Raw genomic sequence first — 72089 nt, 5'->3', positions numbered from 1 at the left:
TTTCCTTCTAAGACTTACCAGTTGGGTCATTCCCATTTCATTTCGGGTCCTGCCGCTTCCTGGCATTCCGGACCCCGGCCCCTATGGGGAACAAAGACAAAGACATTGAATGAGCGAATGCAAAGACATTACCCGAACGCTCATCCAGAACTTACCTGTCATTTATTGGAACTGCACGTTTCACTTCGGGTCGGCGCCATATCTCCGGCATTCCGAACCCCGGCCCCTAAGGGGAAAAAGACATAAGCGTTAGCGCTTGCTGCAATAAGAAAATGAACATTATTATTAAGCTTGAACTTTTGAACTTGCAACAGAACTCTTACAGCGCCTTACCTGAATAGTCAAGCTTATTTGAACTTCCATCAAACCTCAATCCAGTGAAGTAACTGGGTTTCAACGTGCCCCTGCATCAGAAGCAGGATGGAGAACTCATCCTTCCAGACCCTAAGGTGAGACTTCACGGGGAATCGTGGAAGGGTATCGTGGAGGGTTGGAAGGAAGTGGGAGGCTTGAGCATTATTCCGTCAGTAGGTAATACTCCCTTTTCACGCACAGGGGAATATTCCTACGAGCCAGAGAAGCCAGAGTAGAGGGGCCCTACCTGTCCATCTTCAGAGTCCTGCGCTTCACCATTGAAGAAGCATCAGCACTCGAAGCCAGACCTGCGCCTCCGTGGGAATCAGGTGAGCGTGACAATTGGTCTGTATAAATCGAGAGGTATCAATAGCCACCAGTTGAAGAAAGGTGGTGATTTCCTGCAAAAATCTGGCTTTGGGAAACAAGGGTTCGGAACGGAAAGGAGTGGTAGAGTTGTAATCCTTTCTGGATAATGCATCTGCCTTGAGGTTGACTCTTCCTGGTATGAAGGAGAAGACGATATCATAGGGTGAAAAAAAATGGACCCAACGAGCTTGGCGACTATTTCGTGTTTGAGAGTATTGTAAGGCTCAGAGATTGCTGTGATCGGTCCGTACTTCGATGGCATGTTTGGCCCCTAGTAGCAGATGTCGCCACTCCTCGAAGGCTCTCTTAATAGCTAATAATTCCTTTTAGAGGACCGAGTAATTGATCTCCGAAGGTGAGAGTGTCTTAGATAGATAGGCCACAGGACACTCGTCTCCTTGTTCATTTTCTTGAAGTAGAACGGCACCTACCGCATGGTGCGAGGCGTCCGATTCTACAATGAACTTCTTGTTTTGGTCAGGGGTGAGGAGTATAGGTTCCTTGGTGAAATTTTCCTTGAGACTCTCAAAGGCTATTTGAGCCCTGTCTGACCAAAAGAACTTTGCATTCTTCTTAAGGAGAGCCGTCATAGGGAGGATCTTCTCCGAATAGTGGGGAATGAAGCGCCTATAAAAGTTGGCGAATCCCAAGAATCTCTGCAGATCTTTAACACACAGTGGAACTGGCTATTCCGTTATAGCAGAGATCTTCCTGGGATCCATGGCAACTCCCTCGGCGGATAGTATATAACCCAAATAGGCCACTCTATCCTTGTGGAATTCACACTTGTCTAACTTGCAAAAAAGATGATTCTCCTTTAGTCTCTGCAAGACTTCCTTCACATGTCGGATATGATCAGACATGGAAACTGAGAAGACCAGTATGTCGTCTAAATAGACAATGACGGTATGTAGAAGAATACCCGAGAATATGTGATCCATAAAACGTTGGAAAACAGCTGGGGCATTGGAAAGTCCGAATGGCATCACTTTGTATTTGTAGTGGCCCAAGGGAGTACGAAAGGCGGTTTTCCATTCATTCCCCGCGCCGATTCGGACAAGATGATAAGCTCCGCGTAGTTCTAGCTTGGTAAATATCTTGGCACCCTATACTGCCTCAAGAATATCCGGGATTAAGGGCATCGGGTAGCGATCCGGAGTGGTGATCTTGTTCAAACCCCAATAGTCTACACATGGTCTGAGTTCTGTCGAATCCTTCTTAGGGATAAAAAACAGAGTGGATTCCTGAATGAGGCCGTTATGTAAATTCTTCTGGAGATACTCCTTTAGGACTTCCCGTTCACGCGCTGATAGTATATACATGCGCCCAAAAGGGATTGGAACCTCAGGATCAAGTTCTAGGGCGCAATCATCTCTACGATGGGGAGGTAATTCAGCGAATTCTGAATCGGAAAATACTACTTGAAATTCTTGGTAGTCAGGAGGAATCTCCTGGATGTTATGTAACACTGAAGTAGTGCAATTCCTTTCTTGGACGGAGTGTGTGGAACGGAATCCCAATGCTCCACCAGAAAGGCAATGAGTAAGGCAATGTTCCGATCCTAGAAAAATTGTGCCGGCCTTTGAATTGATGTATGGATTATGGGCTCTAAGCCACGGTAACCCCAATATCAAGGGATAATGTGCTGTGCGAATGACATCGAATACGATAGTCTCTTGATGAGATGCAATCTTCATTTGAATAGGTCTTGTTTGTTCCCTGATAGGACCAGAAATCAGTGGACTTCCGTCCACAGATTCTACTGGGACAGCAATGGTCTTAAGGGAGCATGGTATATTCTTGTCGTTCTTCCAATGGGTGTCTACAAAATTTCCCGCAGCTCCGCAATCAATCAATGCGGGAACTAAAATCGGCTCGGAGGTGCCCCATTCCATTGAAACCTGTATGACAATCATGGGAAGATCGGGTGTGTCTGTGACTTGAGAAGTTAAAGACATGGTTGAGGAACCTGTTATTGGCTCCCTAGCCGCGGTTCCCCGTGCGGTTGGGAGGAAGCGTTTCCCTGTCGTTTGGTTGGGGTGATTGGGCAATTCTGTACTGGATGGTCTTTGGACCCGCAATACATGCACAAGCCTTTAGTTCTCAGTCGATTTCGTTCTTCCAAGGTGAGTCTACCTCTTGTGATTCCTATCTGCATAGGTTCATCTATTGGGGTCTTCATAGGACTAGGAGGATGCGTATTCAATGGTCTCATAGAACGATTTTGCCGTCGTTCTCTGAGCCTTTCCTGTAGACAGTAATCCATCTGCATCACTAATGTAATCATTTCCGCTAGGTTGGGAGGTCGGGACACTCTAGACACCTCATCTTTAAGTTCCTCATTCAAACCCCTCCGAAATAGTGTTATCAGAGCATCATCAGCCCAAGAGGTTCCAGCAGCAAGCTGTTTAAAAGAGGTGATATAAGATAGTAGATCCTGTGATCCCTGTTTGAGGTCTAATAATTGCTCTTGGGAAGAAACTGTGATCTCTTGTCTACTAAACATGGACCTAAGACTGTTTAGAAAGGTGGGATAGGAGTCTGGCTGAGCGTTGTTTGTCACGACCAGTGGTGTAGCCCATGCCAATGCCGGTCCAGTCAAGTCACCTTGTCACGATCATTCTGAAAGAAGGCCGTTTTGAATGAAAACTGGACAGTACATGCTTCGATAAACGCTTTAAGTTTGTGGGGATTCCCATCATATAAACCCCCTGGAATGGGACCTGGAGGTAATTCTGAACAACTAGGTACCCTTCCAACCTGTTGTCTCAAGAAGGCATTTTCCTGCTTTAATGCCTGTACTTCCGCAGTCAAAGACTGGACTGCAGAAACCAATTGCTGCTGTTGGGCTGCGTCCATGGTATCTCCTAGAACTATCGAGTTCTTTAAGGCAACCGTTCAGCACCTGGGAAGCCCCAGTATAGTCTTTCTTCTAATATTTTTGGGCGTTGCTAACTGTAATAATTAGACAAATTACGAGGAATTTGAATACACCGAAAGGTTACCTTAGAGAAACACCAGTTGTTCTCCCTCCTATGCTTCCTTTTTCAGAAATGGTTCCGACAGGGGTAGAGAATGAGTGCCTCCCTGAGACCCTTCCTCCGCCTTTAATACAAGGATTAAGGAGGGGAAGGACCCCAGGGAAACCCTCTGGGGAAGAAAACCCTGTGTCGACGGCCACGGGATAGATGTCGTCTGTCTGGAGAGGTCTTTGGTACCCGGACTATCCGCTGGAGGGGAGCCGTCTGGATAAAGACAGAGGAAAGTGGTAAGTTTAAGAAGGGTAAGTAGAAGGCAGAATATGGGTAGAGAAGACGAGGAGTACCTGATTGGAAGGGGGATACGATTTATCGGGCTATATTGTAGGTCTTCCCATGAGACGCGGAGTAACCTCGAGGACGTCCCAGGAATAGAATGATACTCAAATCTCAATGCTGCGGATCGGACCCCGCATATCCCTGCTTCTGAATAGGTGAAATAATATCAGGTGTCAATTCTGGTTCTTCTTCTAACCCCCGATATACTAGGGACTGACTATCAATTCTCATGTATCGCACGCCCGGGAGAAATTCTCACTAGCAAACCGATCAGTGAGGTTCAGCTCGTAATGAGTGTGGCTGAGAGAGTACACTCGAGTCTCCGCTGTCGTGCAAGAGTTGGGAGAAGGAGTCAAGTCTGAAACAGGTGAATGAAAGGGTAGAATTACACAGAAGGAATGACAAACAAACTAGTATGCAATAGATCCTAGCATCGAACTCACGAAGCGCTGTTGTGGAAGAGTAGCAACGCATCCGAGCATTGTCCGCAGGAACAGATGAACCGGCTCCGGAGCAGGGGGGCGGTCCTTCCACCGCGCGGCCTTGGTGTAAGTCTAGACCCACACCATTGGTAGTGGCGGCCATCTTGGGAGTAAAGATGGCCGCAATCCGTCTAAGGGACCATCTATGCCACAGTGACCATGGTCTCCGCAGGAGCGTGACAGATACGCGCTGGAAGTGGTTCATGACTCCAGGCAAGACATGGATGTTGAATCTTGTTGCTTCATATTCAGTGGATAGTCATGGAATTGTAAAGGGAAAGTATTATTCAATTTAGAAATTCCAACATTAAAAATTGGCATGTAAGGAGACTGAATACGAGAACATTATGCTTATGTAAATGCATAATATAGCATGGTTATCTGTCCCCATAAATCAATTTTCTATGTGGGTTCTAAAAAACAAGGACTGATGTTTAGCAAAACAGTCATTATTTAAACAGCTATTCAATCACATAAATATCGGAAGTATTATGAGTGACATTTACACCGAAAATCCTGGCGTAAAGCTACATCCGGAAGCGTGTCTCACCTGTGGCGGCATGTGAACTGATATAGTCGGAATAGCGTTTGGGAGCAATTTTAGAGTTGTTCTCAGTTGATTCCTCTTTGTGTACAAGGATGTGTCGTACATATCCGGGTTGAAGTGCAGGCTGCAGATGCGGTATCGATGACCCCTCTTGTCCTCCAAGACTTGTTTGACTCTACTTTCAAGCTCTTCTGGTGGATATTCGCAATGTCTGACCCATTCTCTTATTCGATCAACAGTCTTGGGGAATACATGCATTGTAATGCCTTCGGATTTGTCATGGGACTTGGAAGGGCAACCAAAAATATAAGATGCAGGCATTGTTGTAAATTCTGCAAAATAAATGTCAACATTATTCGAAATTTATTTTGCATAAAAATGTGAGAAAGAAGGAACTGGACCATACATTGTTCAATGCACGCTTTCTTTTGGGCACCATAGATAAACCATTGCAGCATGGGCAGCTGTATTATAGGATAACTTTCACAAACAATTCATTGATGTGTTGAAAATCAGACCATGTTACTCGTCCCTCGAATGTTCTATCGTGCACGAAAAGGAAACATGCTTATACTATAGACACGCTACGCGAAGGATGCAATACCATGCCAATTGACATTGATGAAAATTGATATATCGATAACATAACAAAAGATACTCAAATCAATAGCAATGAGACAAATTAACATAGCACTACTGAGTACGTTACTTCGAAATAGATAAGAAATGTACAAATGAAGGAGATATGATTAGGATACATGCCCTTACCTTGACCAACAAACAATTAGATTCAGCAAGCAGAGTAATTAGTGGCAGGAGAACAGGGAGATGTTCACACGTAGCACACTGACAAGTTCACTCCAAGAGGTCATAGAGTAGCACGTTCACGAGTTGACTTGCAGTGCTCAAAGATGTTCTCATGGTAAATATCAAGTGGTTTATAAAGAATACCAAAAAGGGGTGTTTTACTGAATGAATGGCGTGTATATGTCGTGGGGGCGTGGCCTCCTTGAAGGGGAGCCTGTCTGGAGACACGGCGTCTGAGGAGGTGTAGGGGAGGATTGGTCCAAAAGACCCCCCTCCCCTGCATCCCCTCCCCTGGTGAGGGCCATGGCTCGTCAGGGGTCCCCTCCTTACCACCAGGGCCCAGGTGGTGGATGGGTCACCTGCCGAAGACATTGACCAAACCTGCTGAATTTAGCTAGGCCTCGGAAACCATTTTGTTTAATGAAGATGGTTTAAGCCCTGCGCACCGCAGCGCGGCCCCCACCTTTGGAGAGTTTCAATTATGCCTGTGGCCACAGCTCTCTGGCAGATCCGCTGAGAGCCCGTTCCCACGAACAAGACGGACATGAGCTAGTGTAAGATGCCAACACTGTAACATTTCACCTTCCGCAGTGTATCGCTGCTCTCAGCATGACCCGGACAGCAGAGCCTGGGTGGAAAAAGAACTGTAAAATGGTCCTTTGATAAAAGCAAAGTTCCCAAATACTAATGTCAAAACTACCTGCGATGGAAGCGTTCTCTCCACAACCTCTCTGACTAAAAAACCTGTAAAATGTATAAATATGGCAGAATGCGTGCTCATATGACATTAGGAATGAAGCACCCACATCACTGCAGTTATGCACAAATAGTAAAAGCGTCCCAGGGCGGGTTTTTGTTATGTGTATCATTGAAAAGATTACACCCCACGGTCCCGCGCCATAACCGAACTAATGCTGCTAGAGTGCAAAGAAAGACAAATGCACCATATTGAGGGCTCGTGTAAAGGGTGCATGAAAATGCACCTTACATGTGTGTGTCCAAGCCCACTATGTGCCACTGCCGTCAGTTGCAGTGGCGAGTTGTTTCTATGCGCTCCACCAACCTCACCACTACCACACTTACTGCGAATGTATGAGCATATAACAAAATGTTGTGGTTGTTAAAAACATAGTGTACAAGTAATGTGCTCGGATTGGCTATATGAGAGGCATTAGCAATGTTAAAACGTGAGCTTTGGAATGACTCAATTAGTATTGTATATTATTTGAATGTTTATGCTACTTTCACCTGAAATCGGCAATACACAAGGAAAATACCTTTGTGAGCATATGCAAGGCCATTCCCCCTCCCTCCCAGCGAAGCCTGCCAGACGAGAAAGCAGAGGCCTGTGCCGCGCTGCTCCACCTCCCCCAACTCAGCGGGAGCCACTTCAAAGATTTGTAGTTCCCTCTGCAGCACCCAAGGCCACGGCCCGCCACCTGTATTATTTACAACCCAGCAGTAAACCTCAGCCTGAAAACACAAATCCAGAGGCGCCCTTTCTTAAGCCCCACGACCCACCGGCTCACCTTAGGTTAATGGCCCCTGTAAAATTAGGACATCCAATATTATGGCAACATCACAGCAACACATCCATAATGACTTCTAACAAGACATGATGACATGTACCGCCTGTCCCATGCCCCGAGACCCAACCCCACGACCTATGGTACCCGGTCAACAGGACGCTGGTAACCATGTACTGATAAATCGCCAACAAACCCCACTCTAGGTTCATTCCTCCTGTGTTGCATTAACCTGTAGAATAACCTATTGGAAGATTTACTAAAGAAGATAATATTGCAAATGATTGAATGACTGTGGTATGCATGGCCTAGGGCAAAGAAGTCAGGAAAAGGCATTCATCTCTGACACTGGCCACAGTGGCACAACAACACCGCCCGGATGAACCCAGCTGACCTGCCAGGCCCAGCCCAAACCACGAGGCTAACCAATGACGTCCTCCAGCCGCGGCCAACCACATCGCAGCAGCACCTATAGCTAGTCGTCGCCACCCAATCCCAATGAACTTGTGCCCCCTATAGTATGTAGGTTCTGATGACGTCCTTTGTAAATATATACGCCTGTCTTTGCTATTGTCAGACAGAGCACTCTCGGAGTTTGCAGAGTTCTTTGCATGCCCTATTCTAATTGATAAACTCCCATTTACGCACGCCCGCACTTTGTCTTGGCCTTATTCCCATCCTGGGAGAGTCCATTACTGTCTCTCATTGCGGGGAGGATCGTGCTGGTGCGAACTGCCTTTGATAGTGGTGGGTGGGATGGATGGGCCGGGAGGCGTGCAGACAAGGCACCGGAACACTACGGAATGGAGACACACTTGATTCACTTAAATAATGAAACAACCATTGATAAAAAATATGTTGTGTTTTATTTGATTTCTTATTTTGATAGCAGAAACATACTAAACATTGTAAAGTTCTGGTTGCAGCTCAGCGAGGGAAGATCCCCTGTACTGACCGCTGTGACTGGGGAAAGTTTGTCTAATGGCACCAATGACACAGGCGGGTATTACTCGTCGAACGCGGTGTCCAAGCCTCCCATGAAGCCACCATGTGTACGAACGATAGGCCACCAGCCGGTACCACCTGTGAAAGAGAAAGATACAAACTGTTTTTAATTGACCAAGATAAGTGTATTAAACCTTAGTTGTCCATGACAACTCTTGTATCCGATGGCATTATTGCCAGGACAAATGCTAACTAGACACTGCACAATATTGAACGACTTTTATGCGACTTTTACTAGAGAATTGCAAGACTAAACTGATATGACAATGATATATTGAAGTTATGAGACTATAGGGGACAAACATTAGAAACAAATAGTAGTGGCCTAACTGACATCACAACCAGACTATACTTACTCGTTACTTGGATTACGAGGCCAAACTGTTGCGTGAAGTTCGCGTATAAGCACCATCAAAATCCTCAACACGGACCGTGTGAGGCAGACTGCCGTGAAGTCTGGCAGCTCGGTAACGCATTGCGGCTGTGGATCGCCTTGCGATATGTAGGACAAGTATCCAGAGTTTTCTCGGCAGCAGCAGTTCTCCTCCTCGGTTGGCATTAGCGCGCACCGATTGCAGATACACCAGGTGGAAACACCATCCATGCGACTAGGCCCAGGCTCTTCATCTGTTGAAACGTCCGCCCAACTGTTGTCCAAATCCACATCGTTTACGCAGCTTTCTCTTTCCAGTAATTCCTCCTCGGAATGCTTAGGCTCATACAGGTAGGGCATTATTGTAGCAATTGTGTGGTAAACAAATGAAAATAATTTATAGTGGTGGTACTGGTATCTGTTCACATGGGCTACAAGCAACAAAGGTAGCTGACCAGAGCACAGAAACGAGTCACAAAATACTCAAAGAAATACAGTGTGAGGAATGGAATAGAAAATCTGCTGTTGGGTGTTGTGAAATGGTCTGTTTATACTTGTCTAGGAAAGAGGCTTCCTGCCGTTTCTATGGTGACACGTCATTAGCTGAGGCGCAGAGAATGTTGACACAAGACGTGCTTTGGCATTCTGAAATGGGCGGTATGCGTCTAGTGATGTCAGGCTCAGGGGCGGGGGATATGATTTAGTGCCGCAAACGCAGGTCACTGAGGGCGATGCGGCAAGTGATAAGATTATCACAAAATAGCCGCACCCTGCTGCCTGATTTGGCTTGTGTTCAAGAGACGAAAACTCGGATAAGGTGCATAGGAAATGTTTGTACGATCGTTCGCATTATTATAAAAAACACATGGCCGAACCATAGGGACAATTACATTTCCGACCGAACAATTCCTTTAAGGCCAGAAATGTGCTGCTTGCGGGGTGAAGACAATGTTCGTGCAGTATGCAAGAACGCACCACCAAACGTGCCTCATAACTCCTCACCAGTGAGTAGCAGGCAGCACACGAAATACCACAGGGAGGAGCACATGAAACCCCAGAAGATGAAAACCAGCGCAGGGTAACCATGACAAATACTACAAAATGAGGTCACACAGGGCCCCAGATAGAAAGACATCACATTGACAGAGATGTAATCTTCAGCATGTGGCCGCAGGCTCCTAGTCCGAGAGCGACTCATCAGGCTTATCTACTGATCAGTGAAAGAGAGGCTACTTGTGGGCACTGCATAACACCACAGCCAAATAACACAGCCCCATACTCACGTTACAAGTCCTCAATACACCCACAGACTTCCTCATCGACACAGGGATGACCGTAAATGTCATGAGTGAAGAGACGTACAATAAGCTCCTACGGCTGCCCAAATTAAAGCCATAACAGGCAGACATCTACCCTTATGGATCAGGCACCCGGCTCCCCTGCAAGAGAGTATTCACCACTGTATACACACAATTCGCACACAGCACGTATACAACTGCACATATTGTCAACGGCAGCCAATAGTGGGTGCATCTTGAGTTTTAAAACAGCAATAGACATGGATGGGCCTGGTCAGCATTCTATACTGCCTCATTGCACATAAGTACATGGCCCGGGTGGAGATGTGGTCAAAATGTTCCTGAATCTCTTGAAAGGTCTAGGGAAGCTGTGGAACTGTAAAGTCAAATTGCACATCGACCCCACCATCAAACCAGTCACACAACAATACAGGGGAATCCCTATTAACATCCAGAAACAGGTTGAAGAAGAATGTCGCCTAGTGGACCTCAACATTATCGAGAGGGCGCATGGCCCAACTCCGTGGGTCTCGCCAATAGTGCTGGTACCAAAGAAATCTGCAGAGGGATCCATCCGGCTATGTGTGGACATGCACAGGCCGAACTAAGCTATCCAAAGAGAAAGACACCAGGCACCGAGGATCAGTAACATGATCCACCTCTTAAATGGCACCATCATTTTTTCCAAACTCAATATAAATAAGGGCTACCACCAACTGGAACTGGCGCCCGAATCCTGCTACATCACAACGGTCATCGCCCACATGGGGTTATTCCGCTATGAGAGACTCAATGTTGATCTATCGTCGTTGGTGGAAATCTTCCAAGACGAGATACATCAGGTCATAAAACACATACCAAATTGCTTAAATTGCAGCAATGACATCCTCGTCTTCGGAGATCCCTGAGTGAATATGATGACACTCTACGCCGGGTTTGTATGGCGCTGGAAGGGGTGGCAAGAGTAACCCTAAACAAAGACAAGTGCGAATTCCGGGAAAACGTACACTGAAGTTTTTCGGACACATCCTTTCAGACCAACACATGCTCCCGGTCCTGGAAAAAGTGGCGGCCCTAACTCAGACCCCCAGGCCAACCAGCATCCCTGATCTCGGATCGTTCCTATGTCTGGCGAGCTACTGTTCCAGATACTTGGAAAACTATGCAACCATCAGTGCGCCACTCCGGGAGCTCACAAGGAAGGGTCAGGAATGTATCTGGTCACTGGAGTGTCAGGCCAGCTTTTAGAACATTCGCTCGAAAATCGCATCATCATTTGACATGGCCTACTTCAGCTCTGCGGAAGACACAGAAGTAACGGTTGATGCCAGTGCAATGGGGCTCGGTACCATCCTGTCACAGTTCGACCCAAGAAACCGCACGTCAAACATATGGTGGCCTATGCCAGTCGCAGCTTCATACAAATGGAACAGAGATACTCCCAAGCCGAGAAGGGGAGCATGGCAGTAGTCTGGGTGGACGAGTAGTTCCATTTCTTGTTGTATGATAAGGCCTTTACCATCATCACAGCCCACCTCATGATCTATGGTAGCCCAAAGGCACGGATGCCACCGCACATCACCCGGTGGGGTCTCCGACTACAGGACTATAACTTCACGATCCAACACAGGCTAGGGAAGGACAAAAACCAAGCAGACTATCTGTTGCACCATCCGAGGGGAGCTGCATGACAGGAACAATCATTGGGCAGAAGAATACTTGAATTACGTCATCCACCAGATGAAACCATTCCCGATCGGCTGGCCGACGCTCCAACAAGAATCGGAAGCCGACAATGCACTCAACGCTGTAGCCCAATGCCTTCGCACAGGGAGAATGAGACATGTGAAGGATATGGTCAAACATCTGGACGATCCCATTCAAGACGACGTACAGAGCCTGTGCCTTGTTCAGGAAGAACTTGCTGTCACAGAAGACAACATTGTTCTAAAAGGCTGCAAGATTGTACTGCCCGGATCGTTGTGCCAGAGGATCATTGACCTCGCCCATGAGGGTCATCGGGGAACCGCATCAACAAAGAAGCTACTTTGCCAGAAACTCTGGATTCCCCAACTTGACAGCAGGGTAGAAAGTACGCTGCAGAATTGTGCCATATGCAGAGTGGTGGCCCCTCCACCGAAACCCCACCCATTGCAGATGTCATGCCTGCCAGAGGGGGTTAGGGAGGAATTAGCAATCGACTTTTTCGGGCCCATGAGAGATGGCTCATATGTACTCGTACTGATTGATGAATACTCGAGATTCCCTGTGGTCTAGATCATACCATCCAGGGCTGCCACTGCCGTCAACCTGGCCCTAGACCAGATTCTCACATCCTATGTTATCCCGGAGGTCATCAGGTTGGATAATGGACCGCCTTTCAAAAGCCGTGATTTTGCCCATTTTGCAGAATACATGGGTTTCAAACATTGCAAAATAACAGCCCTCTAGCCTCAGGCCACTGGCATGGCCGAGCGGTTCATGTCTCGCGTCAAGAGAACCCTGCAAATTGCATAAGTCACGGGAAAGCCGTTTGAGCAAGTTCTGTACCAATTCTTGAGAGAATAAAGACATACTCCACATTATCTCACGGGCGAATGCCCGGCTGATCTCATGTTTGGACGACGGATCAGAACATGGCTCCCACATAACCCCGAAGAGGGGATGGACCCCCACTAGGACCAAGATGTAAGAACACGAGATACGGCTGCAAGGAGACTATGAAAGAAATGGCAGATGCTAGGAGAGGCACCAGAGAATCTATGTTGGAAATTGGAGATCAAGTCCTGGTGAAGCAAGTGAAACAAAAGAAAAAGGACTTCACATTCGTGCCCAAGACCCTCACCCTGTCACACCGGAATGGCACCATGATCACAGCGAGTGATGGCGACAGGTGGACCATCACATGAAATGTGTCCCATTTCAAGAAGGCAGTGGAGGAGACCCTCAGAGGAAGTGACACGGACGGGGATACTCAGGGAGAATCAGACGAGTCCTACCTGGGGGACAGTGAGGTGTCTGAGGAAGAATGGGATGCAAGGGAGGACTCATGGTATCCGACACACAGAGCAAGATCAGTGGGGCGCCCTGTGCGGGTCAGGATAAAGACTTTGAGACTGATAGAGGAGATGGAGTGACCCCCCCATTTTGTGTTCAAGGAGGGGGAGATGTCATGTTGGTATCGGAGTCCTGTTAGCCGCATTATGTGGGAGGGGCCAGTGGGTTGCGGGGTGGATAGAGGAAGTGACGGAGACCCCAGTGGAGGGGGGCAGCTGTAAAGAATAAAGAAGTGTTAAGATATATCGTGTCCTGCTCCTTTATTCGGAGGCCCGACCAGTAGCACGGCAGGGGGCCTATTACAATGGCCTGGTTGCGCTTTACAAATAAATAAAATAAAAATAGTTACTCTGCTCCTCCTCAAGATACAGGAGTTCTGGGGACAGACATTTCTCAGTTGTTACATCCAGCCTCTTTATCTCACTTCTGTCTCATCTCACAGCCTCCGCTCCATCACTCTCTTGGATTCAGAGCAGCAAGTAAAACCTTTCTTTTTTAACATGTATGCCCTCCCTCCCCTCCAACTTGACTGTTTCCTCCCGCTCTAACTCTCCTATCCACCTTCTCTTCGCCTGTCATTGTGCCTCTTCCTCCTATTAATACTGGTGCCAAGAAGCAATTCAGTTTCCTGTGTGCGATATATTAGCGAAAATGTAATTTTTTAAAATGTGTCTTGTCTGATTCTCACAGTGTGCTGTTAACTAGGCATGCATTTCTGCCTTGTTTCCTGGAATGCCTGGGAACTACAAAGCCCAGCCTGGATGCCACTGTAGTCAGAGGTGACGTCCAATCATAGGCCTGGTGAGGGGGCGGTCTTGTCCATCACGCGCTCACATCGATGAACCAGCTTCCTCTGCGCACAAAGCTCTCCTGTCCTTTCTGAGCCGATCACACACCTCGCCCATCGAGGGTGGCTTTCCATCCAATCACGTGCAGCAGTGGGGGCGCGCCTTCTTCCCCGCCCTTGACGTGAGATCATTTCCTAGGGGTGGGTTTGAAAAGATCCAGGGCGGGTCTAAGAGGCTGATAGCAGTGCGCACCGTTCCGCAGCATCTCTTGATCACCACCGCGCAACATGGACACCTACCAACAGCCAGAAGAGGAAACCCTGCAGGGCCTAAGAAACCTTGCGCACCGCTTGAGGGTACACTCCATTCGAGCAACGTGCGCCTCAAACTCCGGGTGAGAGCGTTTTGCTACGAACGGGGGATGTCTTTGAGACACGTGCGTGCAGCCGAAGTCCGCAATAGAGGCTGCAGTTGCGGTGCTTCTTCCACACCTCGCCGCCACTAATGGTAGCTCTCATTGGCTGAACTTGCGGTCTTTTAGCGTATTAAGGGATAGTTTGCCTCGCAATTAATATATCGGCCCTCATCATGAATGTCATTTAAGAGCCTTTTATGTTTAGTGCTTTGAATTCGAGTAAGGGCGGTGTTTAAGTCCTGTGATTTCGTTGTAAATCGGGTCGCAATCCGACATACAGCTGCCATTATTTTAAACGTTGTTTTTCGAGTCCATTTCAATGCATTGTGTCGGCGTTAGCCGGCATACGATCCACCCCTTAAACTTTGGAGGTGGGGCTTGCTCAAACTACATAAGGTTAATAATTCCTCGCTGCGGTTTTCTGGCGCATGCTTGGTCGGCATGCCCTGATTTCTGATGCACTAGAGCACAGCACTGGCCCTCTCCTGTATCTCGCAGGAAGCACGTGTTCCCCGCGACGTCTTGATATTACGAGTTTTATAACTTAAAAGACGGTGGCGTGGAGAGATTGTCATGTGCAGCCTTCGTTTCACGAAAGCTTCCTTTTCACAAACTTGTATGGTGTGTTTTTTAATCCGTGACTTATTGGTCGCACCACGTGATGGGTCCCTGAAGGGCTCCAGCAAACGTAGCGTTTAACACGAGCGTTGCTAATGGTTTATGGTCATTGCTTCGAAAACTTTCCAAAGTTTATTTTTTTGCATCGAATTATTGTTTTTTTATATATAATTTTGGGGGTGTCCCTTGCCAACACCCCCTTTTTCTTTAATCTAAAAAAGACACCACAACATATGCATTCGATGATAAACATTTTTTATGCATATTTTTCGATATAAAGTGTTGTTGGAAACATTTTTCGATGCAATTACCAGATAACATTGCGCCAAGCACACACTTAAAGCCCCAGAATAAAAATAATGTAGTTCTAAATCATAAGAGTGATGACTTGAGGCAGGTGGTCATAAATCTGCTTCGGTAGAAATAAAATCCATACCCACATTACTTCACTTTGCATACTGCCGCCCAATCAATGTCCCTTTTTATATGAATGGTTACTTATGGAGTAACAATATAAACTATAAACCCATATGAGGGAGACCTTGTAAGAGGGACTAGATAATCCGATTTGATCAGATAAGGTGTCAATTGGGGATGGCAGGCCAATCTCCTTGGTTCCACAGTTTCTACTTGAGACCGCAAAGGAGAATTAATCTTCCCCATTCCATCTTCCTCATTGGAGCCAACGATTATAGGAGAGATGAACTAGTAACTTTTTTTTCAATCTGCCTTTTAAAGCACCAAATGCAAACCAAAAGGCCTGTTGTGCAAAACCGTATTTCCCCTCTAGCGCCCAAAACCTAATGTGTGCCTTCCATCTCCTGGACCTGTAACCTAGGTAAAAGTATCCCTTCTGTGCGAGTGTACTACCACTAGCAAACAATCAAGGTGAAGGAGAGGGGGGGTGGGGCTATCTATACTACCTGGCTTGTATGAACCACACACTTGTGAATGGTGGTTGTAACTGGTTTTTTCCTGTTTATCCACCATATGAGGAAATCTAAAAACGTTCTTCAAACAGACTGCTGAGGGATCCTATGTCGCTGTCTTTTTTACTTATCTTCTCTGTATTTCATATTCATTAAGAATTGGCAAAGGAAATAAGCGAGGAGTAGCCTTCACTTGGACTAGTCTCAAACTACAGTTTACCCAGTGTATGTATAGTTAGTTAATTGTCAACTGACTGGTTTCGACTGTAAGCAATATTTTATACCACCTTCATCAGGACGGCGTACCATGACCCAACCCCCTTGCGTCTTGTTCAATTGCCAAAAATCTCCACAGCAAATGAGTTGTGTTCAGAAAGGTCCGCTCATCGCAGCATTTCACTGGGTGCCATCGGGTGATTATAGCGCACTTCTAGCGGGGTAGCATCATCTATTTTGCTAATGTCTGCCCACCCCACGCTTTGTATCCACACAGCGTTCCTATGCAGGAGTCTACTTGTTCTGACTTCACGCAGTGTGGGTTCAAAGGTTCTTTCGGAACAGGTTAGATTTTTAGCTTCTTTCAATTTTTGTGTTGCATCTCTGGGCTGTGGAGCAACAGCCCAGCCGGTCGCAGGGTGGAGGCAGCTGCCCCCTTGCTGGCCCTGCCTACATTTGGGGGGTGGGGGAGTCCTCTGTGTTGGTGGTTGCCCTGACCTGACGTAGCAATCATTCCATTGGGGGGGGGGGTAATAGGAGGAAGAGGCACATAAGCTCTAACTTATGGGTCAAGGCAGTTGGTTCTAGAATGTTGGGGGTTTCAATTGCTACACTTTTTGATGGTGATATGCAGAGGATTCATGGGGAGGGCATTGAGGCGCTCGTGGCAGTGGTCCCACATTGTCTAGTATTGCTAAACATTCTAATACCCCCCCCCCCCTTATTTTAGCGGTCTAGTCACCATCTTCCTAGTGATGGCATCTTCTCTCCTGATACTTTGATTCACAAAATATTTCACATTTGTACAATGTTTTTAATCAACAAATTGTGATAGTGTAAAAGGTACTAAATGTATCCAAATGCACTTAATAATTAAAAAAAAAACTCTTGCTTGCATCAAGAGACTAAGGATTAAGTCCCTTTTACCTCCATTGGGGCAGGACACAAAGGATTAACTGCAGCCAGATTTCTAGCACCTAAAGAAAATACATAGTTACTAAAGTATTTTAGTAATGGTCTTCCTGATAAATCTTTACTACAGAGAAGTGTAAAGATGAATTGAATGGCCTTAAGTCAACTTGTATACCAATATACAAGGCATTGTAAAGCCAAGCCTCGGTAGGGGTTTAAGTTGATATATGGATGGCTCTGCCATGGTAGTGGGATAAATCTTTCGGGAGGCCTTGAGCTGAGCATGCCTTGTAGTGGAAGCTGGTCTTTTGTTTTTGAGGCAAGCGATCAGTCCTTCAAATTTAGAAGGCTAATCACTTTCAGAAAACGAACTTAAAATACTGCCCAAAATATTCCCAAATTTTCGTCTGTCTGTAATCCTTCAAAACATTTTATTTAAAAAAGGTGCAGCAATCGTAAAGCTTCATGGAATAACCTCCCAGCTGGTTGCTTTTCGGTCAGCAGATTATCCTTTGAAGGATAGGAGGCTATACATGATCACAAAGCCAACATGTAATGGTAGAAATGCATTTGCGATGTCCCGAAGCTCGCCTTTCAACTAACGTTAATGGAGTACCTGAAAATAAAGCTTTCTTTTACTGATGATTTCATTCGTCCCTGAGAAGAGATGACCAGGGAATCTAATCACTGTACATGCCTGTATACATTCTTATAAAGTCACCACTCTCAAAATTGCATCCACCAAATCCCCCTTGTATTATCAGGGCAACCAACAAAATTGTCCTATCAAATTCCCTAGAGACCCAAGGTGAATCATTGTCTAATTGTACCAATTCACGTTCTTAAAGATGGATTTTTGATTAAAGGAGCCAAAAAATCCCATACTTTAATGCAATACTATCATATTCAGCCTCTGACATCTACTGTCACGTCACATAAACGTGATATGACCTCATCAAATACATGTGACGTGACACATTTCTAAACCTAATGCATATCTTTTATTGACTAAAAATTCATAGTAAGTATACACTTATCCACAGAAAATACTGTAAATACTATGCCTTCAAATTCACAGAGCATTTTTCACAGAAAATGCTTATCTTTCAGACCATTAGGAATCAAAAGTGCATAACGTTTATCCAAAATGCTTCTCATTAGAATAAGAGTCATTCACAACTTGTGAATCACAAGGGGTTATGTGTGGCATTTACTGCCCCTGTACCATAATTCTATGGTAAACCCACAAGAATACCAAGTGAGGCTGAATTGGTATCGCTCTTCCATTAAACTTATAAAACACAGCCTCAACTGTTGCTCATAATTATATAGAATATAATCGGTTGCACACGTTTCGTTTATTGTGGCTTTTGGTCAGGGTGCAAAAACAGTATTTGGCACTACCCATTGGCTACAGATAACTGACTCTTGGTGAATATCAAATTGGTGTGTGTTAACTACTGCTGGTGTAAGCGTGTCAAAGGATGCTAACACAAGGGTGGCATTTTGGAGTGTTTTGATCAAAAGGAACAAACTCACATCTTAGATGAGTTTGCCTGCCTTAAAACGAATACTAAAGGATCTTGCAAACTCCACCGTCCTGTGTCAAACTACTTCAGATAAAGAATAAGACAACAAAGTTCCTTCTCCAGGACAATGACTCCCTTCCTTCCCCTGGCTTGTGGTTCCAACAAATCTTTGCACCAGCCTTTTTCAGAGCCAAGAGAATTCCTCCCTTCTCCTGGTATTGGTTGGCACACTTGAATGTAGTTCACACCAAAGCCAGGGGAAATGACAACCCCTGGTGTCTTTCACTCTCTATTAGGGGAATGACTTCCTTCTGGTGTTTGAGAATTCTTGTTTGTGTCTCAACTTGATATTTCTTTCGCCCCTCTCGTGGAATTAGCAATGCCCCAACTTCTTCTTGGGGCCTCAGTGAGCTTTTCCCTGCTGCTGCAGCGAGGATGCTTAACATACTGGTCTCTGATGTTCAGTGGGATTACTGCTGCCACTGTGTCAGTTCTCCTCTGATGCTTTATTTATTGGGTATTTATAATGTGCCTATGCACAAGTGCTTGAAGGCACAACAAGATAAAGGGGAGGAGATGGGGAGGACAAACTGTCCTACTAGGCATTGTGGCAGTAATGAGAAGTGAGGGGTGGGGGTGCCGGTCAGGGGGAAGGGCCTGTGAGAAAGCGAGTGTCAGGCAGGGTGGGGGGGGGGGCAGGTGGACAAAGCCAGGGTAATGCAGAGGGGAGGGCAAGTGCAAGGTGAAGGGCTCAAGAGGTGCAGGCCCAGCCAAGCTAGTGTAGGAGGAGGGCCTGTAAGGGAAGTGCAGGATGGGGGCTGGGTGGAGTCATGTGAGACAAGCGCCGGGGTAGACTGGACACAGAGGGCCTGGTGCCCTGTAAGAATCAGGTAGCCAGTCAAGGGGCAGATGGGGGACATTAGCAGAGGAAGAGAAAAGGAAGGTCTTGAGAAGCTTCTGGAACTTGGGAATATGGCTCAAATGAGCGGCAGGGAGGCTCTTACTGGCATTAAGGCAGAGATCATTAGCAGTCAGGGAAGGGAAGAGGAGGCAGAGGAAAGAAGCTTGAAGGAGAGCTGTATAACACTGGAAGTTAGGATAGAAGGTGGAGATGGGATGGGCTAGAGGGGCCAGGTAGATGGTGAAACAAGGTTGAGAGGATGGAGACTTCAGGTGGAGGGAGATGGAGGTGAGGAAAGGGCCCAGTTGAACCTAGGAAGGACGGTCAGAGGAAGGAGGTTAACCCGTCCAGAGCCAGGTAGGTCCAAAATGCCAAGGGTATCACAGAGCTGATTTATAAGGGTGGCATGATTGACTGTATCAAAGGCAGAGGAAAGGTCAAGAAGGATGAGAATGGAAGGAGAGTTGGAATTGAGATTAGAGAGCAAGTCTTCACGGGTGTTCAGGAGTGCAGTTTCCGTGCCCATGGCAGCTCTGAAGCCAGACTGGTGGTCATGGAGACAACCAACAGATTTGGATGGGTGGTTAAAGTGGGAGCTGGCCAGCTTCTCCAGGAATTTGCCCAGGGAGGGGATACTGGAGATAGGAAGGTAGTTAACCAGACAGGAAGGGTTGGCAGAAGGCTATTTGAGGAGTGTGTGCACAGGGAGGGTTTGAGGAGTGATGGGAAGAATCCAGTGGCAGAGGAGTGATTACAGAAATCAGCCAAGGCTGGAGCAAGGGAATCAATGTTGACCTTAGAGGAGCAGGAGAGGACCTATTTTGATGACTTTCATAGAGGTAACTTTACTTGTTATCTGGTGTTGATTGGGCTTGCCACCACTGCAAACTCTTCGGATGCTCTGTCCACCCATCCCAATGACTGTTATTAATGTGTAGGCGAAAAGTCGCTCAAGTCTTACACCCGCATATCCTCTAGGTCTCTCGTACCTTGCGTTACCTTCTTTGGCACTTCAATGCAACACCAGGGCTTCCTGGGACTTGGGTGCTCTGGGCTTCTTTTTATAGATCTGTGCTCTACTGGACTACTTCTGCTTCGTGTGCAAGTCTGCTCCAGCTGGACCCACACAACTCCATCAGCACTTGGCTGGTGCTCTTCTACGGCTTCCTTGGTCAGCTGCTAGAATTGAAACCCCCGCTCTGGATGGGTTGCACACTTGCTATACTTGACTATAAGCAATTACAGCTTTTCTGTCCCAATTACATGCTTTGAATTTGGAGTCCTAATGTGAACTGAATGCATACATTCCTCGCATTTTAAAACGGTAACTACTTTATTTCAGTATGACTTTTAAAATTTCTCCTGATGTTAATATGAACTGTTGTAGGATATCAATTTTGATGCCAATGGGCTTTGGCAAAAATGTTAATGCTTTTCTGTGCAAATGCAAAACTAACATTGATTTCAATATGGCGCCTTGTTGACCCAATCACAAATGTGATTGGGGAGGTGTATGATGCTAACGTGATTCTAGTTTGTGTAAGACTTTTGGAGCATGGGAATCTTGGCTCCTTAACATCCAAAGTCCATCGTTCAGTCTGTGGATAAGTAAAATTGGGGAATTTGACACTTTTTTGTTTTAAAGTGGGGGTGTATTTAGATATACCCTTGTCATTGTTTTATTTTGTTTTTTCTTTGAGTCTTATCTCTTAGTTTTTTATGCTTATGAAGATGGTCAAGCTGGGAGAACGTTCCATGAGGTTTCATTGCAGGAATATCTTGGTGACATGGTTGATTGTTTCATGATTAAATATATACAACCGGCATATTATGTTGGTTTAATTTTTTGAAAGTGATGAAATTTGAAGTGTTGTATTGGGTGTCCCTCTAAAGGACGTGAGGGAGTTTGTTTTCATTGTACATGTTAGACGCTAGGGCATGGTGTACTTGACCAATGGCTCCTAACAAATACTTAATTCTTTTGGCTTTTATGGAATAACTAAATGCAGCTAGGTGTGAAGCTATTCTTCCTCCCCCCCCACCCCCTTCCATTTTAGTTTTATTAACTGTTTCTTCCCTTTACCTCTTAGTCACCCCACATCATGCTGCAGTGCTGCAGAGATCATGTCTGTCCTCTTCTTTCACACCATGAAATACAAAGCATCGGACCCTGCCAACGCCAACAACGACCGCTTTGTATTGTCAAAGGTGAGTGGGGCTGGTGGCTGTATTGTAAAAGGTGAGAGTGGGGCTGGTGGTTATTTAGATTTCGCCCATGGTATTTCACACTCTAATGGTATGCCTTATGTCTATGTACTTGTTGCCTTGTGATCTTACACTCGGGGGGGGGGGGGGGGGGGGGATTAGAACAGCCTGCAATGTGGCACACCAAGCATGGTGTTTTCTGTATAGACTTGTAAACCATGCCTTTCATCCAGCCTTGTTTGGTAGTCGTGCATCCAGCCTTTTTGGTAGTCGTGATCTGTCCATAGTTTCCTTGGCGTAGACTTTCTTTCTTGCAGTAGCTGGTGCAAGTACAAAAGTACCCATTTGTGTCTTTACTACTAGAAAATCAATGGTTCGTTTTTTACCCTGTTGGGGTCAAAAGTAGATCGCTTTTGGCTGGTACGTGTAGCTAATCTAAAATTACATGTGTCCCTTTAATTCTACTCTGGTGGTGGTTTGTCAAAACGGAGGGACAAATGGGACTTAGATGCATGGGTAGCGCCCTTTTTGGGTGCAATGTGGATCTACATGAAATGATTAAAGGCGTAAGAAATGCTGGGGGGGGGAACGCGAAATGTAAAAATCGCTGGGTCCATATATATATTCTCCTACTTTACTTGTTGGGGCTGCAGGGGACCACCCCTGCAGCCTGTATTGCCATACTTTTGAACAAGGGGAACGGGTGACATCCTACGCTTCCCTTGTTTGACATTATGTTTTTTTTTTTTTTTCGAATGCGGAGAATGAATCAAATCTAATTGATCATTGTTTCTGGCTAACCAAGCGCTGAAGTTAGGTGCTATCTCAGCGGCTGCACAACTTCGAGTGGTGGACAGAAAATATGGACGTTTCTCATTACTGCCAGCTATCAGAATTTACAACCAGGTGCTAATACCAAAAGTAACTTGCGGGGCGCAGGGCTTGGTTGGGCTAAAATGGAGTCTCTTATTTGGAAACTACTTCTGAGCCTTCAGTTGGTACCCCGTTCCCGCTCTGGGTATGATATCCTTGGAGGCAAAGGTTCAGTGGAGAAGAATTCTCCTCTTAAGATGTGTTCTGTTTCTGCCAGCCTCGACTCTTTTCATTCACTTGAAAACAAGTTACAATCTAGACAATTGTGTGGTGCTCAAGGTTTCTGACCATTTTACGAAAGAGCAGTATCGCTGGATGAATTGGGAGCGTAATCCAGTTAAGGTTAAGAATTTACTATTTGAGTGACTGTATTGCAAATGGGGGAAAAATTGCTTGTGTAAAGTTTGAGCACTCTTCTTTGGATGGAAAATCGTTCAATTCCCACCAGAAAAACATGATAAAACGTGCCTCGATCATTAAGAACTTTCTGGTTACGCATTACTTCCAACCAACTATGTCGTAGGTGGCCGGGCATTGGTCCCATCTACCGAATGCCTGTGCTGTTGTAGAAGTGATTACGAAACTTTGAGGCTTCTAATTGTGGAATGTCTGGCCCTGATTATTCATTGAAATGTTTAAGTTTTATTTTAATACTCGGCCTTTGTTAAATAGGCAATCCCTCTGGTGGAAGCTACTAGTTAGCCCCAATGATTGTTACTGTGATGGAAATCCATTCAGCATTTTTTCCTGACATTTTTAGCTACAACTGTGCAATCTAGCCTGATCTGCATGTAGTCTTTAATTTTCTGTAATGGCATGGTAAGCAAGATTTATTTGATCGTTTTTCCCAAACAATGCTAGTGTTGAATTGGTAATGTTTCAGTCCTGTGCTCATCTCCCTGCCAAATGGTTTTGCATATAACTGGTGTTCAATTCCATCGCCAATTCATAACCCATCGCATGCTTCTTAGTGTGGTGGCCCAGTTAGTGGGAAGCTAGTAGAATTGGAACAGGAATCCTAGATAACTTGCCAGTAATCGTCATTACTCCTCGTCCTGCTCTTCATTGACCCAGTCCTTGCTTTATGGAGTTCTGCCTTCCTGGATGCATTTACCAAATATGACCACTTTAGATGTCATCCCTTCCTGCCCCTACAAGGAACTGGCTTGCATCCAACACTCAATAATACTGGATTTGGGGGATGTGCTGGTGGGGTATAGAAGGATTACCAGTGAACGATGTGGGCATTACCTCATGTCCCTTTTCGTGTCATCTTTAATCTATAAAGCATGCCGACCATCAGTATGCTGTGGCATGTCACTAAAGCAATATACAAACCCTGGAGCTGCACGAAACTGAGGGCAATCTAATGACCCATGACTAGATTGACAAGAAATGGCGATTAGTACCAATACTTTATCCAGTAAGGAGCAGGCAGTGATGAAGTACAAATGTAAATGGGGTAGCCCTGGTGGCAGCCCTACAAATATCCATGCCGAGGCCCCCGGCCTCTACAAGATACAGGGAGGGGGAAAATTAGAGTATGTAGTTAAGTAAATTGGAAGAACCTGTTTGGCATACAAATGAGCCAAGGCACTAGATTACTCCTCCTCAGACAATCTTCTGGGAGGGAATATTTTTTTTGAGACAAGTGTAAAGAGGAGACCAGTGTAGCTTGAGAAGATGGATCCCATTTAAGGGTGAGGGCTGCAAGAGAATTCATCTGATATTGGTGAGAACAGAGAGAGGGCCCTCTCTTTCCCTGTATGCCACATGGATGTATTCTGAGAAATATTAGATCTGTCGAGTCCAAAGGTTCAAACTGGAGGAAGCTTAAAGGCCTGCAAAGAGTGAGCTATGGACAGCACCAGAGGGTGCGCACTAGGGAAGATCTTAAGGAGATGGGCCATGATAGGCACTGCAGATCCCAAAGCTCCTGGGAGTCACGTATTGCTGCCCACTGTACTCCACAGTAGAATGATACAGACCCAGTTCAAACCCTTCCTGTAAGAACTAGGAGAAAACCATTCTCAATTGAGGCCGAAGGATGCTCAAGGCTGGGTATAGGTCATGGGTAGGACATTGAGACCCTTGGCCTGAAGAGCGTGCTTTTTTCAGGCATACTCGGGCTTCTCAATACCTCCTTTCAACAGCCATGGCCAATTGATCGCTAGCAGTGAGCGTTCAGACTGGCAATCTGAGCAGTGACCCCTGGGTTCTGATGGGCAAGGAACCATTGGTAACTGAAAAGGGTGAACAAACCGATGGTAACTGAAAAGGGTGAACAAACCGCAATTCCTGGGTCGCCATATCAATTTCCCAACCAATGCTTTCCTTGATTGCAGGACGGCCTTGGTGAGCAGAGGAATCATAGGAAATGAGTACAGTATCTGGACATGGAAAAAGTCAAAGCATCTGCCTGCCAAGCCCTTTGTTCCTGGAACAAATTGCGAGCTAATGGCAGAGGTGAAGCTGTTGCCAGATCTGGCAAATAGAAGCAACTTGGTCGTTTGTTTGCTTACCATGAATATGAGAATAGGAAGGTTATTTTCTGCCAAGACCCTTGGAGCAGGCAAACCAGGCTACAGCCTGGATGTTGTAGACTCCACCCCAAGGCTGCCCCCTCAAACACCTGATGGCCAGAGGAATTGGCTGTCCTGACAACACCTGCTGCCCCTGGACCAAATGGCACAAAGAATAGCACGGCTTGGTGAACCACCTCCAGTTACTGCAGTTTGGGGAGGGGCCACTCCATCGCAGCAACCCCCAGCAGTACTGTCCCAAGAAGGCCTCTGAGCCCAGGCAGCTGGCATCTAGGCGTTGGGATAGGGAGCCAGCAAAAAACCTTGAGGCCGTATGAATCAAACCAGGGTAAGTGATGCGGTAGTTGGGAGCCAGTCCCTAACGCAACCTCCACTCCCGATGCAAGTGAGTCATAAGTGGGCATCAATGATTTGGACATGCCCAGGGAGCAGCTGATTGGGGAGCGAAGGGTGCAACCCAGTAAAACTCTAAAGTGGGTGCAGTTTGAGTGCTATCTTAAGGAGGCTCCTTCGGGTCGGTGGCGGAAGCCACATGTGTTTTTAGAAGTTTGCTTGCCTATAGTAATACTGGGGGGGGGGGGTCCAGTAGCTGAGCCAACACTGAGGAAAGGCGTGTTGGCCCTTTGCACCCATGGCCCAGCTCTTGCACTCGACATGCTACTTCTCATGAGGCGGAGACAGGGGGCATCCCTGATGCATCATGAGGCCCCATGATCAATGTACATTAGAGCAGGAGCCCCTCAACCTTTCGTACACCATGAGCCAAATGTGTATTCAATGTAACGGTGAGCAGACTGGCATTAAATTGGTGGAAAAGATTGCAACACATACTATAAGCTGAAGAAACCTAATATTTCTAGGAATCTATGTTGAGGTACAGTAATGAGTGTAAATCTGTTCCAGGCAATGTACACTGGCCTTAAACTTAATTTCCACAATTTGGTATTTACAAGGAATGGTAAGGAAAATAAGTGGCACGCGGGGCATTTTTATTTTTTGATTCATGAAGCTTGCAAAAAACAGTTTAAAAAAAAATAATAAATGAATAAAAATAAAACATTGCCGCACTTATTGCACAGTGCATGTTCTCCCATGAGAACATTTCAGGTTGTATATTGGCAAATGTTTTTATAAAGGCACTTTCAGACAGTAAAATTGGCATGCGCTGAAGAGTTTAAAACCAATTACAGGTAGATTATGGTTTTCTCTTAGGGATTCTTTGGATCTATTTTGGTGAATGTTGTGTGTTTTTGGGCACTATACTAGTTCGGCTGGTCAAAACACTAGAATTGAAAGGTAGCTTCATTGTGGTTTTGTTGGGAGGTGCGGGTTGGGGGGGGGGGTCCATTGAAGATTTAGACGGCAAATGGTGCTTTTAACGTTGGTCAGTATAAATACAAATGTGATTCGAAATACATTTTTACTATTTCGGGAGTGGGGGGAGGGGGATCTTCCCACTACGTTTCCCGACTAACTCCGGAAATGGTGCATTTGTTTAGGCCAATAACCTTGTCGCAACTTGGAGCATTTGAAAGCCACTTTATAGATATGGTTGGGGGTTTAACTTTGATATCTGGCAGATCCTATAGTCTTGTTGTTTATTAACTAACTTATATTTTCCCACTGCAAGGCGGACGGCAGTTCGTAGCATATCGCACAATGTCCATTTTTTTTTTCACACCAGGGCACGGACATGAGTTACATTTCGAATGGCGGTATCAAATGCAAACGTGACTGGTTCAGAAATGTAAAGTTGGGCATGCATGCCCCTTATTTGCCAGTTCTGCTCTTGCTGTTTGTGCAAAGGTACATTGGTTTGTAAAATCATCTCAGCAGACTCCTTGTGCAATTTAAACCACTCGACCCTCTCCACACCTTGACCCACTTGCTAATGACTCTACTAGTGATATATCTAGTGGTATATTGCTTGTCTGCCAGAGCAGGTGGTTGGTGGGCTTCCCATCCCCCTGCCACCCTTAACTCTGCTTCAGGCCACTGACGTTTATGTCTTACATGTGCAGTTCCTCCACACCCTAGCCCAGAGCAACTGGTAAACATTTTAGGATGCAGAGAGCAACCTGTTGTGCACTGAGAATCCCTGCAATGGCGCATGCAGGGGGGAAACGCCCACCAGGCCCCTCAGTGACGGAAGACCAAATACAGGAAGTGTTGAATGTCGGCATTGCCCCTTATTGGGGGCAGGGAGGGCAAAGTTGTGTTCTCTCTGGAAGGTGGTCCTTGATTAAGGGCCGACACCAGGAGGGCCGACACCAGGAGTGGTATGTGGAGGTAATGCCACGTAATGTGGTGCAGACATTACTACAAAGTACTCCCCGTCCCAGTTGAGATCGGACTGATTTACTTAATCTTGTGTCGGCATGTGCTGAGGCAAACTTGATGGCCTTGTCCTGCCTGCTCCCACTCATACACTGGGTTAACCATAACTTCAGTGGAGTTCTTTACACCTACCTTGCACAACCTGTAATCCAAAAGATTTCATAAACCCTCTGCTCTACCCTGGGCAATGTTGACCCCCCTCGCGTTCTCACCCCCTCTTAAGGTGCCCGAAGAAGGAATGATATTTAAGCTCAGGTTATTTGAGTGAAACCAATGGATCCCAACTTTATTATTGCCTGGCAATCTGCCACTGTAGTTACATTTTCCAATGTAAAGAGGGTATTAAAGAATAGGATAGCACTGCCACTTAACCTTGTGGATGTTTACTCGTAGTATTGGTCTCGTTTCCTGCTTTGTTTGTATTACAGGCTGATTGCTTGACCCGTCTTGTTCTTCTCTCCAAGGGTCATGCTGCGCCTATACTGTATGCTGCTTGGGTGGAAGCTGGCTACATCAAGGAATCGGAACTCCTTAATTTAAGGAAGATTGACTCTGACCTAGAGGGACACCCCACTCCTGTAAGAAATGTTTACCTTGCCACACTGCGTTTTCACATTTTATACATGGGTGGTCTCATGTGTCACTTGTACATAGTCATAACATGTTGCCTGTGTTGTGTATACACCTGATTAACCCGGTGCTGGTGGATTATTATAATATAAATTGACTTTCCAGACATGAGGATTGCCCCGTTTTATTTAGTTTGATGGTTCACGAGTGTTCAATTTTAGTTCCGTCTAAATTTTAGGGAAATGTGACTTTTTTCTGATTGTGTTTTTATTTTTTGTGTGCAGAAACTCCCCTTTGTAGATGTAGCCACTGGCTCGCTGGGGCAAGGTCTAGGAGCAGCATGTGGCATGGCTTACACTGGGAAGTACTTTGACAAGTCCAGGTGAGGAACACTGATATTAAATGTTCTATAAGGTATAGGCTTGTGTAGTGGACCAACCTACATTTCTGTCCAACCTTATGCTCCAGGTGGCGTTGGAGTGCTTGGGTTGTTTGAATGATCTGTTCGATGCTGTTTGCACATTAATATCTACATTACTTACCAGCTGACCTTATGATTCTGGTCCCGTCCCATTAGCGAGGGGATGAATCATTAACACCCCAGGGTATTATCCCCAGCCTGGGCAGCTGGGCAAGCAGCAGGGCTGTCTAATGCATGGCCCTTTTACTTGTTGCAGGCCTTAACACAACACATCTCCGAAGACCTAGAGGTTTTGATCGAATCGTCTAAATGTAAATTATGCTCCAGTTACAGCAGTGTATTTAGTTTTTTTTTTGTTGTTCTAAGGAGCACATGAAGCTGTGTGCAATGACAACTTCTGGATTTGTTCTCCCAGAGCAGTCCACCTACTTGTGGTATAGCACCCTTCTCTACACCCCCAAACCCTCTCCTGCAAGTGTCTGGCAGGGGGCCAGGATCGGTGATGACTGAGGTGGTACAAATTCTCCCGGCCTTAACCATTTCAAGACTGTGCCTAGCTCCCTAAAGCAAGAAGGGGAGCATCAAATGCCGGCGAAAGGTGGCCGCGGGCTTAAGTTGTAAGGAAGAAACCCGAAGTTCTTGGCACAGAAGAGCCCATTCTGCCTAGCACGGTTAGAAAGTCGACCTAGAAGGACCAGGTTAAGGTGTGGCTCCAGAAGGCAGGACAGGGTGTCGAGGCAGAGTGACCATGCAAATGGTGCACCGTATAAATGCATGAGTAACATTAGACTGCAAACCTATAATACTACATAGGGTATACCGATCCACTCTAGTAGCTGTACAGGCCTGAATGCCACCCAGTTGACACAGCTTCACTCTATAGGTTGCGAGGTGACTGGCTGGAATTGGTCGATGCTGTCCTGCCACTGGGGAGAAACTAGGGAAGCAGGCCATGTGGGGGAGACCACCCCTTGTTGGTGGCGGTGGGCGCATGCTGCCTTTAATAGCACAGGCAGTAAATTTATGCACATATGGGTTGTTTTCCTTAGTTTTACCATGGGAAATGGGTCTCGTGGACTAAGGAATCATTTTCCAGTTAGCAGCAATAACCGTTGCGGATGGCAGCTTTTATCTGAATGATATCCGATGGTGCTATGCTTCTGGAACCTGAAGGGTCACCTTGGTGGGCACAATGAATTAAGAAATTACTTGGGTAACGCAAGTGTTGTATCCCATTCACTAAATGAATAGGGGTAAGAATTATGTGTTTAAGCTGAAGTGTCTTGTCTGGATCACCTCCTGTTCAATGACTAGGGGCTGGGGCGTAATGGGTGGCTACAGTGAATTTAGGGCCCAGTTAGCAAAGCATCAAAAGAGCAAGCAGGTTGATTGAAACGTGTTCAGTTGGGCAGGTAGAGGTGACGACCCCCTCTCCGCTCATTCCTCCCCCCCCTTGCCCCCCCACCATGCAGTCAATCTTTGAATCATTCACAACGTAGCCCATCAACCTCGTTTGGGTGGTTGTAGTGCATGCAGTACTTACCAGTGGGGAGGATTGTGTGGTCACATGTTGCTGTTGACCATTTCCCACTTAAGTAAGGGTGTATATTTTTTTTTCTAAATGGAACTACGTAATGTGCACTGACGAAATACAACCCAGTGTCTTTACTATTTTATTGGGAGGGAGTGGTGGTTAAACATTGAGCGGAGTATAACAGGTGATGAATCAATTGAGACCTCTTATTCTGGACATCCGCTCACCAGGAGGAATTGTGAGCAGACACTTCGTATTACACTGACCTTGGGTGAATGGAGGAACATAACTGTCACAGCTCACCACTGTGCATGCTCTGTCCAAAAATCCTTCCCTAGATCCTCCATAGGTTTTGCTTGCAGCAGTTTCCCGAGTGCCTTAACTTTTGTTTCCTGCTATCCACGAGTCCTCCTTTCTCGCACCCTACTTGAGTAGCACATCCATTGGCAGGCACAATCGCTGTACCAAGTGGTTCTGGCCCTTGGTGGAGTAATAAGCTGCTCTTTTAATAACGACTCTCTTGGTGGTCTGTGTGTCCAGGGCAGATTGCAGAGATGAATGTAACTCATCAAAGGTGGCCCTTCCATAATTGGTTGCAGTCGGAATTCAGGTCATCAGTTGTCCTGTCATGCTTTCAGATGAGCTCTGAATGTACCTCTGCCTCTATTTGTGAAATATTATACCATGGACATTTCAGTAGCCTTGATCCCTCCGTGGCGGACGTAGATGTCGTGTTGCTTCTGGCAAATGCTTTCCAGAGGCCACCAGCACTCCAGCTGTAACACAATAATACTCCCTGTTCACTGTGTTCAATTGGGTTCTTTGGGGGGGTAAAGAGCACACATGTCTTGGATTCCTCTCCACCTGAAAACGCCCCATACACAAGTAGTGGTCTTATCCGAGCTGGAGTGTGCCACCACCCGCAAGTTAATGCCCCCCCCCTGCAGAGCCCCTGTGTACCAATGGGTCACTGTGGACCCTCTTGCATCTCCTGCTGATGACGCACGTACAATGGCTCCAAGTTGTGCCTTCAATATTGCATGTACAGATACCCAATGCGAAGCTGTTGTTGACCTTTGCTGGGAAGCCCCTCTAAGACCACAAACCACACTTGCCTACTGCCCAGCTATCTGTCATGCATGGGCAGCTGTTGCCACAGAACTCCGTGTTGCTGGAGTGTAGGGGGTGGGGGGTCCAGGGCCCCTGCCCCCCCCCATGAGCATGCTTGGGGAGGGGAGCACATAGTTAAAAATGGTCTATAACGCCAACCCCCCCCCAGGTTGCTATATTTGTGGGTGTTTACAGTGTCTGTTGCAGTGTATAGAGGCATATTGACAAGTGAACATTGTGACCAGGGAGATATTCGGCCTAAACCTCCGAGTGAGTTGTGGATGCAGGATGGGGTCTGTGCTTTCCTAACCCTTTTGTTGGAGTGCAACTTTGCTGCTTCAATTGCAGGTATTGCATTTAAATCTGCTTCCGTGAGGACTTGACCCAGGAATGGGTCTGCCTTTCCGGGCACAAGGGTGCGCTCCAGTCTCCGATTAGGCCATCTCCTCTTACATGCTAATGTCTTGTAAGATATCTTGTACGAAGACCTTTTTAAAGCGTACTACTAGGCTTTTATCAAACCAAATTATCATAGACTCTGACGTAACGTGTTAAACCGATTAGTGGCCTGGGCTTGTTGAATCCATATCAGCGCATGGAAGCAGGCAGGGAATGCATGTAACTTCAGGTATGAAAACGCTCCTGGGATCAATTATATTTTTCACCCTCCTGCAGCACCATTTACCACACCAAAGAGAAGGCTAAAACGTGTGATTGTCTTTTCGAATTGCATCTAATGCATGCTCATGTTAAAGCCTTTCGTGTTAACCAAGTTTGCAAATAAAATGCCTTGTTTTTTAAAAAATATTACAAAATGAAAGCCAATGTGTCTTAAGTGAGTATTTTATAATTAACATTTTCTGATCTACAACCGCAACTCTGAATCTATTTTGCTAGCCCCAGGGTATGCTGATCGCCTTGGACCTCGGGAGGGTTTATCGCTCGGGATGATGACCCCACCCACTACTCGTGGCCGAGAGAAGAGCAGCTCATTAGTCCATTGTAATGACCCCCCCCCCCCTTCCTTTGTCTACGGCTAGACCAAGTCTGTACTGTTTCCCTGGTAGTATGACTTGTGGCTTTTGCGCCTCAAGGGTTACCCATAGGTGACAATCCTTTCACAGTAGGTCTACTATTAGTTCTCCTTCAGTGAATGGAGTTGCATACAGTATGGACGTGCTTATGTAGTCATTCTAACCCTTGGCTTGTGTCCCAATAGTAGGGCATGGTTAGCTTATTTCCCAATTGTAACTCTAACGCTTGCCTAATGTGGCAGTCACTGTGTTTTAAATGCTGTGCACGGATTTGGCTAGAGGCATTTAACCTGAATCATGCCGGTGGCACTGCTTTGCTATTGTTGAGGGCTCTCAACCTTTGCGCTCATTCAAGGACCTTTTTGGTACTGGGTGGCAAGAATAAGGAGTCCTGGTTAAGTAAACCGATAACGTTACAATGAAGCTATACTTGTGCCTGGTGTATCCCAGACATCTACCTATGGTGGGAACAAAGTAATGACTGCTGAAGAGGGTGCAGATGCCGTAGACTTCTGGGGTGTTGATTTGATGGCTTGGTTCTGTGAATTTAATGATCCGGATTAAGGAAGATCTGGTTGGACATCAGAGAGGCAGTTATGAGCAATAGTTAACACCATGGAGTGTGAGCTCAAGCTCCGCAGTAAACTCAACTATATACGGAGAATAGTTATGCCATGATCCCAACTGGACTTGCATGCAGGAAGAGTAACATTCAGGTCATTTTCTGCCCCACAGATGGCGGGGGGGAATGACCAGCCAGTGGTAATTGGGTACACCTGGCACACACAACCTTCCATAGTCCATGTTTGGTATTGAAGGTTCATGCAGCTGCTCTGGAGTTGTAAGAAGCCTTGGCCAGCATGGGACATGCATTCCTGCAGAGCCAGGAAGCCACTCAATCCAGTGTTCAATGCCCCAACTGCCACCCTCTGCAGCTATCCCAAGCGGTTGCTCCTTAAGTCCATGGGCAGGGAGGCACGATGATCCATGCAGAGGGTGCAAAAAGCAGATGTCTGTAGCTGCTTGTTGCCATCCGCAAAGTCTGCTCTGCCGAGACTGTAATCTGGGGCAAAACAGCATGCACATACTAGCAGTGAACCACATAGGTTTTACTGGGAGGCGTTTCCGATGCTTGATACTGTCCTGACCCAATTAGGGGGTATGTTGGATGTTACTAGAATGCTGAATCAGCTGTATGAAGGTGTCAAAATCTGGACTGTAAGTTCTGTGGGCTGAACCATTACAGAGACTGCTTTTGAGCAATCCTAATGTGAAGCAGGAATTCATAATTGGTACATGAGGGTTTTGTTAAATCAAATTCCCGTCTTGCTAAATGTATGTGGCACACCTGCAAGGGTCGTCTTTTTCTTGCAGAGCTGCAGGTCGGCAACTCTGGTCTCTAGGCATGCAGGAGACAGTTGGCCTTTGACGCACTGTTTTGATTCCCTTTAAAGCTACCGTGTTTACTGCTTGCTGGGAGATGGGGAGTCCTCTGAAGGAGCGGTCTGGGAAGCCCTAGCCTTTGGAGCCCACTACAAGCTGGATAACTTGGTTGCCATTTTTGACGTCAATCGATTGGGCCAGAGTGAAGCTGCTCCTCTTCAACATCAGACGGACATCTATCAAAAACGCTGTGAAGCATTTGGGTAGGTCGCCTTTTTAAAACTTGAACTTCTGTCTGGCCTGCATGATTTTAAGTTGATCGTGCGCATCTGTTTGACAGGTGGAACACCTATGTTGTGGATGGCCATGATGTCGCCGCGCTGTGTCATGCCTTACACTCTGCATCTCAAGAGAAGGACAAGCCAACTGCCATCATTGCCAAAACATTTAAAGGCAAAGGCATTTCAGGTAAGTACTTGGGCCAGCCTGACTCTATAAATGGTGCTGCTTCAGGGTTTGTTTTTAAGGTTATGCTGGCTGAATACTTATAACATTTTGGTCCATGTTTTGTAATTGTGCCCTTCTGTCATGATCCTTCCCCGAGTCGTATGCTGGGAGGATAATTTCCTTCTGCATGGCTCCTATAAGCCGCCTTTCTCATCCTGCACTCCTCCTCTGGCTTAACCTTACTTAGCTTCTCACGTTACTGGGGTTATTTTTTTCTGCAGGTGTTGAGAATGAGGATAATTGGCATGGTAAGCCCATGCCAAAGGACACAGTGGAGGGGATGATTAATGCCATTCACAGTCGGATCAAAGACGCCAAAAAGCTATGCCCTCAGTTGCCAGTTGAGGACACTCCAGATGTTTGCATTGATGGGATCCAGATGCTTTCTCCTCCAAGCTACAAGATGGGAGATAAGGTGGGTAAATTGCATGAGTGTACTAGGGGAGCAGGTGGGAGGGGGAGGGGGAGTGTTTTGTTATTCCCTGCCTATATTTTGTTCTTTCTGTCCGTCTAGTTGACTTGGCTATGCTAAACTTTGCTGATTTAATTTCCACGTTAGTGTGCAACCCGTAAAGCATATGGTCTGGCTTTGGCTAAACTGGGTCATGCAAACAACCGTGTCATCGCACTAGACGGCGATACCAAGAATTCTACCTTTTCGGAGATATTCAAGAAGGACCACCCTGACCGCTACATTGAATGTTTCATCGCCGAACAGAACATGGTAAGTCTCAGTATTTGCCACAAATGGCACATGCACAAAATGCAAGACTGTTCAAGGTGAAGTAGTGTAGCAGACCTTGCTCACCACCCTTTTCTCTGGACTATTTTACCTCACCTGGCTGTTTACATCTATTTTAGTATGGCCTATAATTGCATAAATATAAACCTACAAATCTGATAAAAGCTGGTACTGAACTGCATTCTCTAGGTTCCTCCCCTGCCTTCTAAACCAGTGATAACTAGCTTGCCACATGTGGCTCGTCTGCTAGGAGTTGTGTTTTTTGTTTTGTTCTTTTCTTCTTCCAACGAAGCGGGGCAGTCTCCCTTCTGGACTGTGCTTTAGACCACTCGATTGTCAATTGAGTGGGTGCCGGGTATGGGCTGCATGTCTTGCTTACTGGGGCGGAGAAACGACTAAGTTGGTTTAATAGTTTCCACCCCCGGATTTCTAAACTATAGCTGTGCCTTCAACTGAAGGTTGAAAGATTGGTTCTCAATAATAACGTATCACAGGCCCCTTTTTGTTTTCACCCTGCAAAAACCACCTGACAGAATATTTGAAAGCCATTGCAAGACCCATTTCTGTTTTAGGTGCCTCCAATTGTTTAACCCTCTTTGATATCGAACCCTTTCATGAGTGTTTTTTAAATGTTCCTTCTACCCTAATGCCTTCTCAATTGCTGTTAGGAAGAATTCTCATTTCTGTGCAAATTCCCTTCAACCTTAAAGACCCTCAGCTCTTTTGCTGGACTTTAGTGAGACTTATTTTCTTTTTGACCAGATTTGGATTGTTTCCTCCATGAGCATCTACTTTTTGTATGGTGACGCACAGCACCTTCACCTTCAGTGCGGTGTCACTGAGAAATCCTTCGACTTCTCATAAGGTTTAAATACCTTTTATGCTACTGTTCCCAAGCATAGTAAACTGACTTTACTTACACTTTTCTCTTTGTGGATCCACACCATCTTATGTGGTGTGCTGCAGGGGGGGCGACTGGGGGATGGAGGGGGGGGCTTACCTAGAAGCCCCTTATCCTACTTGCTCATGTATTTGGGGGGGGGGGGCTTGCATTGGCTTACATTAGAGTGGATTCCAACTCTGCTTTGCACAGGCTTAGCAGCTTGTGACCCTACACATGCTACACAACTTTGTGCAAGACAAGTGCCTCAGCTCCATAGACTTTATTCCAATTGACTTGACCTGTCCTGGCTCCCTGCATACTCTTCTAGTCCATTGATTTTGATATTTCTGTCCCTCATAGGTGGTAACTTGTGTTAGTTAGACTGCTATTGCTGGGAAAGGCTTGTCTAGACTTCATTCGAAGATTTAAGTATACTCGCATGCCCTTAGAACCTGTTCCTTCCTCTAAAACTGAAACCTTGACTTTAAGTGTTACTTGGATTTGTGAATTTCATTTCTACAGCTGACGTTCCCACCTCCTTGAGGTGGGCCTGGCTGCACATTCAAACTACCAACTTGTGTGGTACAGACATACAAAAAGGTGGGTTACCTAATACCAAGCAGCGCATACAGTGTTACTACACCAATTCTTACCTGCAATGTCGGCTCGTTGTAGCAGCTGCTCAGAAGTATACTGTTCTGTTCCTGAATAACCTACACTGAGCCCCTTAATCCCTGCTTCAGTCTTCAGCATCCCTCGAAGTCTCGTAACTGGCCACTCGAGGTACTCGGACAACAATCCTATTCCAGGGTAAGCTGCAATGAAGCAGACGCCACAGTCCTTTGTCTTGGACTTTAGGCTGGCCTACGTCTGGCAGGTGGGAATCCTTGAGCTTGAAGCAGTGTCTTTCTTGAACCTTGAGACCTAAATCCTAATGACCGAGTGGAAAGAAAGTACTACAGACTTATGGCTGTATGCTATCTTTAATCCCTCAACATCCGTGTCGGACATTGCACACCACCTCCATAGCCAAGTATCTTTCTCTTCAGTATTTGACATGAGAATGATCTCAGCCCTGCTTTAGCTTGTCTGCTGAGCCTGCCACTCTTTGTAAGGCCTTCTATAATCGTGGCTTTACTGGGCCCACTTCAAACATTCCCTCTCCTTATTGAGACCCTCCCTGATTTCCACTTGTCGCAGACTATACTTGATGGTAGAGATCTTTGGTTTGGGTCATGTGTAAATATTTTTCTCGTTCTTATTTCAAGCAGTTAATATAAATGGCGTTTTAAATATTTTGTTTACGAATGTAGAAATGACTGAGCTGAAACCTGAACGGGCATGTACAATCATAATTCACCCCAAGAGTTGAGAGCATGTCGAAGCCAGATGTGACTTGGCACTGGGATTCTTGGGACAATTAAGTCATCGGCACCTGATGGGAGCTAGCAATCGGGGCTTCCAATTCCTGGCTGGAACTGAGTAAGCCTGTGCTGGTAGGGAGCAGGCCCCGCCCTCCCTTCCCAAGTGAACTCCTTCACTGCCCACACCCTTCACCTACAATCCTTTTCCACTTCCCTACCCACTGCTCGTACCTTGCTGCTGTTCATTGGTCGGCGTGGACTTTAACCCTCACTCCATTGGGCTAGTAGGCTAGTCCAAACACGAATGCAGGAATTTAATGTACTGCCTGCACTACGCGCAAACTCCTTTCACTCTGAAGTGGAGTGATGGTAGCTTTTTAATGGTGATATGTTGTACTATACGGTTTGAAATGAGCCCTCTAATGTCTCCCTGTAAAGGATAATTTGCTTTTGTGTGAATTGAAGGGGACTGCTAATACAGCCTCCCTTTGCTTGTAACTTCAACTATCCATTCTCGAACCATAGCAACAAGATGCGTTTGTCTGTATTTTACACTTTTTTGTGAACTTTAACCTTGATTTGCATTCCGAATGCATCTTCTAGTGGTTCTCTTTACCCTTCTTTGTCCACAATCCTTATAAAATGCATGGGGACCATTTTGCCCGACTACTGGTAAATGGTTACCTCGTCCATAGCTTTGACCTTAAAATCCAGAATGCTACGTGTCTTTGCCCCCCCCACCCCAACTTGATTGTGGCTTCATAGGAACATGAATTGAATCTGTATATTTACTTTATTAGGGGTATGGGGGGTGTCTGTAATATGAAAACACATGTTCTATCTTTGTTTTAACTTGCAATTGAATTATTTTTCATAGGTGAGCGTAGCGATGGGCTGTGCCACCCGCAATCGCACTGTAGCATTTGCCAGCACCTTCGCAGCTTTCTTCTCTAGAGCCTATGACCACATTCGCATGGGTGCCATTTCTCAGTCCAATGTCAATCTCTGCGGCTCTCACTGTGGAGTGTCCATTGGTGAGTTTATTTTTCTGTATGACTTTTCACTTTGGGGGTTTAACTGATCAAACTGAGAAGGATGTATTTTTACCTCAGGGTAAATACATTCTGGCCGGCACTTGATGTCCTCAAAATAGACTGTTGGTTACTGCGAGACATTTACCATGGTTAGTGCACCTCTCCGTTGATCTAGCGGACAGCTGGATCCAATCTTGAGGAGATGTGGCTTTGCGGCATGGATTATCTTGTAATGGTTTTCTGTAGAATGCCACATCCTCCTGGCATAGCAATTACCTGTATTCTCTAAATGGTTTGGGATGAAAGCCCAGCAGTTTCTTACTGTGAAGGTACCCTACACCCAATCTGACAAAGTGCCAACATTTAGAGGCTGGCCACCACATCACTTTTACAAGCAGGTTCCAGGGATGAGGATGCATACCCGTTTATTTGGAAGCCTGATGACTCCAAGCCCTTCCCACATTGCAATCACTGTCTGTACACATTCCATTAAGCTCCGTCTGTACACATTCCATTAAGCTCCTGGGTGGTCACACAAGCGGCAAGAAAGCTGTGTGCAGGATACTGATTGAGACTCTGTTTAGAGCCTCCAGGAAGAAAATGCTGCATGACAAAATGTCTTACTAGTCCAGCCAACCAGTACAGTACGACCAGTCTGGGTACTGATTTGGGAGAGGTGGGGGTGGAATGGGGGGGGGGGCATGGGTGGTTGGAAGGGTACCCAAAAGGCCACCGTGAAGTTCATCCCCAGTGAGCTTCAGATGGAACTTGCTGGAAGAATTTGAGGGAATCGAGGAAAGGGACTCTTGTGTGTAAACAGTTGCTTCCTCCTCCCAGGTTGGATGGGACTTAACTTTAGCCTTATCTGCCATATTTATAAATGCATGGATAACACTTGTCAATGTGTGAATGAGAAGTAGGTTGAACTGGAGCAGTAGTGTCACTTGCTGGGGTGGGCTTGTCTGGCAACAGTTTTCAAAACCAAGCCCAGAGCAAAGTAAGGGCTTGGCACTAGGACTGTTGCCACACATGCCCAGCCCAGTAGATGGTGGTTGATGGGTATTGCACCTCGTGTTTCGGGGGTGTGGGGAGAGTGTGCTGAGGTGGACCCTTCCTTCAAAGGGAAATGAGGCTAGAGGGAGTGCCCTTTTGCAAACGGTGTCCGCCACAGGGGCATGTAGCAATAAGGAGTACTGGCACCAGGTTGCTACTTGCAGGCTTCAATGGTAGTAGAGTAGTATTCTGTATCCTGGCATATGGACTTCAGGATGATTTTCCAGGAAGGTGGCTGGCACCCCAGTGCAGGGATTTACTATGCAATGTTCACCTCTTAATCTAAAAAAGGATAATCTACTAAATTATCTATATAATGTGAAAGCTACGTAGAATTAATTGCCTTGCTTCTATTTTAGGTGAGGATGGCCCATCTCAGATGGCACTGGAGGACTTGGCAATGTTTCGGGCTGTTCCAACCTGCACAGTGTTCTACCCCAGTGATGCAGTGTCTACTGAACATGCAGTGGTTATTGCTGCCAATACCAAGGTAAATCTGCGCCCATACTTTTATTCTTGGCTTGGTTTTAAATAATGCCACGTTAAGTCTTTTATTTTCCCTCTGTAGGGCATCTGCTTCATCCGGACTAGCCGGCCTGAAACTGCTGTTCTATATTCCCCTGAAGAGAAATTTGAAATTGGTCATGCAAAGGTAGGGTTTTCTCTTCAACACTTTAAGAATGCATGCTGTGCATTTGTGTGGATGCAATACTAGGGAAATGGGTGGGGAGGGAGGGGGGACAACACCCAAGCAATAACCAAAAGCGTGTAGCGCATGTGTTGCATTAATCTGGCAGTTTGCTTTTTGAGCTGTGCTTATTAATCATGGAATATATTCTGGAATGGCAGGAATTTACACTTTGTAAACCAGACTAAACTACTGCAGTTGTCGGCCTTTTTATGGGACTATTGACGGTGGGGGAGGAGGGGAGTTTTCAGTGACCAAGTAGCCAAACTGTAATGGCAGCTTTCCCAAGTAACCGATTTGGTCATGGGGGATTGATTGACCTGGAATAGTTCTCTTCGAAGAATCAACAAAACATGTAGGTTCCAAGGGTAATCCCTGCAGAACCTTAATCAGGAGTTTACTTAGGATACCTTATTGTATTGCCATCCATGTGTTTGATTTGGGAGCAGTCTAGAGTATAAAAGGGCCCACCAAGTGTACTTCAATAAATCGTAAAACTCCTATTGTGCAGAGTAACTTGGTAGCATCCAGTACATGTTTAAAGCCTGTATCTGCCAAATACTCGTGTGGCATGAGTTCTGGTATCTGGAAAGAGGTGTTTGTCTTAGTTCTTGGGTGTCCTTGCTGGATGTTTGTAATTGGGCGACTAGTTTGACTTTCATGTGTGCACAATTCTTGTATTTCCTTTATGAACCTGGAACCCCCAATATAATGGGACAAATATGCTGGGTTTCCCAGGAGGTCTTAATTGAAGCCATTTCACTACAGACCATATGCATGCATCGAATGTCTAATACACTAGCCACCTCAATTGTCAAATGATCCATTTACAGGCACAGCCTTGTAACAGATCCCTACATGTACGTTTGCTTTACCCTGAGAGCACATCATGAGTTAAAGTGTATTTAGTTTCCATTTTATAGAAAAGTGTCTTTTAAACCTACATCTCATCTCTAACCAATAGACATGCAAGCAGCTCAAACAGAATTCTAGAAACTGAATTAAGACTGGCTACACTAACACTTGTGCATGTAAATTGCTTGCAAAATGTTTGATTACCTTCAGTTAATTGCATTCGTGTACATTGTTCCTTTCAATATACAAATTAATGTTGGGGGGGGGGGGTTGGGGGAGGAATACATAGCAGTTAAACTTTCCTCTTTTTCTTTAGTGGTTCAGCGCCAGTAACGGAACTGAGCTTGGTGATGGAACCTGGGAATTACTTCAATTCCATTATATTTTTTCTGGTCATGTACAAGCTAAACAAAGAGTAGGATCTCCCAATATACAAACCCCCTTATGATCAATATAACGTAACTCAGGAAGCACGTGTGCTTCTGAAAATTTCCCAGGGTGTGCAGTCAATTTATATGCAGCCCCCTCAGTACTTTCTTCTCCCTGCCCCTTGTTGGCTCCATACTTGCTTAGGATTTTCATTTAGGCTGACTTAGACAGGTGGGTACCTTCTCCTGCTTGGACAGGTGGGCATCAGTCAGCCAGATTAGAGGGGGGTCGTTGGCTTCACTCTACAGCCTGTTTCCCCTCCTCTGTATTGGGCTTGTCTGACTTCCATTGAGGAAGCACTGGGACTTTAACTCCAGGTAGGCCTGTTTTACAGTGTTTTTCTATTCAGGCCTGTTTTACAGTGTTCTTCTATTAATCCAAAAGGAAAGTCATCTATTCAATTTTCCTTTAAAGCCTGCCAGCCAGTGTCAGTCCCCTGACTTTAGAGAACCTTTTATAGTTTAGGAACCACTCCCTTAGACGGGTGTTTAATTTCTCTAACCTAATTGGTCTCTGTGTGAGATTGGATGTGCCAAAACTGACATCACACTAAAGCATCCCTGTTGCCCTCTTCATTAATATGAAGATTGAGCACAGTGAAATGGTAGTAAAATCTACACCCAGTTCCCCTCCCACTTGATGCCATTTTGGGGGGCTTTTTACATTAAAGGATGCTAATTCTTTCAGCCTGTTTCTCTCATGTGATCATGTTCACCAGAGCTCATTCAGATCAAGCCAATCGTGAGATTCTCTCTGCAAAATGCGATGTGAGTTACAGATTAACTGATGCCAATACTTTTATACAAAAATTATTTTTCCAGCTACCAGCAGTCTATCTCCTAGTCAAATGCTAGTAAATTGATTCATCTTGTGCATCATTGTCTATTTTAGTGTGCAGCACCGCCGCAAGGCCTTTGTTCTTAGTTTTCAAATATTGAAACTCCCAGATTGTAATACTTAAAGGGGTACATGCACCATGAGTAACCAATTTGCTTCCTGGTGTTGACACCCACCCCTCATCCCCCACTCAAATCATCTTGTTTTCGATTTATTCACTGTGGACTATTTTCTTAATGCCTATGCAATATATTAAGCATCCTCTGAAGGCCAATTTGTGTGTGTGGGATCCATCTTGTTTTCTCCAACCTCCTGGGAGACCACGGCTTCTTATTCCACTGACTTATTTTCTTCCCCCAACCTCCTGCAAATCTGAGCTGGAAATATTGAACAGTCAGGGTGGCAACACACATCCTTGTTTTAGCCCCCAGCCAACTGTAATCCGACTTGACATGCTCCCACCCATACCTGGATACAGATTATGCAGATACTCGCGTCTATTTAAGAGACTCGGTGATAACCCCCACTTTAAGTTTCATAATCTTGTTTACCATGCCAAAAGCTGACGAAGTCTATGAATGCTATGACTCGGAAGTGTTGCCACACTGCTGCAAAACCCACATTGATGCACAGTTTGTATTGCTCAAAATTCGAGCTCCCTGAGTTTAAATGTATCAGGACAATTGTATACAAAACCAAAGGGTGTCATGTAATTGTGTAAATAAGTTACATCAAAATATAATTTGTATGGAACAGTATATATTGAATGCAATTCAGAGTACCATGATGCAGGACGAACATTTAGGAAAAGATAAAGAGGCAAAGAAACACAAGTACTGTTGAACTCTTAATAAGCAAGCCGAATATTGTCACATTGTGTAGCTTGAAAGGTGGAATGCCACATAGCCCAAGCACCATGGGGATAGGTAAAGATTATAACTACCTCAAAGTATTCTGATTGGACACCATGATTATATTTTGATGTCACTTGTTTATTTACACAAATGCATGACACCCTACCCTTTGGTTTTGTATACAATTGTCTTGATACATGAATCAAATGATGTACATTTAATGAATCATGGTTTTATTGTGTAATCAGCCTTTGAGGAAGAGCTTTGTTCTGCTCGAAACACGTGTCAGGCTGACCTTTTGAAAGAATAAATATATCTGCATCTATGCAGCAAACCTTACAGCGCAGAGTGATTGTACAACTTGCTAACAGGTTAAGAGTTACCCATAGTGGGCTGCAGAGGCCATAGTTCTGGCATTGCTAGCTCTTTGAGGATCTTGAGATTAATCTTAAGGTACACTTTCCACACCATGGACTTCTGTCACCCAGGTTTCCTTGGAATACAGTAAATCCACACTTTGCTAGTGCTCTGCCCTCCATAGCCACAAGCATTACTTTCTGCAGCATCAGATGTCTGTTTGAGCCAATTTTTACATCTCTGCCAGCACTTTTTGTTTGTAGGTACTAGTGTCTTCTCTCCTTGGTTATTTTTCATTTAGTGTCTTCTGTCCCTCCTTGGTTCTTATTTTAATATCCCTGTCAAAAGTGAGTGCATGAGTGAAATTACCAGATACACTGTTACTGCTGAGCTTTTCTTTTAGCAATCAATTCATTATAGAAGGTGTAAAGGCCTCTTTCATGCACTGCCCATCCTATTAAATGCCACGATATTGGTTGCATTTCATTTAATGCGACAACCGACCCTATTAACCAATGGGGTAGTGGGTCCATAGTTCATTCTATGGCCCGAGGATAGCCTAAAGTCGGCTGTCATTATGGTCGCTAAGATCGGTTTTCTTTAATCCAACGTAAGTGAAATGGATGTATGTTAACACAGGTGTAATTGATGCACGAAGAAAAAGCCCCTGTATGCCAAGTGGTGGCTTCCCATATTACATTTTCTAAAACATTTTGTTTAACTTTCTCTTGGCCAGGCGCATAATACACTCACTGTTATTCCAATTGGGGCCATGTCTACCTTGATGCAATGACATTTCCCTTTAGTCCACTATATTCAAATCTCCAGCTAGAATGGAGGGGGAGTGGGGGTGCTAAGCAGCAACATGTTTAGCAGCCTAAAGAGCTCTGGACCAACACACCACCTGTAGTAAAGAAATCCTATGCCGAGGTCGGCTGGATTACCCTACTGTAGCACTGTGGAACTCTGGGGTGGGCCAGAGCAGATATGTGGGTGACGCAGCAATGCCCATCTTCCCTGTGCAGGTGGTATTGGCTGGCCCCCTTATCAGTGAGACCCTGCAACAGAGCCTGAGTTTGGAGCGGGATACGGCAGCCAGTTGCAGCTGCTACTGGGACTTGCGATGGTGGTTTGAGCCCAACACTGAGGCAGGGATCCTGGAAGGCATGATGCTGTCAGACTGAGATATCCATCACCATTTTGTGGATCAGCCAGGCCTGGAGTGCTAGTTGGTAATGACAATATAGGTAAGGGGCAAGTTCCCTGTCACACAGATGGTTAGACTCTCTGGGCCCATAGGTTAACATGGCATCCTGCTATAGCCCTGCTTGATGTCCATGGGGGGGTTTGATTTGTGGACTGAGCCCCTACTGGCATTTGATTTGGCATGCACTACCACTGTCAAGAGTATAATCCACCACTGGACCGTTGTGCTGCAAACCCATGATGGCGTTCTAGCAGTGTGTGGCCCTTCATTCTGAACAGTTCAGCGCAATGACTAGAGGCGTGAGGGAGGGACCCCATAGATTCTAAAGATCCACTTGGGATGGCAGATGCAGGTAGCAACTTGAGAGCATACCCTTGTACTCGGTCAACTAGATCCAATTATTACTGCAATAAATCTGTTTGTGGCAGTGAAGTCTAAATTGGACGATATTGTAGCCAACATCAACTCCTTTCAGGCCAGGTTAGACCAAGAAAGAGGTCACATGAAACAGGCAGAGAATCGGTAGTCTTGAAGACCAAATGTAACAAAGACTGATGTTGGGGTTAGCGGAAAGTGATCTGGCTGAAATGGGATGGAGTCAAGGTCACGCCAGAATAATATCCATATCGGGAGCGTTCCACAGATTTCATGATTTCTAGCTTGGCAAGCACACCACCTTGTACAATCCTAGCAAGACTTTGTAAATTACAGGGACAGACTTGATACTGTAGGTGGTGAGGGAACAAGGGACATTGCAATTTGAAGCCAGCAAGGTGTGTATCTACCCAGATTGCTCTGTGTGTTAGACGGCCAGGAAGACCTTGCTCAAGCGAGAGCAGCATGTCACATATGCCGTTCCTAGCTAAGCTCCACATGGGGTTGAGGGGGGCAGAATATCTTTGGTGCTGAATGATTCACAATCCTATATTAAGGCATCCATCCTGCTGGGCTCTCTTGAGATGCAACTTGACACAAGCTCTGTAAGTGGGGTCTAAAGTCACAATGGTCTAATAACTTGGGCTATCATGACTGTAGCTCGGTTTAAATATATTCCGGTGACTATTGAGCTGGGCGGTTGACAACAATAGAGCTTGGGTGTTCATAACTCCTCCCTTGAAGTTCACTGGTTTGGTATTGGGGTATGTTGCTATCAATTGGGTGGATCGTGAGAATGGGGGAGTGATGGTAAGGGGAGGGGGGGGCTGTTGGGCAGAATTCTAGCTTTGCGTAATGCAATTCATGTTGGAGGGCATTGCAAGACTCTTGGAAATATGGGTGAAGAAATCATTTTTGCCGTGCAATGTTTGTCTAAATGGCCCCATTAAGGCTAGGCAACTGCGAGCAAACTTAGATTGGCATGCTCCTAAAGTATTGATGCAGCAAGAGACTCGTGTGCTTGGAGATGTACACAAGGCCTTCGCCAGGAATAGACTGAATGGCGTAGGCTGCTGGTTGGGTGGCCAGGCCCTGCAACAGTTACTCCGCCCACATCTAGGCCTTCCAAGCCTCTGCTTTAGGACTGTAGGCCAGCTTCAGGCAGATGGCATTGAGTGAGCTGCTTGACTTGTGATCAGGCCTGCCACTGAGTTGCTCCTCCCGCCACCTATTTAATCGGTCCTTGGGTGGCCCATCAGCGGTTGTGCTACCAGGACAGCACCTGTTGGCCTGATTGGGCCAAGGGCCTGACCTGTAATCCTGCATTTTTTTGTTTGTTTTTTTTTTGTTTTAATCAATAAGATTTTTACAAAAAAGAAAACATTTCGTTTTCAGTAAGAAGCTACAGTAGCAAGTAGAATCATCAGTGATTAAGATCGGGAGAAGTATTGAGGCCGGAACTCATCGAAGGTCATTGGGCGGACCGATCAACCTGAGGACGGTCGGCTGAGAAGTTCAGTGTTTACATAGACCAACATTTTATAGGTGGCCAGCTGCCGCAAAGGTCTATCTCCGGCCATCAATCTGGACCAACAAACGTCCTGGTCACTTAAAATGTGCTCCGAAAAGACTGTTCGGATCCTGGCTGTGCGGGGACATACTAAGAGCAAATGCCTAATCGTTACTCCCGGCGTTTTGCAGAATCGGCACTCGTTCGATGGAGAAAGCCCCCTGATTGCTAAGACTTCGTTGGTTAACAGGAGATTTAGTCGCGCTCTCATTATTAAATCGCGAGCGTGTCTAGAAGGGAACTTTTTGATGTACGGTTGTAAGTCATTGAACTGATGTTTGGCGGGAGGTGCTGTGTCAGTTTATTCTTTAGAGCTGCCTCGCTGGTTTGGATCCAGTCGATTTCTTTCCGTTTTTTATTTAAATTTTTGTGGGGTTTCTGACGAGTGTCTCTTCGTCACACTCTAGTAGCCAACAGAGCCTGGTTTGTTTTTGTCCAGCGGTTTAGCATGTTGCTTTGGCCGTTTTCACATTCTTTCTTGATTAGATTGTAAATTGATGGATCAGACGAAATTCTGGATTTGCGATAAAGCATGAGCATGCTAGATTTCACTGTCCCCCCCCCCCCCCCTCCCCGAGTGATAGCAGGCTGAGTTCCTTCCTTATGACGGTCACCGAGGTGGAATTGGGGAGACCCAGTGTCCCTCTCCAAAACATCGCTTCCAGTCTTGGCCACACGATAGTGGGTAAATTAGGAAGGGTGTTGGCGCCGTAGGTCAAGGTAGGAATAACCTTTTTTTTTTGTAGAAATCTACAACAGGAATTAGAGAGAAGCGTCCAAATTTTCTGTTGATTGCTTTGGCTTGTGCAATCAGCTTTTTTGTTCTTTTGAGGCGGACTTGCATTGCCAGTTCATTTCTTGAGCAGTCAAGTGTCACTCCAAGGTATCTAAATTCGGAGACTTTTTCGACCCGCTGCTTTTCCAAGAACAGAGCGGTTTTTTCCATCTTCTTTGGTTTTGTAGACAATCATACATTTTCTTTTCTTTCGTTTATCTCCAATTTGTTGTCAGCCATGTATTCCGAGAGTTTCTTCAGTTGACGCTGCAGGCCCACAAGAGTGTGGTCCAGAAGGACCAGATCGTCTATGTATAGTATTCTGTTCACGTGGGTGTCGCCTAACTTTGGTGGGAAGCAGCAGACATCTTCAAACGTTGTTTGCAGGTCCCCCAGGAAGGAGATAAATAGGGCCGGGGCCAAAGGGCACCCCTGTTTCACACCTCTGGCGGTTGGGATCGCTGGGGACAGGAGGCCATGTTGGTTTAATCTTACTCGCATGGTCGTGCCGGTGTACAGTGCTTTGATCGGCTCCAGGATCGGGGTGGGGCAACCCCAGGTTTCGAGTTTCTGCCAGAGCCGCGGGCGCTCTACTTTATCGAACGCCTGGGTGAGGTCGATGAAGATTAGATAAAGTCGCGGTCCACCATCCGACACTCTCCCTTTGAGCGTGCTGAGCATCAGTATGTTGGCTGCTGTGCCCAGTCCTTTTGAAAATAGTCATGGCAGCCTGCCGTTTTGGCCCAGTTGTTGAATTCTCTCAGTACGAGAGAACCAAACATTTTTCCAATACAATCCAGAAGGGCGATCGGCCTATAGTTTTTTGGGTCGTCTTTGTCGCCCTTCTTGTAAATTGGTACAACTGTGGCCGTTTTCCATGATGGAGGAATGGATTGTAGTTGAGCACATCTTTGGAAGATTTTGCTGAGAAGAGGGGCCCATTCTTTCTCGAAGGACTTCAAGTTGACCTTTCGAGATGCCGTCCGGGCCTGGGGCTCGGGAGTTTGAGTCTCTTAATTTGTGTTGCGATGTCGTCCACTCTGATCCATGGTAATGATGGATATACCAGCTTCTCTATTTGCTCTTCTTCAGACTTCTGAAACGATGCGCTGAAGAATTTGACCCAGGTAGCTTTGCCGATGTTTGAAATAAAAGCGTTTTTTCCATTGGAGTTTGTCGAATTCAGGAGGCTCCAGAACTCTCTACTGTTGGATACTATTGTTTTCAGAATTGCTTCTGAGTCCTGTTGATATAGGGTCAAGCGATAATTTTTGAGCCAGTTTTTGTACTGTCGGCACCCCTCTGCTGCATCAATTATTGCTGCTGCGGTTCCTCTCACTTTAGCTTATTGTTTTAGCCTTCTCATCTCCTTGCGTTTTAACACGACACTGTGTCATATCTGTGGTGCGAGCAGTTGTAATTGGCTCTGTTGGTGACCTTGACTTTGTATGTGACCAGTAAAGGTAAGTAGTCAATCTGCTCACTTGTCCCCTGTTCTGCCTGTGTCTGGTATTTGTGTCCTAGTTCCTTTAAGGCTTTAGCCGATATTTTCACTCTTGTTCGTTAGTTGTTCGTGGAGAGCTGTGGCCGCGCATAATCTCTTTCCACCTGCGTTGTTGACCAAACTGTCACCAGCAAGTTATGGTCACTAGCCGGCGCTTTGATCACATCAAAAGAACTTCACTGCCAACAACGGCGTGGACACAAATATGTGGTCTATTGTGGCGTTCGCTTCTCGCCTTGCCCAAGTCGGCAGCCGTTTTGGGTCTGCAAAGGCTGCGTCCAGGTTATGGAGTTCACGAGAGTTCATCAATTTCAACCACTGAGCTCCTCTCTTCACTCCCGGGCTGTTCTTGTCCATACGGGAAGTGAGGTTGTCTGAGGACTGGCATGTGGCGTTGATGTCTCCACATATCAATTGGTTGGGGGTTAACTGGGCCAACAGTGCCTCGTCGATCGCTCTTTCCATTTGTTCCAGAAAGGATGTGTCACTGATCCCAGCTGGATTCCAATACGTATTTATATCAGTAATTCAAGTAGTTGGTTGGCTGGGTGGTCTTCGCGTTCTTTCTGAACTGCTTTGGTCATCAGGATGGAAGGACTGCTGAATAGCATGGAGTCGAGTGAAAAACCACAGCCTTGACGACATGCTGTCAATATTCCAGAGGATGGGCGTCCTGTTTGTTCTTTTGTGGCCGACGAGAGGATGATTTCGTATCCCTCAAGTGTCGGGACCTCTGTGAGCAAGGTTTCCTGTAGACATAGAAAATCATAATCTCTTAGTTCAATGTCTCCTGGTCGCATTAGATGCGAGTGTCCCCTGGTGTTCCATGAGCCTAGTCGGATGCAGGATCTCTCAGCTTTCTTGACGATCGTGAAGGCTGAACCGGACTCATGGTGCTTGGATTGCTATTTCCTTGGTGCACCAGTCGGTGCTTCGGATCCTGCATTTCACCTTCATACTAATCACTGCTGCTAGTCGCCAAAGACATCACCATTTTTATTTCACCTGTTGATCGATTAGGTTACAATACAGAAAATGTTAGATATGTAGGTCACACAAGTTTGAATTATTTGTTAAATAGAATCGTTTTGAGGGTTTACCAGGTAAGAGGGCTCTTCCTGGGTACATGGCGGAAGAGTTCCAGAGCGGCGGGAGAGTGTTCCAGAGCGTGTGAGCTATGTCAGTAAAGCTTGCTCCTCCTGCTCTGTCTGGTGACTCTTGGTGTCACAAGGGAGGTGGACGTGGATGATTGCAAGCAGCAGCATAGTTTGGGGTTTTGGAATTGTGCTGGGTGAGGTAGGAGGGAGCTGTGTTGTGAATGCCCTGGTGTGGAATTAAGAGTATTTTTAACCGAATGCCTACCACAATTGGCAGCCAGTGAGCTTTGTTTCTGGGTTATGGTCAGATCTTTTTAAGCCCCAAACCGCTTAACTGGATCAGTTTAATTTGGAGATTTTTGATGCAGGTTCCTGTGAGGCTGAGTTTGCAGTAATCCAGTTTACTGCCGCTGATGGCTTGCCAGCGTGAGGCATTGACAGGAATTTTCTGCAGAAGTTGATGCGTTTAGTGGAGTAGTCTGCAGAGGATGCAATGGGATTCTATTGAGGTAGACTCGTAGGGTTTTTACAAAGCTGGATTCGGGTATGAGGTTCCCATCGCTGGAGAAGGTGAATGCTGGGTCAAGGTGTTTGAGTCGGTGCAGGTAATTTACAATGAGGCGCTCACATCATTCAGGCATATGTGGTGGGTGGCCATCCAGGCCTGAATGATGCTGTGGATCATTGATATTGTCCGAGATTAGACAGTGGTTACAAGTAAGGAGTACTTGCATGTCATCGGTAGGGGTGTCACGGTATTAGTTTTATGATGGTACAATAACCTTATTGCCAAATGACGGTATATCAACTCCATGTTGCAAGGGCAAGTTTACCTGGAAGGACAAGCACAAACGGTGTAACCGTTGCTTGCCCCTCGATCACAAAGAGGACGGCTGTGTGGCCTGTAAATGATTTAAACCCAAAACTTTAAAGGACCGCAGGGTCAAAAGCTGGGCAGCCTATGCGATGTCTAGGTCTGACTCCTCGCCAGCTGCCGCTGAATGTGACGAGGACAGTGATTACACAGCCTCCGCAACGGAGGTTGTGGACCTCTCGAAGGAGCGCTCCCGCTACTCGTCTGTCCCCGACAAGCCCGGCTCACGCCCCGCTTATGGGGATGAACACCCTGGCGACAAGGATGCACACAGAAAAACACCCCACGGCACGCATTCGACGAAGGCAGCCATAGCGTCAACGGAGGCGTCGGGTCCACCGGCGTCTTCTGCCGACCGTAAGGGTCGCAAGCCCTCCCCGCCACCACTTCTGCGACCCGCGACTGGGCTTTCTGTAAATAAGGGCGCTAACTCCAAATCCTCAGGCGACGCGCCTCGCAAGAGTGCGTACGTTGCCAGTAAAGACTCGCCACTGCCTAGCGATCCCTCGACGGAGAAGCTGATCGCTGAAAGCCTTGCGCATATAGCTTCTAAAGACGGCCAGAGACGGACGACACGTCAAACCGCTCACAAGGCCAAAAACGCTGAGGACGCTGGAGGGTAGGCTGGGACAGCTCCCACCGTCGACGGAAGACCCTAGCCAGCGAGAGGGTTTCTCAGAAGGCGAAGGGACTCTATCTTCGACGCTATGGGACAGAACTAAGCAACTACAGGGAGAGGGAACTCCCTTTTCACTCCCAGACCGCTCTGGACTGCAGAGAGGTTCTAGTCATGTATGGACAAGCTAGACAGGTTCATGGCCATCCCAGAAAATAGTACACCCAAGAGGCCAAGGTACTCCAGGAGGGGCCATGGTCTAAATACCCGAAGCTCTTTCACCTCCTACAGGAAGACATGAACTCTTACGACCTCACTGAAGAGGACTCCCTCTTCCAGGAAGAGGATGAGTTTGTGAATAAGGAAGACCAACAAGAGGGAGATGGTTTTCATGATGACACTAACATAGGTGAGGAGGGCTACGAGGAGGACCCAGGTGAAGGTGGCTTACAGCCCTGGCAGTCGCCATCAGGGTCTACAGACCCCGACATTAGACATTTCTTCTCCGCTGACCACACCGGTCAGGAACCCATCTCCAGTAGACGATCAGCCCACCTTCAATGCGCTACTGAGGAAGGCAGCGGCGCATTTTGAAGTTGAAACTGGGGAGGTCACCCCAGATACTGATTTCGTCGAAAGGATTATTAAAGGAAAAACCTCCCACTGGTCAAACTATTCCTATCCTTGCCTGAGTTAAGAGACAACTCACCCCATTGCTGTCCACCCCTGCGCTGGTAAGAGGGGTCAATCCAAGAATCGATAAATTATTCTCACCCTCTCAGTCAGACCCATTATATATCAGGGGTCACTCAGTCCCTGACTCCTTAGTGGTGACTAACACAAGGAAGAGGGCTGGGGTTCCACTGTCGACCAGTGAGGCACCCCCAGATAAAGAAGGGGGAAAAAGCTTTATGCCTTGGGCAAAAGAATTTCCGCCTCGGCAGCGTTCTCAATTAGGATTGCCAATAATAATACATTGTTGGCAAGCTGTGCTGATGCTGAATAGGGAAAGCTTAAGCAGGACATCGAAGAAGCCCCTGAACCTGTAAGAACTTGCTTATTGGCTACAGTTGCAGAAGGAGCTCTGGTCGACCAGAGCATCATTAAGAAACTGCTGGACGTTCTTTGGTGTAGGGAATTCTGCCGAAGCGTCACGTCTGGCTTCGCAATTCAGGTTTCAAGGCAAACGCAGGCGTCACTCATTAAGCCAATAGAAGAGTCAAATCTCTTTGGAAGGGCAGTGGACGATGCACTGGAAAATGCGAAGAAAGAATTCGACATCATAAAGACCTTGGACCAAATCTCAAAGCCTCCACAGGCGGGGATTTGGGAACAAGCGCTTTTTTCGTGGCCAACGCCAACAGCAGCAACAGCATTACACTGCGGGCAACTGGCCCTCTAATCAGGGTACCAGTAACCGGTATAACCAAAGAGGACAACGCCGTGGCAAGGGCTGAGGCCGGGGCTCCAGCCCCAGAGGCACCCCAGCAAGTAACACCAAATGACCCGAAGGTTCTGGTCCCCTACCATGCGCCTCCGGTTGGGGGGCCGGATAAAATCGTTCCTTTCAGCATGGGAGGGAATAACATCAGACCGGTGGATATTGTCAACCGTAGCCCACAGGTACTATCTGTCCCCCACCTACAGACCTCCAAGGGGACGACACCTGTCACCAGAACACCTAGTCATCCTCCTGCAAGAAGTAGAACAGCTGCTACAGAAAGGAGCAATAGAGGTTGTGCCCCTATCTCAGGTAATGGAGGGTATTTATTCAGTGTACTTCCTTGTACCCAAAAAGGACCTAACCATGCGCCCTGTACTAGATCTGCGCCCAGCAAACATTTATAAAACCACAAATTTCGTATGGTAACATTACAGGAGGTAATTACCCTGCTATCTCGGGGACTACATGACAGCACTAGACATGAAAGATGCATACTTTCATATTTTGATGTTGCCAGCGCACAAAATACCTCGGGTTCATGATTCGGCATAGCGTCTGCACCGAGGGTATTCACGAAGGTACCGGCAGTGGTAGCGGCCCACCTGCGCAGGTTGTCCATACCGGTATACCCTTACCTCGACGATTGGCTCATAACAGGGGAGTCCTGCGAGAGATGCTTCTCAAACACCCAGAAGACAGTAGACCTTTTGTTCCAACTGGGCTTCTCCATCAACGAGAAGTCCAGCTTAGACCCCAGCCAAATCAAACAATTTGTAGGGGCTCTAATTCGAACAAAGGACGGCCTCGTCTTCCCCTCGAACGAAAGGGTCCAAAATATGCTGTTTCAGATCCCTCAATATGTGGCCGGTCGAGAAGTGACGGTACGCAAAGCAATGCGCTTGCTAGGAATGATGGCTTCATGTATTTATTTGGTACCTCACGCGTGCCTGCGCCCAATGCAAGAGTGGCTCAACAGCCAGTGGTGTCAGGCCAGCGGACAATGGGACGATCTAGTGGTGGTCTCGCAGGCCTTGGTTCTCTCACTACGGTGGTGGTCGAAGGAAAACCTGGTAATAGGGAAACCATTTGCCACCCCCGCAGTGGAAGCCACGCTAACCAGACGCATCCCTCACAGGATGGGGGGCTCACCGATCCCATCAGACTGCTCACGGAGTCTGGACTCCCGAGCGTAGCTTTGAAGCACAAACTTATTAGAGCTACTTGCGGTGTTCAAGGCACTAAAAGCCTTCCATACACACGTACAAGGGAAGACAGTGATGGTCCTCACGGACAGCACCACAGCCATGTACTACCTCAACAAGCAAGGGGGCACTCCCTCTCCAGGACTGTCCAAGCTGTCCCAGAACATCTGGAAGTGGGCTCTCAGACACATGTTCCTATTGTCACATGTACCAGGGGAACTCCATCTGCTAGCAGACACTTCCCTCAGAGTATGAATGGCGGTTACACGAAGACGTCGTCTTCGATGTCTTCACACAATGGGGCTTCCCAGAAATAGACCTGTTCGCAACTCTGGAGAACTCACAATGCCTAGATTACGCCTCCAGATACCCACAGAACCGCTCCAAGGGGAACGGTCTCTGGATACCATGGTCAGGGAAATTTGTTTACGCTTTTCCCCCCCCGACTCCTCTGCTGAACAAGATGGTGCACAAGATGCACCAGGAACCAGTCACCATGATACTGATAGCCCCGACCATGGTTTGTGCACATGATGGAGATGTCCCTGTCCCCACCAGTGAAACTGCCCTGACCGTACAACTTGCTGTCACAGGACAAGGGCAAGACACTACACCCATGCCCACAGAACATGAACTTAGCAGCCTGGCTCCTGAGGCCATAAAATTTGGCCATTTACAACTCCCTCAGATGCATGGACATTCTCAAAGAAGCTAGAAAACCCAACACTCGCCACTGCTATTCTAGCAAGTGGAAGAGATTTGTCATCTGGTGTAGAGGTAAGAGCATCAACCCAGTCCACTGCTCTCCCACACAAATTGTCCTTTACCTGACCCATTTACTGGACTCGGGTCTAGTGTTCAATTCTATTAAAGTCCATCTAGCGGCACTTTCTGCATACACCACCTCTCAACTTAAGGTGTCATGGTGGAAAGTCCTAGTTATCAAAGCCTTCATGGAGGAGGTAAAGAGAATACACCCTCCGATAGCAAACCCAGCTCCCGGCTGGGACCTTAATGTGGTACTTACCAGGCTCATGGGCCCACCCTTTGAACCCATGCACAAGGCAACTCTTAAGGACCTCACCCTTAAGATTGCTTTCCTAATAGCTATCACCTCCATTAGGAGAGTAAGTGAACTACAGGCTTTCTAGACCCCTTCGTAACAGTTCACAAAGATAAGCTGGTTCTACGCACACACCCAGGGTTTGCACCGAAATTCATATCGAAATTCCATGTCAACCAGTCAATAGAACTACCAATTTTCTTTCAAAACCCTTCCAATTTGGGAGAAAAAAGCCTGCATAAACTCGATGTGCACAGAGCTGTCTTCTTTTTATATGGAAAGAACTAGGCCACTGAAAGACTATATCAGTTCTTTGTCTCGGTGGCAGCAGGAAGAGAAGGAGATGCATTGAACAATCCATCTAGATATAGTGGACTTTGAGACTGCATCACTCTCTGTTAGACTCTTGCTAAGAGAGAACTACCCTTCAAGCCAAGAGCACACTCTACTCGAGGCACTGGGGCATCCATAGCATTCATTGCAAACGTTCCCCTTGAGTCCATTTGCAAAGCGGCAACCTGGAGTTCTGTACACACCTTTACAAAACACTGTCTAGATGCTCACTCTAGATCCGATTCCCAGGTGGGACAAGCGGTATTAAGACCTCTTTTTGCTACTGTTCCTTCTCACAACCCACCTCCAACTCCGGTTACTGCTCGCTAGTCTATGCACAGCATGTGATTCTAAGCAGATTAACAAACCTCAGAAGACAATGCATTACTTACCGTAAAAGCATTTCTGATGGGTGTATCTGCTTAGATTCACATGCGCCCACCCTTCCTTCCCGCTCGGATGGAAGGAACATAGAATCTTCTACATCTCTCTCTCTTCTGTACTCGCGTATAGAAGGCTCCCTCAGGGCAGAAAAAATAGAGGGACCTCGACGCGTGAGGGGTTGTGGGTACACTGCACGTCACTATAGGGATAGTGTCAGTGGTCGAAGTGTACGAAAAGAAGTAGTGGAACTATGTTCCCTGCTGGCCTGCACCCAGTGCCCACAAACCCCTTCACCACGCCCAATACAAACGCCCAATACAAACCCCCACATACATGCACCTGCTGTTTAAGGGAACGTTCAGTGCAGTGCACTGAAGTGCACGTTTCAACTTCTAACACTTTTATTTTAAAACGAAACCATTCCGGAAACCATTCCGGAACGGTTTATTTTTAAATAAAAGCATAGGAACGGTAAAAGTTAATTTAAAAAAGTAGAGGAGCACAGCTCCCTCCCGCTCACTCCGACCACTGGATAGTGTTACAGACGCGCCTTGTCGACGTCCCCTTTTCGACTAGGAAAAACAAAATGCAATACACCGCAGTGACCACTGGATGTCGGACTATGCACAGTATGTGAATCTATGCAGATACAACCATCAAATGCTTTTACGGTAAGTAATGCATTCTTATTTGCTGCCAAAATAAGGGATAAGGGTTTAAAACGTGCTCATATTCTTTCTCCTGTACCACTAATATTTTTGTCTATGCTAAGATTAATTAAGCAATTTCACATCTTGGTTGTATTCCAATAGATACTTGCACTAATGATTGTATATCGACCACCGCTAAGCCTGCCCCGCCTTGATCTACCAATCTTGGCGCACATGGTGTTTCTCATTGCTATTAAGAGACTTACATTTTCAATATAGGTGGCCTGAATCTCCTGCAATTGATGCTGCAACTTAGCCAGTGTGGTCTAGGTCTGCATTTTTGCATGGATCTCAATCCTTGAGCTGTAGGTGTCCATTGCCTGCTGGAGTCATTTTCAAATCTAGAAGCATGATCAAATCTAATATTTAAATGTCACTTCCTTACCAGGTTGTCCGTTCCACTGACCAAGACCGAGTTACCATCATTGGTGCTGGAGTCACCTTGCATGAGGCCCTGAAGGCTGCGGATGAGCTTGCTAAGCAAGGTATGTGTTCAGATAAGGGGTGTTAAGGAGCAGTGGGGGTGGGGAATTCATTGACGGGAACAGGCTACCCTGTGCAGCTTGTAATGCACTCCTGGGCTGGCTTCCTGTTCAAATTGTGGATCTTTCAACTTTTTTTTTTTTTTTTTTTTTTCTTCATACCAGATGTTCAATAAAAGCAAAATGTTGCTGTTGAGTCAGTACTGTTTTGCTTGACCCTTAAGGTGTGTGCGCACGTCCCCATAGCATCAGTGGGTGAAGATGGGTGTAGGCAGCTTGTTTCTGTATGGAGGCTGGCTAGAAAGGACTTGAATGTTTAGTTGTTGTACTTGTGGGATACAAGATGGTGTTGCACCGGAATTTATGTAGCTCTGAATGTAATGGTGCTACAATCTCTTGCTGCCACAAACTGCATTCTGGGGGTGGGGTGCTGGTCACATGGATTGGTCTTATTTTCATGGAGAATCCATGATCCATGTACTGATGCACATGGATGCTGTGGGGGTGGGGGGGGGTTCAGTGCTCCCCACCTGCAAACCAAGACTTTGACACTCATGGGCTGATCTTGGACTGAAGGATGTAGATTTAATTCTATGTATGTTTTGTATCAATTGGAATACGGTTTTAAGCCTCTGCTAGAGGACTATATACTTGCTGTAGTATTTCTACTTACCATGTTTTGTGTGTAGCTCTTTGGGCTGCAAAGCTTCAACTTTTATTGCAAGCGGAGGGAATAGGTAAGGTCAAAAGTGGAGGGGGTGGGGGTAATGCGGGCTGCAAAATGAGCAGCTCAGGGCTAGGTTAAGGATGGAGGGGGGGTTTAGGGTGTAGGGGTTGTAGTTACAAAAGGAACTGGGTCTGGTGTGGGTTGAATTAAAAAAAAAAGTGGGTGTTGAGTTGTGGCTCAAAACTGTTGGGTGTACTGCTTAGGGGGGATCTGGTGGCCAATTTGTCTACCTCCTGCAGGATTTTGGTGCTGGAACCTGATAACTAGTGGTGACGGGCATCCATGTTGGATGCCATCGACCTCACGACGGCTCCTAGGCCTGATGCGACTCACACTATGGGGATAACACTCAGATATGGGCATGCAAGATCGAAGCCACACCCCAACCCCGGTTTTGACGGTAACGTCGACAGGCGAGGACCTCCGACAATTTCAACGGGATCCTCTGATCTTCAGGATCAACTGCCTTCCCCGCATCCACAGCAGCGTCTTGCGACTGGGCCTTCTAAATCTAGGGTGCTACCTCCAACGCATCTGGCTGTCGAAGCGCGTTTAGCTGATGCCCCCGAAGGCCCCGGTAGGAGGAAAATCTACTGCTAGGCGTCCTAGTCAACTGACACATGACCCCCCCCCCCCCATATGTCGCTGACGTCTACGAAAGCATCGCCAGGATTGCTTGGCTGAAGAAGTCTGAAGAGAACGAAGCGCAAGGAGCGGGTTGCAGACACGCCGAAGACGCGTCACAGCACCCCCGATGCTCGCGCTGACTATGTAGAGTCCTGTGTCTTTTTGTATAGCTCTATCGGAGACAAATTTCGGCACCATAGGGAGGAAAATGAAAATTTCCCACCCTTCTGGTTCTTCTAGCTGGACCAGAGAAAGATTTGAAGGGTGTAGGACAGAATGGAGAAGTCACTATCAGAGCAACCTACGCCCAAGAGACCTCGGGAGGACCCTCCCTCTGTGCCTGCTTCTAATCTTCTAAGAAATGTAGGACCTTCTCAGGAGGATTACACTTCCATCCACCCTGAAGCCGAGATCCAGATGGATATGTATTGGGACATTTATGATGAGGAGGATTCCAACTTCCTACAGAACTACACTGTGGATGAACAGGCGGATCCCACGGGAGACTGGGAAGACAGTCACCAGGTTGAGGCGGAACCATGGGTGCTTCCTACTTACGACCAGGACCCTGATGGCCTATGTTTGGATTCACCTCCCTCCACTCTGGCCCGCCAGGCTTTCCCAGTGGACAATCGGATTAAAGGCGGCTGAATAATTTCAAATTGCCACCAGGAGGCTTTGCCTGAACAGGACTTTGTGGAGGATATCAAAATCCCCCTCCAGCCAAGCCATACCAATTCTTAAATTTCGTATGGTAACTCTGCAGGAAGTAATCCCACTGTTGAAACGGGGGATTACATGGTGACACTGGCATGAAAGATGCATACTTTCATATTTCAATGTTGCCAGCGCACAGAAAAATATCGAAGGTTCATGATAAAGGAACGGCACTATCAATTCAAAGTACTCCCCTTGGGCATTGCTTCGGCGCCAAGGGTGTTTACAATGCTGCTGGCAGTAGCCGCAGCTCACCTGCAGACTATCTGTCCCGGTTTAACCTTTCCACGACGACTAGCTCATAACAGGGGACTCTTTTGAAACCTGCCTATTGAACACTCGGAAGACAATAGACCTTGGTCCGGGATTCTCCAACGAGAAGAAATCCAGCTTGGACCCCAGTCAAATCAGTTTCTGGGGCTCTAATTCGGACCAAAGACTGCCTCGCCTTCACCTCAGAGAGGGTTCAGAAAATGCTGTTTCAGATCCCTCAATATGTAGCCAGTCGGGAAGTGACGGTACACAAGGCCATGCAACTCCTAGGAATGATGGCATCATGCAATTCTTTAGTTCCTCACGCGTGGCTGCATCCCATGCAAGAGTGGCTCAACAGCCAGTGGTGTCAGGCCAGCGGGCAATGGGAAGATCTGGTAGTTGTCTCGCCAGCCCTCATTCTCTCTTTGCGGTGGTCAAGGTAAAACCTCCTGGAGGGGGAAGACCTTCACCACTCCTGCAGTAGAAGCTATTCTCATGACAGGCGCATCGCTCGCGCTCATATGCTACAGCAGACAGCGCATTGTGTATTACCCACAAGTAGCGTCCAACCACATAGACCTATTGGCGCTATTAACCGCATTCAAAGCACTGAAGGCCTTTCAGACTCAGCTACAGGGGAAGACAGTTCTGATCTGGACAGACAGCACCACAGCCATGTATTACCTAAACCAGGGAGCACTCTCCAGGGGTATCCAAGCTGTCCCAGAACATTTGGATGTGGGCCCCCAAACACCAGATGTTCCTGCTGTTTCCAACACATTCCAGGTGAACCCCCCCCCCCCCCCCACACACTACCCATGGAGTACGAAAGGCGTCTACACGAAGACCTTGTCTCCAACGTCTTTGCAGAATGGGGCTTTCCAGAGATCGACTTATTCGCCACTCAATGCCAAGACTATGCCTACAGGTACCCCAGAACCGCTCCAAGGGCAGCGGGCTCTGGATAACATGGTCAGGGAAATTTGTTTGCGCTTTTGCCCCTGCCTCCCCTACTCATCAAGATTGCGCCAGGAACCAGTCACCATGATATTGGTGGCCCCGCCAACCCTGGTTCTCTAATCTGATGTCTCCCCCTCCTGCGAAGTTGCCCTGCCTGTTCAACATGTCTCAGGACAGAGGAGAAACACGGCACCAATGCCCACAAACTCTGAACTTCGTGGCCTTGCTCCTGAGGTCATAGTTCGGACACCTTCAACTCCCTCAGAGATGCATGGACTTACTTGGGGAAGCTAGGAAACACCCGGTATTGCTATTCCAGCAAGTGGAAACGCTTTGTCATCTGGTGCAATACCAAGGGCATCAACCTGACTGCTCGCTTACTCGCATTGTACCTGGCCCACTTGTTAGATTCAGGACTGTGTTTAATTCCGTAAAGGTTCACCTAGCTGCTCTCTCAGCCTACACAGTAACAACTGAAGGTGTTATGGTGGAAGATACTGTCATTAAGGCTTTTATGGAAGGGGTTAAGAGGATTCATCCCCCCCAATCCCCCCTGTTTCTAACCCAGCTCCCGTATGGGATCTAAATGTGTTATTGACCAGACTCATGGGGTCTCCCTTTGAACCAATGCATAAAGCAAGTCTAAATAAAACGGCCTTTCTAGTGGCTATCACTTCTATTAGAATTGGTGAACTACAGGCCCTTTCAGGTCTAGACCCTTTTGTTACACCAAGGATAATGTGGCTCTGCGCACTCATACCCGTTTTGCGCCAAAATTCATTTCGAAGTTCAATGTGAATCAATCAAACTACCCAATTTCTTCCAGAATCCCACTGGCATGGCCGAAAGAAGCCTACACACACTAGATGTGTCATGTTTTACCTGGAAAGAACGAAAACACTGAGAAAGACACAGTTTTTCGTTTCAGTAGCAGCTGGTAGAGAAGGGAGCCTGTCTCTAAATCGGCTATCTCAAGGTGGATTGTCAAATGCATCACTGTTATACTCTTGCTAACTGCCCTTCAAGCCTAGAGCACACTACTCTGGGCACTGGGGCTTCCATAGCATTCATTGCCAATGTTTCCCTAGAGTCCATTTGCAAAGCGGCAACCCGGAGTGCTGTACACATCTTTACAAAACACGACTGCCTAGACACTCATTCTAGATCTGATTCTCAGGTGGGACAAGCAGTATTAAGACATCTTTTCACTACTGTTCCTTCTCATAACCCGCCTGGGTACTGCTCGCTAGTCTATGCACAGCATGTGATTCTAAGCAGATTAACAAGGATCAGAAGACCTGCATTACTCACCGTAATAGCGTTTCTAATGATTTGCTTAGATTCACATGTGCCCACCCTTCCTTCCCCGCTCTGGTGGAACGAACATGGACGTCTTACTACTTTCTCTTTGTGTACTCAAAATTGCCTTCAGGGCTGAAAAAATACAATCGGAGGGAACTCGTTGCATGAGGGATTCTGGGTACACTACACATCACTATAGGGATAGTGTTACAGACACCTATGCCAACGCCCCCGAAAGACGAGATGCAATACTCTGCGGCTACCACTGGATGTCGGACCATATGCACAGCATGTGAATCTAAGCAGATGCAATCATCAGAAATGCTATTACGGTGAGCATGTCATTTACTGCTGGTGGTATCATCTGAAGGTTCATTTTCTTCTTGGAGTTTAAAGACTTTGGCAAGGGTTGAAAAAACCTTTTGCTGGGTTACTGTTGGCTTCGAGGAAATTGTCGACAGCGACTTTGGAGTCGATTTTTGAAGTCAACGTCGCCACTGGCGTTAACCGCTCCGACACAGATGCTGTCGCTTTTTTTTTCCAAAGGAACCCTCAATGGACTGGATTCCTGATTTGTTGAAGCCCTCAATGAATTCTCATCAGATTAAGATCTTTCTCAATGCTCTTCCAGTTTATGGCTCATTCTCGCAGATTAAGCATTTCTTTAAGAAACTCATCCCACTTTGCTGGGCAGTCCGAGTTGGACATTTTGATAACTCAACCGAGCAGTCACTAAAATGGGACCTATGAGGTGGTTTCTTGGCCTTCTTCGAAGAATGGTGCAATCGACTTCTCAATCGAGATCTCTTCCATTGAGAAGCTCGCGACTCATTGGCCTTTCTTTTGGAGCTCTTCGAAAGGCAACCTCCCCACCACCAATTTTACCTTTATGCTCACTCTGGATTTCCTGTCATCACATGACAGGAGTTAGTCAGAGGTAAGGTGACAAGTACCAAGACAGGTGGCAAGTACCAAGACACCACAGATGTATGAAATGGTCCGTGGTCAACGGCTTCGATACGTTCTTGGCACTTCTTGAAGCCTGTCTTGGGCGTTGATGGAGCGGACTGGGAAAACATTTTCGTTGATTGAAAATAGCTGACTCGCTGAACTGAAGCGTGTCGTAATTCTCCAAAGCCTTGGCTCGGAAAAGTGGAAATGATGACGACAGGTGCTGCATGCACTATTTATACTGATGGAACAGAAGCCCTTGAATGAAATCTGCGCACAGCACCCCCTGTCAAAGCAGCTGGAAGGATGATTATAAGATGAGAAATACGTGGACGCACACAATCCATTCGAAGACATTGATTCTAGTCTGCGACACAGCTTGTAAGCCAATTCCAGAATAAGCTTGGTAGGAAGGGGAAAAAAAGTAGATAACTTTCAGTACTCTGGAACCTCCTCCACTCTATACAGAGGATTTTGGGGCATTGGTGAATTTGTTCTAATAGTCATTGGAAAATGTAGGTCTTGACCGCTCAGTGTTGGATGGGAAAGACTAATTTCTCGCAGAAATTCCACATGCAGGTCCTTTTTTTATTAGCTTGGAAGTTGGTGAAGGAGTGGTCGGCATGATTCACATGCTTTTACTGCACATGCCATTTAACAAGTATAGTTCCTTATCTGGGCCAGTGGCAAAAATGTATTTTATTAAATCGTGATAAAGTGGTCTTGCATCAGTTAAATGAATCATACTTTGCAGATTTCTAAAGGGACTTGACAGACGTGCATTTTGAACATGATAGCGGATTTGCTTGACGTGATAAGGCCATTGCATTTAGTGACCTTGATGCACTATATTGATGACAACACTGAAAAGAATGTCTTTCACTTCGGTTCCTGTTGCACGTGTTTAGTTCTAATTGTAAGCTTAAGCATGTTTGCCCTCAACCGACGTGTGACCATGCAACTGTAAAATCCTCCTACTGAAATTGGAGGATGGATATGCTTTTAAGAAGACTTGGATGCATTTCATGTAGAAAATCTTAGCATCGTTTGGCTGCTCAATGGCATTTTTTCAGTCTGATGGGGTTGGTCCTAGTTCTCAATTAACCCAATGGTTACGAATAAAGTATAGGGCGACTGCTAATGTTGAGATTGCTGCATTGCTATAGTTTACAGCTGTGCTTCCATGTTGGCATATAATCAATCATGTGGTAGGTTTGCCTTCATACTTTACACAATATTCAGTATGTGCAGCATTCGCTTAGGTCTTTATCGGACACTAACCTAGTATCGCGTGGTCTTACTACAACACCTTGGAGCTTTTATACAACTGGACTGTTGGAAGGTTGGATTGGCAGAAAGGCCAAACAGGTGTCTGCATAATGTGACTACTTTGAATGGTGTTTCTATCCAAAGTGACTTAAGAGCCGACACATGTGCAGAATTGCATGGCTGTGAGTTGAGGATCCTCGAAGTGGAACATGCTTGCAATTTCTGGCCCGTACATGGCGTGTTATTGTAGGATATACATAAAGGGGGGCAGGGTTCAGGTTAAGTGAGCTGTATTTTGTTTAAATTGGACACTTGGAGACTGCATTGTAATAACTATCTTGTAAGGCCCCAGTCTGTTAACCACACTCGGCCCTGTCCGCCTTCATTCTACACTAATCTAGGGTCTAAAGCGGGTGCTTGGGCCATTGCTGAAGGGACCTGCTCCTCTTCCAAGCTGTCATGGGAGGACAAAAGTCATTGGGAGCTGCTGGGCAGCATCAGGATACCAATGTTTATTTTCAGCAGCTCCTTTTCTTATATACATTTATTTGACCAATCACATAGAACCGCTTCCTGTTGGGGGGGTGGGGGGGGGTCTAAGGATTTCCCCCCAAAGCGAACTAAGCCAGGCTCTCTAATTTTGGTAACTGTTGCAGCAGTCCGGGCTTCACTCAAGGGGGTAGATAAGAAGGCTGATGGATAGTTAATGCTGGGCTCCCAATGTACACAATGAGTACACCACACAGCTGATTAATGATGCGCATAAAATACATATACATTGTATTTGTTTCCAGTTTAAACTTTAACACGTACAAAAACCTTCAATGTACAATTCATTTCTAGTATTGAATCAAATATGCTACTCTATTAATATGTACGTTAATATTTTTCCATAAAAATCCTCCTTTGATCAAGTTAACTATTTTGTAGGATAAATAATCTGCAGCAATTAATCCGGTCATATGAATAGCAAATTAAACTTTTACCAAAGCTATTATGGGTGACTTATGGTGCCCCCACAACCCATGCCAGAACCACAATCCAAATCCTCAATTTGTTATGAAACACTTGAATGTCAATTTAATTTCTCATGTTCAATTAAAATATTACTTTTAAAATTTGCACCATGACATGAAATTAGTACAAAGGTGTGGTTTAATGTCTTTTCCAGAAGAGACTTTTAAATTTTCAAGAGGCTACCAGTAATACAACATGGCGGGAATCACTTTCCATGTTTGCGACATATTAAAAAATGTCCTACTTTGAGTGTAGAGGGGTGCTCATTTTAGTCTGGCAATTTGAAAACCGCTGCGTTCCCTTATTACTAGTTCTAAAACCAAGTTATTTTCAATGCATCTATCTCTATGCATTTTTTCATTCTTGTACCAGTGACGAATCATTGAGGCTCGTCAATTTATTTAGTGAATTCGTGGCATGTTGTAGTCAAAGTATTATCGAAAAAAGGACTTTATCGTCTGCAAACAAGTGCTGGGACTCTAAAGCCTCTAATTTGGGTTGGACGGCATGACAGTCAAGTGCTCTATCGAATCGGACCAGTACAAGCTGAATAAGCAGAGTGCACTGACACAACCCTTCTTAAGCCACATACTTCACTGGTGCTTCCAGTTTCCCAAGCTCCACCAAGAACTTTAGCCGCCTGAAATTCCCCTCTATACTGCCACAAATGGTGTGGTGCCACCATGTAATTCCTGTTTATTTGCTAACTGGATAATCGAACCGTTGAGTAGTGTTACATCAAATAAGTACTGAGTTTTAAAACTGTTACCTTCACAGGCCTTACTGTAATGCTAAGTGGTTGGGAGAAATGGTGATCACTAGAGTCAAATGGAATGCATGGAGTCATTCCACATTGGGGGCAGGTGTGGCGTGGGACTTCAACCGCTAGAGTGTAAAATGATACTGGTCTACTCAATAGAATGCTTAGGGGGACAGGGGAGACTCCTTCAAAACATGACCAAGTAGGCCAACCAAAATGCAGGATACCCTTCAGACCGACTGGCCACTCTACATCCCACCCCATGGGAACACTAGTCACAAATTAACCATGGGCAGGCTTGCATTTCACTTGGAATACTGAGCTATAAAAGGATAATGGTGAATATGAAAAGTCGGAGTAATGCATATTCGAGTTGATTTGAACGCTGGACCAACAGCCCAAAACTAAGAACCAAGAGTGACCCAGATGCAACGACTGCACCCAGGAGGCATGGGTATCCAAAGAAACTGACCAAGTGAGTCTGGGGCGGTTCAGAGGGGTCTGCCAGCAGAAACGATCACATGATGCAGGGGCAGATGGCGGAAGTTAGCCAGGATAGCACAGGTGAACTGTTGCAGGGATAGTGATGTTCCGTAATCTGTCTGAACCGCAGCAGGTCCTTCCCCCAAGGTGCATTACTACAGTGGTAATTTGGAGAAGAGTGGGGTTGGGGGGGGCGGCGGCTGACCAGAAACTGTTCCTTCTTCCTTCATCATACATCAGCCCATCAAATGACGGACATGGGGGAGGACTAGTCGCCAGACAGTACGACCTTCCCCCAGCAGCTTCTTGGCCAAATCTTCCAGCTAGTTAAAAAAAAAACAGCGTAAGTGAGGGAAAGGTATTCACTCATGACTGGCTCAAGGCAGCCCTCTTAACCCCAAGGGTTACCCCTGACAAAGCTGTTGCGGCCAACCAAGCAGGTTTGAACCCAAAAAAAACACAACCCACACAGCTTTTGCATTAGCATGTCTAGCACTAGGGTACAGTCTAAACCGCTCCTTAATGCGCTCGGGTCTAGGGACGCACACCAGCCATGCCTCGTTTCCCAAGACAAAGGGAAAGCCCAGAAACAATGTGTGGCAAGCATGACCACCACAATGCATTGGTAGCTATTAGGATTTCCTACCCCACTCAACCAATGACTCGAGCCTACTCGACACACTGCTCTAGCATGGACGGCACAAGGGTTGCAGGAGGACCTATTGAGTCCCTAGACTGCAAGAATGAGGTCAACAAGCCAGGAAAGCCAAAAAGAATACTCTCTGTTCCATACAAATGGCCATTTGAATCCCAAAAAGGGCTTCTGCCCTTGAACTTGATAAGCAGTGTTTGCTGTGGATGGTGCAACGTTAACATCCTGCTTAACGGCATATTGTGGTATAACATTTGTCAGGCTTGCAGTCCCTTCATGGGTGCTAAAATGGTTTTGGACCTTTTCGTTTTTCTAGCAGGAGTTGCACAGAGTTGCTTTGCTGTACTAGGCGATGTGTGTACAATGCAATACTAAGACAGTATTGCTGTGGTCCTTGTAAACCAAAACCTAAATATTGGTTAACCTGTGCTCCTGGGAACATTAACGGGGGAAAAACTTCGGCGTATTCGTGATTCATTTCACACTATCAAGACTGTTATATGCAGATGTATTCCTTGGGATCAAATGGTGTCTTTGTCCTTCTGTTAGTTCCCCAAAGGCTATCACCCTGAGCACCAATCTTGTTTCACTGGCACTCATGCCGTTGCCATATTTGATTTTGAAGATGGGGAATTTTGAGTCTCACCAGGTAAGCGTGCCGCCTTAGATTCTAGTGCAGAGGACAGACTGTAAAAGAAACATTGCTTTACTCCCCTGGTGCTGCAAATTGCTGACGTTGCTTGGGCCAACAAGAGTGCTGTCCCACTGTAAAATAAACTTGTGCATGTCAATGGCAGGTGGTGTGGTTTTTTTTTTTTTTTTGGTGCTTCCGGGTCTGCAAAAGATGTGGTTGGGGGGTGGTGGCGCTGCAAACATCGCTGTGCACAGTTGTAAGATGGAGTACTGTTGTGCAATGTAAGTTTTGTGGCGCAGTGCTTAATAGGAGTTCTAAGATAATTATTGAAATTGTTTGGGGTTTAGTGTGGAGAGTATTGAGTTTTGTTAGTGTGGTGTTTAGGGACATTTTGTCTTTGGGTTGTGCAGTAAATCCCATTGTGCAACTTGTGTTGCAGTACTGGAGTTGTGAATGTAGACTATGGTGGGAGGCAGAATGCTTAAGTTGCGGTCACCATGCTTTGACCAATGGATCATAGCACTGAGAGCCAGTTTGGTGAATTTCATTTCTTTATATTCCTACAACCCTTTCTCCAGTTTATTTTTTTTTTTTTGGGGCTTTATGCCGTCGTCGGTTTTTAGCCTGGTCCCTGGAACAATTTTAAAAAATGTGCAATGGCACTGCCCCATGTGCTTAAAACTGTTTTCTGCTGACCCGACACTAGTTCCTGCATATGGCAGGGGCCCACCTACAAATAGGTTTGCCCCACCAAGTCCGTGAAGGTTGCCCCTCTTTGAAGCACTGCACCCCAAGATTTGTGAAGTTGGCCCTCGTACATTTTGTCTTGCTGATAAGCCATTGCTTTATAGTGAACGTTCTTGTTCTTAAAATGGCAGTTTCTGTGTGCTTTGTACAAAGTACTTGATGTTGGCCATCTGCTGAGCATATAGTGTCAATTTAGCCTGATGGTGCAAGTGTGGGTGAGTAATCACTAAACAGAAATGAAGCTGGGAGGGACTGCAATTGCTTCCCATAATGCTTTAGTGCATGCACTCCTTTCCTTGGCCACAATGTATGACACTTTATCAGGTAAATGCTCCAGGTTCACTTTCTGAGGGGCTCGGGGGTCGATGTTGCTTCAAACTGGTGATTCAGTTGGTTTACAGACTCCTGTACTAAATTATTTGCAGGTATTCCTGTACGTGTGCTTGATCCCTTCACCATCAAACCACTGGATGCAACCACTATCCTTTCCAGTGCCAGAGCAACAGGAGGACGCATTATCACAGTAGAAGACCACTACAGAGAGGGTAGGTGCTTGGCCAGATTGAGCGGTATTCAGGTGTTGCTTGTCCTACATGATGTGCTGATTATACAGTTTGCTTGGTGTCAAGGTGTGACAGCTTTGTAACGAAGTATGTTGTCTCGGAATTCCCTGTATCTTGCAGTTGTCTCAATAGTGACTGTCCTCGAGCTAGTCGGTTTCTGTGGTTTGGCCTTTTGTGAAGCAGACGCGTATCCATTTGCTTGGATTCTGCAAAATGCAGACATTACAAGCTCTTGTGAATAATGGACGATTGCTGCTAACATTTTCTATTTTTACACACAACAGGTGGCATTGGCGAGGCTGTAGCAGCAGCAGTTTCTGAAGAACCAGGAATCCTTGTTCAGCACCTTGCTGTGAATCGTGTGCCACGAAGTGGGAAGCCTAATGAACTCTTGGATATGTTTGGCATCAGTGCAAAATGTATAGTGGAAGCTGTGAAATCTACCTTTGCAAACTGAGTTCGGGACCAGTTGCCCTTTTGTTATTCACCTGTGGTAGGACTATGTTTGACCCAGTGCTACAACAGCCCAGTAAGTCTGCTAACACGATTGATCTAAAATTGCAAATGTCCCAAGATTAGAATATTGTAGGCAGCAACTAACTGTTCGGACTTTCTTGGTTATATCACTTCTGAAAGGTATGCTGCTGAGTTCACTTTGTTTCAGAAATAACCTAGCACCTACTGGCCAGAAACATTACTGGGCAGCATACTTTACTTGTGTACTAAGGCCCTGGCCTCTGCTTCAGAGACCCTTTAAGGTAGGCCATAGAGGAGATGATTCAATAACAAACGTATTGCTTGGCTATTGCACATGCTACAATAAAACTGACCTTGGTTCCATGGCGGGCTTCACTCAAAGTGAATGAGCTGAGAGTCGTGCAATTTTGGTTGGGTGCCGGTTGCTTGATCTGCGGCATCTTTCACCAGTGTAGTTGGGAGTGTTGCAGTTACGGTCTGGTTTTCCTGATGTGCCTCGCTTGTGGCTGTCCGTCTGCTTCCATTGTAAAGGTGGGGGCTTGGACTCTGAAACGGGTCTTCATGGCTGCCCCAGTGTGGCTACCCTGAAAAATTAATGCAATTCTGATGTCAACATATTGTATCTTAGCACTTGTGATTTACCTTTTGACTAATGTCCCTCAGTCATAGACAATTACTTTTGTACTAGAAATAATTGTAAATCCCTTTCAAAGCAACCTCATTATTCAGTGACCAATATTTTGAGGACCACACAATGTCTCCTGCACTTAATGACGTAGTAATAAACTTGAAACCATGCTGCTGTACTGTCGTGATTCTTTTATAATTTCAATTGTGATGCATAGAATGGATACACCTGAACCATTGGTTGAGGCCTTCACTACTATGGTTGTTGAATATGGGTGCTTAAAGGGCAGGTTTTTTTTTGGGTTTATTATAAACCTTCCAATCTCATAATTTCTTACAAAAAGGGAGGGGGGCACAGCATAAACAGAAACTCAAATGCAATCAAAACGCATAAATCAGGATTGGAGCATTACATTCCCCCGTCCCCCAACCTCTATGACATCTACTAAGATTTTATTTTGGGGCATAGGGATATGACGGTCCACGGCAAGGGAGAAGCCAGAGGTCTGTATTCAGTTTTTTTTTTTTACCTTTTGTGCTCGCCCCCATCATGGCTAATTTATTTTCTACCTCCAGAATACCATAATAAATTTCACCACAGCAAAAATTGGCGAACGGTTTTCACCCAACAATAGCATTTGCAGATTTTCCACCCCTTTGCGGATTTCTTCGAAGTAGGAAGTTCTCTGGGCTACAAGGCCCATACAGGAAACTGTTACAAGACTCGGTAGAGTCTTGAAGATTGTAACAGACTGTTTCTGAGTAACCAGAACTTCTGTAGTTGGTACCCATCTCATAAATATTTTCTACAAGGACATTTTAACAAATATTGTGGGATCGATTTCATCATCCTAGTTTCACCTTGTGTTTCAGCCTCGGTTTACTTTATTTCTTTTCTGTTGGCTTGATATCCAATTATCTCGTTGCATTTTCACTTCCACAAGATTAGTGATTCTTTGTTCTAATGCCACGTTCAATTTACTCAAACATTTCCCTTTCCAAAAATGGCCATTGCAGTCTCTTCCTGGGACGCCTCCTAGAATTTCAAGTAGGGAAGACCAATTTTGCAATGAGAGATTTCGAAATGTTAGTGACTTGCAGAGGTTCACTGCATATAGCGACTGTAGGCCCAACTCAAACTGGATTGATGCCAGGGGCAGTCTACTCAGATGACGGAGGACTTTCTTTCCCAGAAGGTTCCCTCTGTTTCCCAGACTTGCCATGGAATGTATAGCCTGTTCTTGGCTCCGGCTCCATAACAATCAGCACCACTTTCATGGTATAAAAAAGATGTGGTAGCTTTTCAATGGTTCCTATCTACCATGCAGAAACGTACCCTGAGCGGCTAGTATCAGGCTCTTGACCCAAAGGGGTCTCAATCAGGAACTGGTTAACTCGTACTCCCAAAAACATAATGGATTCTATACATTTGAGCCTCCATTCTGGTTTGGAGTTAGTGTTTTGATTCTTTTTACTGAAATTTAAGAGCATGACTTGAATTTTTTTCTTTATGTTGATATGAGTCATTGATCTTAATATACTGCTGGGGGGGAAATGAGTCTCCCCTGGAGGCCTATAGGAGTTTTGATTAGAATCCAATCTGCATACAGAACCCAAGTTATTGGGGGTTCAGTTAATCTTGGCAGGGTACGCTATAACATGAGCCTGATCTGTGCTTAAATCTGATATACAGGTTAAACAGGGCAGCTGCTAAAGGGTGGCCCTGGGTAAGGCCACTATGTCCTAATTGCTCCTTTATGGGCTGGAGCACGTCTACCAGGCATTGCCAACGTTCAAGTTTTCCCACAATCTTTCCTTGCTGATGCTGTCAAAGGCCTGCTGTAATCAATGAATGCTATGCTTATTTTAGTTTCCCCTAATCACCTGCATTTTCAGCAGGAAAAATTGAGAGAAGTTCCTATGCCCTTAATGAAACCAGTCTGCTGGGGATCTAAACCTCCTGACTCATTCGCCCATCTAGTAAGCTGTGTTAAAACTAGAGTGGCAACAAGTTTGCCCAGTGCATCCAGGAGGGCAGCATGTCCTTCTTGAAAATTGAAACCACCCAGACCGCCTTCCAGGAAGGGGTGTTTTTTTTTTTTTTTTTTTTTTTTTTTTTTTTTTCTTCTCCTCTCTTGCTATCCTCTGAAATAGTAAATAAATTCGGCCCATTGTTCCAGATTTTCCTTCAATACACTGTTTGTTAGGCCACCTGACCCTGGGGCTCTGGAGTTGCTTAACTTCATAATTGACATTAAGATGTCATCTTTATCCAAGTGCCAAGACTAGGGGTCCCTATGTGATGTTAACATCCACATATCTGGCAATGTTAGTCTGGGCGAAGAGTGTACGGAAATGTTCTACCCACTGTTGTTAAGCTACATCCATGTACTGCATAGTTTTCTGGGAAGTGCCTAAGGAGTAAATAAGTTGAGAAGTTCCCAGATTAAACGTGCAGGGGTTAGTTCTGCTTCTTTATGACCTCCTTATTTCTTTGAATGACCGGTCCAATTTTTGTACTGATGTCTGTTTTTTTTTTTTAGTCTCCGTTCTCTATTTCCATGAGGTTCCTCGACTCCTGCATCTCGTCTGCAGGTTTTACAGGCCTGCACCAAGTCTTTGTATCTGT

At 46.1% G+C, this 72089-nt stretch overlaps 1 protein-coding gene across 1 annotated transcript; it reads left to right on the top strand.

Annotated features, from left to right (window-relative positions):
• The first annotated feature begins 13910 nt into the window (after positions 1-13910).
• Positions 13911-69631, top strand: TKTL1 (transketolase like 1). The gene is made up of 14 exons (XM_069645429.1): positions 13911-14317; positions 21534-21651; positions 27866-27979; positions 28256-28353; positions 33525-33716; positions 33794-33921; positions 34182-34375; positions 34520-34684; positions 37827-37983; positions 39396-39526; positions 39605-39688; positions 56599-56695; positions 68219-68338; positions 68641-69631. Exons 1-14 carry the CDS (start codon positions 14211-14213, stop codon positions 68811-68813), a joined length of 1878 nt encoding a protein of 625 aa, XP_069501530.1. The 5' UTR covers positions 13911-14210; the 3' UTR covers positions 68814-69631.
• The last annotated feature ends 2458 nt before the right edge of the window (positions 69632-72089 follow it).

Source organism: Ambystoma mexicanum, chromosome 2p (genome assembly GCF_040938575.1).
Source record: "Ambystoma mexicanum isolate Mex_15411 chromosome 2p, UKY_AmexF1_1, whole genome shotgun sequence".
NCBI lineage: Eukaryota > Metazoa > Chordata > Amphibia > Caudata > Ambystomatidae > Ambystoma > Ambystoma mexicanum.
The sequence above is the reverse complement of the archived record's forward strand: the minus strand, read 5'-3'. Positions and strand labels throughout refer to the sequence as shown.

Coding starts and splice junctions, on each gene's coding strand:
- TKTL1 (XM_069645429.1), top strand. CDS start 14,211: ATGGACACCTACCAACAGCCAGAAGAGGAAACCCTGCAGGGCCTAAGA. Junction 33,717..33,793: donor AAACGCTGTGAAGCATTTGG/GTAGGTCGCCTT, acceptor TCTGTTTGACAG/GTGGAACACCTATGTTGTGG. Junction 68,339..68,640: donor AGAAGACCACTACAGAGAGG/GTAGGTGCTTGG, acceptor TACACACAACAG/GTGGCATTGGCGAGGCTGTA.